The sequence below is a fragment of the Trifolium pratense genome, linkage group LG2, assembly GCF_020283565.1.
Source record: "Trifolium pratense cultivar HEN17-A07 linkage group LG2, ARS_RC_1.1, whole genome shotgun sequence".
Classification (NCBI taxonomy): Eukaryota; Viridiplantae; Streptophyta; class Magnoliopsida; order Fabales; family Fabaceae; genus Trifolium; species Trifolium pratense.
In genome coordinates, this window is record NC_060060.1 from 57,921,032 (window position 1) to 57,993,120 (window position 72,089).

At 30.9% G+C, this 72,089-nt stretch overlaps 5 protein-coding genes across 8 annotated transcripts in view; all 5 read right to left on the reverse strand.

The window, feature by feature from the left end:
* Positions 1-673, reverse strand: part of LOC123910151 (kinase-interacting family protein-like) — a 6,784-nt gene extending 6,111 nt beyond the window's left edge. Inside the window, exon 1 of one of the 3 annotated variants that reach the window (XM_045961205.1) lies at positions 540-673. The gene's annotated coding sequence lies outside the window, so the exon portion shown is untranslated. Of the gene's footprint in view, positions 1-326; positions 343-410; positions 477-539 lie in introns of those variants that run through there. The other 2 variants (XM_045961206.1, XM_045961207.1) reach the window with 2 other exon arrangements.
* Positions 674-6,396: 5,723 nt separating this feature from the next.
* Positions 6,397-9,084, reverse strand: LOC123910153 (centromere protein C-like). The gene is made up of 6 exons (XM_045961209.1): positions 8,948-9,084; positions 8,219-8,297; positions 8,045-8,133; positions 7,080-7,182; positions 6,880-6,990; positions 6,397-6,772 (listed from the first exon to the last, which is right to left on the reverse strand). Exons 2-6 carry the CDS (start codon positions 8,295-8,297, stop codon positions 6,648-6,650), a joined length of 507 nt encoding a protein of 168 aa, XP_045817165.1. The 5' UTR covers positions 8,948-9,084; the 3' UTR covers positions 6,397-6,647.
* A 1,756-nt stretch (positions 9,085-10,840) lies between these two features.
* On the reverse strand, positions 10,841-21,080 carry LOC123910154 (uncharacterized protein At4g15970-like). Its single transcript, XM_045961210.1, has 5 exons — positions 20,446-21,080; positions 14,556-14,924; positions 13,140-13,621; positions 11,531-11,602; positions 10,841-11,060 (listed from the first exon to the last, which is right to left on the reverse strand). The coding sequence occupies exons 1-4, from the start codon at positions 20,656-20,658 to the stop codon at positions 11,548-11,550; spliced, it is 1,119 nt and encodes a 372-aa protein (XP_045817166.1). The 5' UTR covers positions 20,659-21,080; the 3' UTR covers positions 10,841-11,060; positions 11,531-11,547.
* A 9,077-nt stretch (positions 21,081-30,157) lies between these two features.
* LOC123910155 (sucrose synthase 5-like) lies at positions 30,158-37,857 on the reverse strand. Its single transcript, XM_045961211.1, has 14 exons — positions 37,517-37,857; positions 36,625-36,912; positions 35,871-36,063; positions 35,644-35,762; positions 34,982-35,198; positions 34,430-34,525; positions 34,064-34,237; positions 33,838-33,954; positions 33,313-33,479; positions 32,985-33,209; positions 31,826-32,392; positions 31,208-31,346; positions 30,867-31,054; positions 30,158-30,458 (listed from the first exon to the last, which is right to left on the reverse strand). The coding sequence occupies exons 1-14, from the start codon at positions 37,621-37,623 to the stop codon at positions 30,308-30,310; spliced, it is 2,748 nt and encodes a 915-aa protein (XP_045817167.1). The 5' UTR covers positions 37,624-37,857; the 3' UTR covers positions 30,158-30,307.
* Positions 37,858-40,758: 2,901 nt separating this feature from the next.
* On the reverse strand, positions 40,759-48,915 carry LOC123910156 (protein argonaute 1). Of its 2 annotated transcripts, XM_045961214.1 has the most exons (22): positions 48,700-48,915; positions 46,611-47,377; positions 46,319-46,527; positions 46,065-46,214; positions 45,842-45,975; positions 45,613-45,722; positions 45,207-45,313; positions 44,982-45,120; positions 44,782-44,898; positions 44,326-44,433; positions 44,167-44,238; positions 43,898-44,020; positions 43,649-43,808; positions 43,296-43,555; positions 43,055-43,197; positions 42,862-42,924; positions 42,718-42,781; positions 42,064-42,199; positions 41,902-41,975; positions 41,732-41,826; positions 41,269-41,300; positions 40,759-41,182 (listed from the first exon to the last, which is right to left on the reverse strand). In XM_045961214.1, the coding sequence occupies exons 2-22, from the start codon at positions 47,367-47,369 to the stop codon at positions 40,965-40,967; spliced, it is 3,273 nt and encodes a 1,090-aa protein (XP_045817170.1). In that variant the 5' UTR covers positions 47,370-47,377; positions 48,700-48,915; the 3' UTR covers positions 40,759-40,964. The 2 variants fall into 2 exon arrangements, with proteins under 2 accessions (XP_045817170.1, XP_045817169.1); XM_045961213.1 differs by having other exon boundaries at positions 41,732-41,975; positions 48,700-48,887.
* Between the last annotated feature and the right edge of the window lie 23,174 nt (positions 48,916-72,089).

Below are 72,089 nucleotides of genomic sequence, written 5' to 3' on the forward strand. Positions count from 1 at the left end.
TGCATTAATTAAAACCCTAATCCCAAGGCATTTTAAACCTAATTTTTCTAATCCAAAGAGAAAAATACCCCTTTTTTTAATTTCACTCTTTTCAAATTTTGAGTAACTAACCAGGGAATCAATTACTATCATGTGTGTGAATACTCAACAGAGAATAATACAATATACCGATCTTAAATATCAGAAAAACAACATAAGAATCATGAGAAAACCATGAAACAAAAATTCTGTTTTTGTTTTTTTGAAACAGAAAAAACAGAGTAAAAAAGATAAAAAGGTGCAAACTTTTTCAAATTAATCCATAATTTTTGAAAAACAAGACATACCCATTAAAGATCAGATACATTATAAAACGTTACAACAAACAAAATATTACATTAAACTAAATAATCTCAATCCATCATGCTTACAATCACAAAATACTCTGTTTTTTTCTCAGTAGCAAATAGCAAAAAAAAAAAAATAGCAAGATGAATAGAATAAGAGTTATTACAAAATAATAATGAATGAGAGAATAGGGGAAAAAAGAAAAAACTAACCTTGATGGTGTAGTGAAAAACAGAGAGGAGAGAGGGACGTGGTTTGATTTGAAAGAAGAAAAAGAAAGGAACTTGCCTTAGGGTAGGGTAGGGTAGGGTAGGGGTATTCAGTGATGCAGTAATGTACTGTGTGTAATGAAACAAAAACAAGTAACAACAATAGTCAAAAATAAATTACCTAAAAATCCGAGATAAGGATAGTGTTACATGGTAGTAGTAACTATAATTTGTCATTTACTACTAATTAAGGAAATTTTATATTTTTTTTTTTTGAATCAAGGAAATTTTATATTTTAAATTTAATATTTATAATTTTTCATTTACTATTTAAAGAAATTTTATATTTTTTACATTAATGATTTTTTAACTAAATATTTTTAATTTAATAATATTTTTTTTTTTTACTGAAAAAATAGATGATATATTTATTTATTCAAATTAGACTGATGAAATATAAATTCAAAGTCGATAAAAATAAAAATAATTAATTTGCCAACAAATTCACAATACATAGAATATTAGGGCCCGTTTGGTGCACACGGGATAGGATAACTGTATCATATGTCGCAATTCAGTGTTTAGTGACACAGCAGGATATAATAAGTTAATCCTGAAGCTTATCATATCTTGTTTCTCTAGTTATAATTATTATCCTGAATTTGAGTTGGGTTACCAGCAGGATAGGATAAGAAGAAAAAAAATTACTGATTTATTCTATAAAATATATTTTAAAATAAATAAAATAAAATATAAATAATAAAATAATTAATTTTTAAATATTTATGATTTTCTCACAGGGGTAATTTTGTAATTAATATATTCTAAAAAATTAAAATTTTACTAAAATTACAATATTTTAAAGTAAAATAATTATTAAAAAATTGAAAAATAGGGATATTAATTTAAATTTTATAAAAAATTAAATATAATTCTTTTGCAATAGTAGTTTTATTATTTACGTATGAGATATATCATATATTTATTTGGCTTATCTAACATGTATATATTATTGAGTTATTTATTTGATCATGATTCATATAAAAAATTAAACTTGATTATTTTCTCATGATTTTTATTTGAAATTATAAAGTTATTTGATTACTTATTTAAATTTTTTTTATAAAATTCAAAGTATTATAAAATAATTTTAAAAAAATAAAAATTGTTTTACAAAAGTAACTTTATCATTTAAATTGTTATATATCTTATCATATTATTATGAGCAAGTATGTATTAAAAACAAGATATAATAGTTATCATGTTTGTTATCCTGTGTACACCAAACACAGGATATGATAACCGATGATAACTGTTATCCTGCTGATATTTTATCTTATCATCATCCTGTTTTATATCCTATCATGTCACTATCCTATTTTGTGCACCAAACAAGCCCTTAGTACCATAAAAAGGAAAATTGCACGAGTACACAAATGAGCGGTGCTAACGCCTCTCTCGTCCAATTTGCACGACCTTAATTTTTTTTATTAAATTGGCTTCATAGTTCATAAATTAAACTAAATACTCTTTAATCGATCGATTGTTAGTTGGTCTTGTGGCGATTGATGCTAGATTTGATAGGAAGGATTACGGTTCAATCCCCGCAACTACAATCGGGAGAGATTGTAACCTATTGATGTCAGAACTAATTATCGAAATAGATTAGGCGATTCAGTGGACCGAATGCAGAAGATGAAAATAATAAAAAAATAAAAATCTTTAATTGCAAAAGTTACGCATATCTTTTCGAAACCACATGTCAACTTGTTAACAAGATAAATAATTACCTAAAAAATAAATAAAATAAATAGTAACTAGTTGGATTGATTTGGATTAAGAGAGATTTACTGATTTCTATCAAAAAATGCTGGACAAACTAAACTTTTCATTTAGAGTCAAATAAAATAAAAGAGAAGAATTAAACTGAAAAACACGTCGTGCAATTTGGACGACAACATTTATCGTGCCATTTACCATTTTCCTATATAATTTGTAGAGTTGATCTACTCAATGAGATATTTGAATTCAATGGTTGGATTGAAGAAATATAATGCTGATATCGAGTTATTAAGCGGAGTAAGTCAATGAAGACTTACTCCTGGAGTCAACAGATCCCTCCTATATATATATATATATATATATATATATATATATATATATATATATATATATATATATATATATATATATATATATATAACACAATTTATAAGTTCTATAAGTCCTAGCTCAACTGGTAAAAAATGTTGAAATTGTTAGGCTGGATGTCGTGACCCGGGTTCGAATCCAGAATCTCACAATTACATATGTAAGTTTAATTTCAGTGAATTATCACTTCATCTAAGATAAAAAAAAATAATAATAAAAAGAAAAGCATGGAAACAGAACTCAAGAATTTGTTCACTTTTTTGTTGTTGTTTACACAAAGCATATTTTATAAGTCCTAGTACGTAAAAAGAAAATAAAAGGATGAACAAAGAGAAAATCTGGTACATGAAGAGGTAAAGAAAAAAGTTAATAAGCAAGTGAACAAAGAAAAGAAGTAAAATTTGGTACGTAAGGTAGAAAAGGATGAACCCTAAAAGCAAAATAAAAAAATAAAAAAAGTTTTGGAGAGTTTGAAAAAGTGTAAGGTTTTTGGTGAGATTGTTGGAAGAGTCTATCATGTATATTTTTAACTAAAAAGTCTCACAAAATCTATAAATTTTTCATGTCAAGAGACATTTTATAAGTTCTGAGAAATCTCAATCGAATAATAGCAGATTTCATAGCCTTAAAAAAAATCTTGATTATCTTAATTAAATACCACAAGATTTATTTTGATTTTATAAATTTTTTGATTGAATACCTCAAGATTTTTTTAACATGAAAAAATCTTTTGAAATCTTAATCTAGTATACTCCTAAAACAGATTTTTTTAATCTAATCAAATAACATCGCTTCAGGATATGAAATTAAAAAAAAATAAATCACACGAGACAAAAATTGAGAGTGTTTTTTTTTTTACAATGAGCTGATGATCGAACGCATGACCTATAACATACTACTAAAACCTCTCACCACTAGATCAAACCTAATGATTTAAAATTGAGAGTGCTTCTGTTCTTGTATGTATATTTTTTTCAATATTTTTTTTTTATTTTTATATAATTTTTATTAATAGATTTTATATTATTTTGATTTTTAAAATTTATTTAATCATAAAAGAAAAATAAATTTTTTATTAAAAAATAATTTAGTTTTCTCATATACCTACTTTATTATTATATTTTTGACTAAAAATGATTTATGATACTATATGAATATTCTTATAAGGTCTCGTATATTTGGTCACTTATTTTAGACCCACTTATAATTAATTATTTTATTTATTTGTTTTTTTACGGACGAAATGACAAAATCATTAAAAACTCATACACACAAAGTGTAGTGACTGGGGTTCGAACCCCGGTTATGACGTTCAACACTAGTAATTTCGACATTTCTGTCAGTTGAGCTAGGATTTGTGGACAATTTTTTTTTGGTATAAATTTGTGGACTATTTTATTATTTAATTATATTAAAAATACAAATTATTTAATTTATTTCTCCTTCTAGTTTTTTAAAATATGTTAGAGTGATTAAATAAAGGGACCAAAATGCATGAGCTTATACAAGAATAACTTACAGTATGGTCTTCTTTTGACTGGATTCATATTATTATTTATTTATAAGCTGACTGGATTCGATTTATTTAGTAGCACTTTCCATAGACATTGACTTCTTTTTTTCTTATATAAAAACATTTTGAAATTCGTTTGACGGACAAAAAACATTTGAATTAAAGTCTTAGAGATGTTTTTTATTTTCTTTTAAATATCGATATTTTTGTTTCAAATTAATTGAATTTTGTTTTTGAAAATAAGTTTTTTTAGATTATAAGGATGAAAGTTTATTTTAAATAAAAAAAATAATGTAAGTTGTATTCTTAGGTACTTTTAAAAAAAATATTTTTTTTTGTCAAGTAGCCTTATGGCTAAAAATTTCACCGTGAATTAGTGGAGTGTCTGAGGTTCGAACCCCAATTTCTGCACATATAGTACGATGTCTCTACCAACTGAGCTAAGCTCACGAAGACAAAAAAAAACTTAATTTGGATAAAAAATGTTTAATAGTTATACTAAATTTATTTTGTCTTCATGAAAATTTTAACCCCACTTTTTTTGGGAAACTTTTATTTTAAGAAAAATGTTTTATTTCTAAGAATAAAATTGTAACAAACATGATAATATATATTTGGCTAAATTGTAGTTTTTGCGCCTTAAATTTCACAAACTTATAATTTTGACCCCTAATTTTTAAAATAACACTTTTTTGCCATTATGTTTACTTCTTTTACAAAATGTCAATTTTGATTAAGTCAACATTGATATGGCAAGTCACTTAAGTGATTAAGCTGCATAATCAACTTCTTTTACCATCTAATAAATAACAAAAAATAAAAAATAATTAAACAAAAATGAATGGAAGGAAAGGAAAGTCACTTGATTCACACCGTCAAAATCTCAAAATTGAGTGGGATCATTCTCACTTTGATAAGCAATTGTGTGTCATTTTACCTGAGATTAAGGAATTAATTTCCCAGACGAACTTTTCTGCATTGCTCTGGTTTAGGCAGTCATATTTTTTGTCTGAAAAACTTGCTTTTAATTCTATTGTTCATACTATGATTTCAAGAAGTTGTGTAAGTCAGTTTTTGTTGCAAACTTGCAATTAAGGATTGGAGCCGAGTGTGTTGCAAATTGTGTGTTGTGTGTAACTCAAATATTATTTACATTATTTAGTTATTTGAAGCATTTATTTTGGACAGATTTGTTGGGGTTGATTGTAATGTAACTCCCACATTGCTAATGAAGGAAAAAAGATCAAAAAAATTATATTTGAGAGGTCTCACATTGCTTAGAAAAGTAAAGAGTGGAGGAGCTCAATGTTACATAAAGAGACCTCAAGTTCATTGTTTCAACACACCAAGCAGTAGCACTTGTAAACGCTTTAAGTTTATATTTGTGTCTTTTTTCTTTTCTCTAAATGTCCCGGGGCATAAGGTGGTTGAGAGTGAAGTTTATATATTGTAACAATTTTCACGGTGTTTATTCTTTGGTTGTCGGTTTAGACAACGACCGTGGTTTTTCTCCGATTTTGAAGTTTCCACGTTATATTCTTATGTTGTTGATTGCATTCTTTTATTTTCTCGATGCTTGTTTTTCCCAACAAGATCATAAGATTAAATAATCTTGTTCGTCTCACCTCCACAGGAGTTACCACCATCATTACCACCATATGAATGATTTTGAGGGTGTGAGCATTCATGTACAATCTAACTACAAGAGAATCATCAACATCAATAATTTATGCATAAATTGAAGTGTGAGCATTCTTTCTGGTCAGAGCTTTACAACAAACTGTTTTGACTTTTACAAACTTGGAGATAACTTTTTTTTTTTTTTTTTTAAGCAAAAGGCCTGCAGATGGCAAGCCACTGCAACACCGGAAATAGATTAAAAGGAAATTAAAAGATAGAACATACAACTACTGGGGGGACAGAGACCTGACCCAGTCTAACCACACAAACAACCCAAAAAGGAAATTACAAACAATCCGATTGCAACAAAAGTGGTTTAAAACCAACCAACCAACCTTAACAAGTATGAAACAAAACAGAAGCAATCTCACACCCACCACAGGTACTACCTAGCGGATCCGCGCACGAATCTGAAACCAGAATAGCAAAAAAATATGTTACTTAATTCACAATTCAGTTTACTACTGAAAATTTAGTCATGTTACTTTCAATATTGAGAAGCTATCTCAATTCATGTACTACAATCTAACTATAAGAGAATCATCAACCTCATTAATTTATGCATAAATTGAAGTGTGAGCATTCTTGCTGGTCAAAGCTTTTACAGCAAACTGTTTTGACTTTTTCAAACTAGGAGATAACTAGACAACCACATAATCACAATTCAGTTTACTACATCAATTACTACTCAAAAAGAAAACTAAAATATTACTTAGTCATGTTACTTAATTCAAGTTAAAAGAAAATTGAAAGCTCTGATTTCACTTTCAATATTGAGAAGCTATCTCAAAAAGTTCTTTGTATTGATCAGATACAAATGATTTCGCCTTCATTTCCGGTTTCCCATCAGTTCCTGGGGACATGCACTTCACCCCGATGACAGTAGACAAACCTGCACAAATAAAAGAGAGTAGTTGTTTACACGTAATAACGGCTTAGCTAAAGATCTAGTGCAATGACACATTTCCCGTATCAACAAAGTACTATGATTGTACTCACTCTCATATACACGGCCATACACCATTCTTTCCCCTTTCCAATATTCCAAAGGCTTTGTCCTGTACCTGGTGCTTCTCCTTACACCAGACTCCCATGATGTACCAGCATCATCTAGTAAGATAGAGTAAGAATTTATTACTACTTGACAACAAACGGAATTCCATAAAATTGATGAATGAGATAAATTGGGAAGTACAAACCTGCAAGGCTCTTCCTCTGCCTAAGTCTCTTACCCTTGGACTCTTTTTGTGAAGCATGTTTAACTCTCTTTTTCCTATTACTAATGTATTCGAGCAATATCATCTATGAAAATATGATACAAGAGTTCATGTATTGAAGTGTCTATGGAAATATGATACAACTCTTAGAAATTAGTATTGGGCCTAACTCAACCTTACAAAACCGGCTTGTAAGGTGAGGATTGCCTCTAGTATATAAACACTTAGTCAGGCCATCTCTCAACCGATGTGGGACTCTTAACACACCCCCTCACGCCCAGCACTATTGGGCTTGGTGCGTGGATATAAACGGTGGGTGGCCCAATAGCGGAAACCTGATAACAGGTGGCCCGGCGGATCGTGGAGAGGCTCTGATACCATGTCAAATAACCAATTATCCCAAAAGCTTAAGTTGTTAGGATAGAGCCATATCAACGGTTTTATATTATTTCTAACAACAACAGCTCTTGTATTGAAGTATCTATACTCACAAAACAACCTTTTTTTCGCACCAGTCTATCCAAGGAAACACACATTCCATTACAATCATTCACATTATAGACAAGACAGGGATAATGAACTTGATGCAAATCATTACAGAACTGTAAATCCATTATAGTTTCAATTCTGCAGAATCTAGAGTTCTGGGATTCCTAATCGAATCTGATGGCTTCTAAACAAATGATCTAATAAATTACATGTGACCATTGTATAGGTGATCATTTGACATGTACACATGATGACGATGGTATTGACTGTATAAGGGGAAAACCTCCGATAATTTATATAAGAACGAAAAACTTCTTCATTACAATAAACTGTTGAATAATATTACTTCTCTATTTATGCTAAAGTGCTATTATTTGATAAACAATTGAATTGTATAGATGCCCATAGTTTAAAGATTGAGATTTTTTTGAAAAACAAAAAACAAAAAAGCTAGGAACCTGTAAACACGGTTCTGGACCATCGTCTGATCTTCCAGACCTTTTGTCCATAGATTTGGCTTGATTCGCAACTGGATTTGATTGATCAGCTAATGCATATCATGAATGAGTTAGTACCATCGAATCAAAGGTAACACACCACATGTACACATTGAGCTTTGCATATATACATACCTAGTGGAATCACTGAGTCGAAATTTGCATCATTGGTTGGTACAGAAGATATCAATTCCTGCATATTTTCTGCTAGCATCTATCATAATACAAATTTCATTCAGATTTCAGAGCTAAACCATCAACAACTTAAGATTATTAAACTAAAATGGTCAGAGGTAACATACTTTGTCCTCAAATTGATGAATAAAATTAATTATAGTTCTAGTGAATAAAATTAAAATAGTACTAGTATAACAAAATTCTAAAATCAATAATGATAGTTTTATCATATCCTATATCACTATCCTGCGCTCCAAACGTTATATTTGACATAATGATAATACTAGCAAATCAATGGGTAAAATTCAAATGCAGAAACTTTACACCTACAATTAAGAAATGTTTCCAACTATCCAACATGCCAAGAATTATAAAGAGCTTCAAACTTATGCTTATACTTTCTAACAAAGAGCAAAATCTAAGATGAATAAGGGTTTGTTTGACCCAGCTTTTTTTAGAGCTTATGCAAACAGTTTATGCAATTTTTATATATTATTATAAGTTTGTCAAGGTAGTTTATGATAGAATAGACTATAAAATTACAATTTTTACTAGTGTGAACTTATAAAATAACATAAAACAAGCTGTTTGCATAAGCTCTAAAATAAAAACTGGGCCAAACAAGCCCTAAGAGTTACTACAAAACAATAATGAATGAGAGAATAGGGGGGAAAAGAAAAAACTAACCGTGAAGATTGTGAGAAGATGATTGATGGTGAAGTGAAAAACAGAGAGGAGAGGAAGATTAATGGTGAAGTGAAAAAGGGGAAGAGTCCTAACCTATGATAGGACAATTTCACCACCCCTTTGACATGCAGGTTATCGATATAATCCACGGTTTACTGAACAATTTTTATTTATTTATAATAACAATTACTTTTTTAATCTTTAACTAGTGCCTTAGGGTGGAAGAACACAAAATTGACTTATGGTGTATGACTTATAGCTTATAAGTTAAAAGATGAAGTATGTTTAGGGTCTATTTGGAGTATTTTTTAGGTGTAGAAGTTCTTTTAATCATAAAGCTAGAAATAAATTTTTTTAACTAAAGTTAAAATTGTTTGGTAAATCTTAATTTTTTTTGTAATTGTTTTTTAAAGTTGTTTTTTATTATAATAGGGTTAAAAGATACACCGGTGAAATTTGATCCCTTCCCATTTGGGGAGGGATCAAATTACACAGGTGTAACATTTACTTTTAAAATATAGAAACTGTTTTTTTTTTTTTTTTACTCTAACTTTTAGAAATTGTTGTTTGTCCTAGCTTCTTACTTTTAAGTAAAAAGAAGAGGAAAAAAAACTAGGTGAAACGGACCCTTAGTAATAGTTTTTTTATCAAGGACTTATTTTATTGACTTATAATTTATTTTTTAAATGTTATTTCAAGTAGCTTATTAGTTTATAGTTTATCATTTTTTTCTTCCACTTTTACCCTTAATATTTTAACTAAAATCCACTTTTACCTTTATAATTTATTTTAATTTAAAATAATACAATTATGTTTTAAAATGAAAAAACAACTCATGTATCATATAATAATTTTTTTGGAGCGATGACAATAACTTATATGATGTTTTTAGTAGTATTTTAGGTTAGTTTTTATTAGATTTAGTAGTAATTAAAGATCAAATGCAAGCAAAAATACCTAAAGTTATGAAGTTACTTGACCAAGAAGCAAGAAAAGTGGAAAATGCATAAAAAGGGGCAAAAATGGAAGAAATACGCTCAAAATACCACATCATACCAAAAACACCATAACTAGAGCTACGAGTGTCGGATCGAGGCCTGTGACCATGCATTGGAAATCTAAGACAAAGAGCTACAATTTTTGTGTTGGAGCAAAAATCTAATTATGGACGCCATCGTGGCTACAATGAATTATATCATGGCAGGAAACTTGGCCACCAAGTCGGCGTGCTGCCCAAGCAAGAAAAACCAACTCATTGTACCAACGTTGGGATTATCATGTCCACGATGGTACCAAGGTTGGGATTATCGCAGCACGATGGAAAGTCCAAATCCACTAAAAAAAAACTATAAATAAAGCTCTCATCTTTCACAATTATTCATTCAGAAGTTCAGAGAACTATAAGCTCTTTAAGGGCCTGTTTTATAAGCTATAAGCTATCTGTCATTAACTATAACCTATAAATCATCAGCTAGCTTATAAGTCATCTGCTATTTTTAGCAAACTAAGCCTTAAAGGACGAGCCAACCATAGTGGATATCAAAGGAAGTAAAAATGATCAAGCGTGATTCTAAACGAGAAGTCAAACAAGTCTCTTAGAAAATAATCAAGAACGACATCTTCATTCAATGGTCAATTCTGCAGCAATACCGTCTGATAAAAGAACAATGGTTGAGATTAAATAGTATAAATCTACACTACATGAATTAAAGTCGTTGGATCACAAATCTGTTGCTGAATCTCCCTATTGCATGAAACTGTTTGAAGCAACTACTACAGGCGATTCATATCCGTATCTTGTAGGGAGAAAAATCAAGAAAAACATCCTAAACTTTTACAGTTTGAGAGAAAATCACATATACACAATAAATTGAAAAATAAATGAATGAGAAATGAAAATAAAATAATCTTAATAAAAGGGCTAAAAAATTCAAAACTATGATTAAAAAAAAAAAACACTTAAATTCACAATTGCAAATTTGAACAATCTTTTATCGCTGTCCTCTATTTTCAAATTGTTTACCATTTCTACATATCTTTTCCAATACAAAAGATTTGGTTTGGCTTTGTGAGTATTTTGCTGTGAGTAGAAAGTGAACCATTATTCTCCAACCTTCAAAATCAATACGTCAACGTAAGCAAAATCAACACAAAAGGTGTAATCAAATAATATTACATAAAATTTTTGATGTAACTCATAGACTTTCTTTTTAAATATTTTTTACTCAAAGAATTAAATCATAACTTTCTTAAAAAAGTTAACTTGAATTAAAGTCATAAAGTATCAATGAGTAGAGTAGATAGAAAAACCTTATTTTCATCTAAAAGGTGTTGTTTGAGATAATTTATCATTATCAACATCAATAATGATTATTCTGATTTGGTAAAAAAAATTATAAAATTATCGTTTTGTTGACTTTGTTGACTATAACAAATCCAAATCTTTTTTTTCTTCTTCTAGAAGGATGAAGAGGGTTTAGAAAAAAGCAAGGCTAATTAGAACAAACAAATCATGGTTGCAAAATTAATCTTCAATTTTTTTTATTTATTAGGAATCACATAAATACAGATAATTTATCATACCTTTTGATAATTTACTGTTACAACTTCCCTTTGTTTTTTTCCCTTCTTTCTTTGCTACGTTCAAAGGAACCCCTACATAGAGAAAAAGCAAAACCATTAACTATGATAGCAACATAAATTGGACCCCAATTAAATGATGTTAAATTACATATTTTTTTATAGAACTTTTGGCCAAGTCAAATAACATGTAATTGACAATTTAATAAATTAACATGACCCTTTTGATATTTACTCCCTAAGTTGAATACTATAATGTTCTTTTCTGACTTTATCTTCAACGTAACAGAAAATATTAGTAAATAATTATATATTGAATTTAGAATTAAATAGGTTTTTAGTCATAAAATTCACAACTTTCCATGTTCCCTACATAAATTTCAGAACTGCTATATATCACGAAGGATTTTTTAACGAGAACCACGAACATAGCTATTTGGATCAGTTTCTTCTTCTTTTTTTTTTTTTTTAATAAAAAAATTATATATCTGGTTGTTTGACAGAAATCATGGGTGGTTGGTAACATGGTCGTGGTTTTCGTTGTTCAATGTTTCGTAGTAATAAGTATTATTCCATAAATTTTGTCAAATTTTAGTCTATATTTACTTTTAATTATAAGACATCATAATGACTCGGTACATCCAACAACATTGATTCTATGCCTCTTTGCTCATATATACTCCATTCGTTTTAAAATGTAAGTCACTTTGGCCAAATTGCACAAATTAAGAAATGGAATTAATGTTCTATGGAAAAGAGAAATTACGAGTTAGTTTACAAGATTGTCCTTCATTAATGGTATGGAAAGATAAATTGAATAATTGAAAGAAGAAAGAGTAATAAAGAGTCAAGGGTATAATAGGGAAAATAACATTAAATGTTTCATTGGTAATGACAAGTGACTTATAATTTGGTACAAATTTTTTCCTCAAAGTGATTTACATTTTGGAACGGAGGGAGTAATATGGAAAAAAATGTTAACGTGTGCCCCTGAGGCACTAGTTAATGAATCAAATGTGGTAAAATGATCTTGGAACTTGTGTAATTGATCTTTTAGGAATATAAAGAACACTATTTTCAATATAAAAGTTACTTATTTTGGTATTTTTAACTAGTGTCCACGGGCCTAGAGTTAGCATGCCCCATATAATATACAAAAAAGGGAGAAACTATACAAAGTGAGGGGCCAAATCTTACACAAATAAAATGCAAAAAGAAAAAGAAAAAAAAGGACAAAAAAATTCAAAATTTGGGAAACTATCCCTAAATTAGTCCTCAATAAAGACACGAGGCAAAGAAAACCTCGGTAATATACTAAAGAAAAGTCGAATTGCCAACACTTTCTTATTGCACTCTAATACTCCCATAAAGGAATCATTGAGAGTATGGCCGAGGTGGACTCTTATACAAATAGTAAAAACACTCATTTTTTAAAAGGTTTTCAAAATAGAAACTATAATTGGACAAGTTATAGGAATTAAGCTTAAAATTTCTTAATTTTATAGAAACTAAAAATATAATTAACTCTTGAATTAATAAAATGATATTAGGTCCACAAAATCAATGTATTTAATGAAAAGAAAAACAAATTAACAAAAATAATTTACATTACCTGCAACTTTTTGGCACACTCCAAGAAGGGTGTGAATTTTTTCTCTTATGATCATTCAATGCCATATACTTCTTCCAATCCTTAAGCACAATCTTAAGATCATTAACTTTATTCTCCAAACCAACACAACAATTAGCATGCATTGTTGCAACTTTAGCAAAATCCTTGCTAGATTGACAAAACCCTCCAAAGTAACTTGTGCTCAAGAACCTAATCTTAAGCTTCTTAGTAGTAATTAAGGGGTGCATTTTGATTTTGTTGAGAACATCTTGATCATGCAAAGTTGGATATGATTCTCTAGAATTGTACCAAAATTTGTAGAACCAAATTGTTCTTGCATTGGATTTTACATAGGTGAATCCTCCATTTGGAAAGTTGTGTAAGTCATAGGAGTTTCCATTGAAATAATCACATGCAATTTGGAAATCAGCATCTTTGTAAAATTGTTTGAATGGATCTCTTAGCCACATTATATCAGTGTCCTGCAAAGGGAAAAAAGCAGGTTAATCAAGCACTTTCATAACTCTAGGTTTTGCGTTTTTACGGGGTGCATTGCAATATGCAGGTTAATTAAGCGCTTCTGATATAAGAACTTAAAAATAAGTTGTTTCTACTGTCAAAGAGGGAATGACGATAAACTCTACATTTTTTATAATCATGTTATGAGTATGAAATGTCTACCACCATTGAGCTGTAACTAATCCTTGTTAGAGAGCTTGATAAACTCTATGTTAGCTGAAAACAAAAACGCTATACGGAGAAGATTATGAAAATAAGTTGAAAACAACATATAGAGATATCATATGCTATTTTTATAAGTTCTTTCAAGGACGTGTTTCGATAAACAACTTATTTATGCATTAAACAAATTCCTTTGTAAACCTAATATATAAGTTGTTCCCACGGACAACGAATAAGCAAACTCTGCATAAGCCAAAAATAGCTTATATAAACAACATATCTAGGAGAGTTTATGAAAATAAGTTGAAAAGAACTTAGATATGTAGCAATTTATTTTAGTAAACTCTTCCAAACACCTACATAAGTTCTTGCGTCATAAGATAAGCTCAAATAAGCTGTACCGCACATCCCTCAACAAAGGATTTAGTAGAACTTATTTATATCTATCTTATGCACAGTTGTCAAGCGCAAATCGCAAAAATAATAGTAGTATGTTCAAATTCAGCTATGTAACAATGTTATATTGCTGCTAAAGCCGCTATTTGCAAACATTTTAAACTAAACAGCGTATCGCAGAACAACAACCATTCGTTCAAATTCTGCTACGCTATTTAACAGCAATGATCTTATGACATAAGCACTTACATAATTAACGTAGAAACTCAATCATAATTGTGTCTATTTGTGTGTGTATGTGTGTGCGCACGCGCATATGGTAAAGAAATAAATACATACCGTGAACACAAAGCTGTATCCCAAATGAAGAACAGCACCAAGAAACTCAATCCTTCTCCACATCATATGTAAGTAAGTAGGAGTCATGAAAAAAGCTTCATTGGTGAAATTGTCACCTTTAGTTTGAAGTTGATAACAATATTTATGCAAAGCATTGCAACGAGAATACGCTTTTTCGTCCCAAGTTATAACCACAAGATGATCCAATAACTTTTGTGTTTGGTTTCCACCAATTTGAAAACTCTCAAGAAATTGATCAAATATTGAACCTGGCTCTGCCCATGCATCATTCAATGTTGTGATTATCACTGTTTTGTCCTTCATTGATGCTTGTTTAAGAACACTCTTTAGATTTGGATCATAATACTCCTGTAACATAAACAAACATATAAGACAACATTAAACACTTTGAAAATATTAACTTCATATTTCATACAAGACATTCATCAAACACATGGAAGGTGTATTTTTGTTTAAACATGAAAGTGCATGTTTGGATTAACAATGTAAGCTATTGTGTTTCAACAAAATTAAGTTATCATTGTGATTTCGTCAAATTCATCGTAATTTCAAACATCACTTGGTGTATTCGTGAGTATATTGATTTTGGCAGCATGATTTATTCTAATTTGAAGCTAGAATTTTGAGTTTTTACTTTAAATTTAATTCATCTTATTTTTACATAAATATATCCAAATATAAATCACTTTACATACAATTCACGTTCAGAATTAACTTTTATCAACACATAACGCATTAACACAAAAGAAAATACATCTATGAAAAATATAGGTTAAAAGATCACACACCACTAGTACATCATTTGGATAACAACTAGTTTCTTAATTATATAAAGATATAAAGCAATCTTTACCTAAAAATTCATGACATAAAAAATGGTTAAGATTTAAGAAAAAATCCAAAAGGAAAAAGTGTGGAAAAGTACGTAAAAGCCATAAAATTTGAAGTCTATAACCTATTAATTGGGACATAGACAAATATATAATTAATATACAAGATGGTCCCCCTCAATTTGCTTATATATACACACTAGTGGCTCCTAAGACTATTTTAGGGTAAATATTGTACATAAATATTTAGTGACCTACATGTGATGTTGCCTTTAAATTAAACTCCATGGTCCTATTTGTACAATTATGGAGTGGAAACTGATTTGTGTGACACTATATATATCACATTATTGTGGATGACATCTTCAAAGAATAATATTCTCCAAAGGAAAATATATCCCTTTATTACTTTTCCACTAAGAAAAATGGGTTGTAGACATTATGGGTCATGGAACCATAGTAGTGCTTTTACCAATAAAAATGCAACCAAGGTATTTCCTTCTATAGTAAATTTTAGGGTTAGTTCCATATAGATATATTGCAAATTGCCAACAAATTAAAGAATTAGATTTCCCTAGTCCCTACTATTATCACTAGGTGATTGCACATATTTACGCAGTCAGTATATTATATATATGTTGAGTCGAGATTAGACAATTCAAAATTTGAGTAAAGTGGTCATAAACTCAATGTTGTAAATTTAAAAAAGAATAAAAAAATGCACAAAAATCTAAAATATGTGATCTGTGTTAATATATGTGATCAGAGATTGCATAGAATTCAAATTCCAACTTAGTAATAGACTAAAGAGGCCATAAAGATGGAAATGGATTTCCCGTTGTTACAACAGATCGCTGTATCAAAATCAAAATCGTCCGATTAAAATTGACGGTCGAAATTGTTTTTATTTAATCAATGGTTAGAATTGCTTACTGCGGCAAACTGTGTTGTTTTGCAATACTACGCAATCAACATGCCATAAACAATACTACATGAACAAATATTTTTTTCATCTAATTCAATAAAATTGGTAATTTGAATTCTTCTAAGGCTCTAACCAATACTCCTTCAGTCCCAATTTGATTGACACAATTGACCGTTTTACGTATGCCGGTGCATAACTTTGACGATTAATATTTTTAATTGTATAATAATAAAAATTATAAAAATTTAATATTTTAAAAATACTGATCGAGACGAATCAAACAACATTACTGGTATCTTGGTAAAACAATGTGTATTGGTAATGTTAATTTGAAATTAAAGCAATCATGATTTTAGCATAGTCAAGTCAACACTTAGTCTACATTGAGACAACCATGTGAACAACTGGTTATGTCTGATCAATGGTTAGTTACATTACATATGTTAGCACGTGGTTCACCAATATGGTCACAAACATGCAAAATTAATACCTTAAAAAAATGTACAAGTTGAGTTAATGATGTTCTTCAAAAGACACCTATAAAAACAACAAATCTACAAATAACAATTTGAGCTGAATAACTATAATTCCGTTGTTTTTTTTCATATATTTTAGTTAAATAATTACAATGTTCACAATGTAAAAAAGTTTTACACAAATTTCCTACTAATGTCGTATTGTAAAAATATATTATTTTTCAAAGTATATGTAAAAATATTATTTCTCAAAGTTCCTACTAATTTCATATATTATTTCTCAAAGTATATGTAATTTTTTTTTTAACATATACTATTAATATTTAAGTGGTAAATTTTATACATAGATAACTGACATTTCTGATTAAAGATATATTTAATGTTTCATAATGAGAAGACATTACACATGTAATTACATTATCAAGCGTATAATATATTATTAAATTATATTTCAAGTGCTAAATAAATTATGAGCTCAAATACAATAATCGTGTGTATGATTAGGCAAAATCTATCAAGCAAATGTAGATAATGACAAATTATATTTAAAATTATTAGGTTTGGTCTAATGATAAAATATTTAAATAATATATCAGACGTAGTAGATTCGATCTAACTTCATTATAAAATGAAAAAAAAAGACAAATTCTATCAAGTATTTAAGTCTTTCATTACCAACATAAATCACAAAAACAGGTCATATTGAATATTTTAAATCTGTCAATGATCTTTCGTCAACAATGAAATAACATGTGGTCCCTATGAATGAATTTTATACTATTATTTAGATTGGATGGATGATGCTACATCAGACTTTGAAACAAAAAATACAGAGCTTAACAACAAAAGAAATGAATATTAAGCTGAAAATTTATGCAGTTTAAAAGTAGTTAATTGATGAAATGGCTAATCCTACTGCCCCACATCTATATAATATGATTAATTAATGAGATGAAGATGTTAAAAAGAATAATTATTTAATTGAACAACATATGTGTTATATGAAATAAAAATAAATTTTATATTGGATGCAAAAGAATATAATTCAAAGGAACATGTTTGGGAACTGAGAAGCATATCAATGATGCTTAGAAGTTAGAACATGCTAAAAAATAATTAAGAGAATATAATCATTCTTTAAAAAATTATTAGTAGAATATTCACTAACTGATACTTATAAATAAACATTATGATGAAATTAATTTCTATTTTTTTTATAAAATTTAAAAAGTGTCTTTTTTAAAAAAAAAAGTTCAATCTAGAGATTTTTTTTTGAAGCACAATCTAGAGAAAATTGACACAGATAAAGCGTGGGGTTTATATAATTTGAAATTATAACCAAAGCTCATATTATTATCATTTGACAAAAAATAAAACAACCAAATATGAAAAGTAAAAAAAAAAAAAAATCCGTAAACTTCTCTCTTCTCTGCTTTCCTATTGTCCCCTGCTTAACGACAATCCCAACAAAACGGATATGGATTCAGTGAATTCACACATATACTGACTGCAGTGTAGTCGGTCACATATAAACCGTCCGAACAAGATCGGACGGTTCAGATTTTAAAATAAGATTTTATAATTAAAATCTGACCTTAAAATCTGAGCCGTCTGATGGTCCAAATCTACTGACTGCATGTAGTCGACTTCACAGAATCCAAATCCCAACAAAACCCCAACAATAATAAAATCAATAAAACAAAATTTTTGCCTTTTAGGAGTATTTTCTAGAGAGTGAGGGAATGTGCAACAATTCAAGAAAAATAAATAAATAAATTGAAAGAGTTATAAGTAAAAAAAAAGTTAAATAGTATGTCCGGAGTACTAGTCAAATATATTAATATAAATATTTTATTTTGAAATTAGTACATTAATATCCTAAAGATGTAATGATTTAATTTTGTAATTCACATAATTTTTCAATAAATACAATTAAAAAAAATAATAGTTTGATTTTCAATTAACTTGCTAACCGGGCAACTTCATCATCTTTAGCCATTTCTTTAGCGAATTAAATAGAACGGACAATTGAAAAAAATCAGTTTAATCCGGAAAATTCGATCATATTACCACCTTTAACATGCATATGATTTTTTATTTTTTGTTGAGGGAAACGTGATTATGATTTTTAAATTGAAACATAATGATAATAACCACATACAAAATTATGCCCAATTCCCTTTAAAAAGAAAAATCTATGCTTCGAAGGATATTATAAAGCCAAGCTAAAAAAAAAAAAACCAAGTAAGATAAATTTGAATCCTCCGTGGGAGAAATTCTTGCAACATATATTTTAACTGTTGATTTAAGATTTGACGACTAAAATTTTAAATATATTTTTTTGTAGTTAAATAATTTGTCCAAATCAGTTACAAAATTATACGTATTAACCTTCGAAAATTCAATTTTCAAGTAAGATCCATTGCACTTGATAATTTCCACATTTGTCTTCCATATTTCATAAAATTTTAATGTAGATTTTAGTATATTAAATTTAAAATCTTAATGTATTAAATTTTGATCAGCAATATATGACGGCATAAATGTGGAATATTACTCAAGCTATCCATCCAGATTCGAAAGAGACCTCCTCTCCTCACACTATTCCGAATGGTGACAAATTTTACAATTAAAATTTTGCAAAATTTAGAAAACTTTACCCCAAGAGTCTGCTGAAAATGATGCATATCCCAATCACCAATTTTAATCTTTTTTGTGTACTAAAACAAAGCCCCACACGCTACTACCTTTTATTCTAGCCCATATCTTCTCATTCTCATATCATATGTAATAAATAAATAAATCAATGAACCTTCTTAGAAATTGTTATGTAAATCTTATCACCAACTAATACAAGTTTAGCTCTCTAATGGAATGCTTATATTTTAATATAATATGAAAAGTGTGATTTTTTTTAAGTTTTAAGTTTGATTAATTCTGATGTCAATTTTTGTGTGTTAGTTTGTCCAGAATTTTGTTGAACCTACGTAAATGGACGGTAGAATTGAACCTTTTAACATTTTCTTATATATATAACTAGAGAGAGTTGTCCATTGTGGCTGAAATTTCACCCTAAAAGTCGATAAGTTGAGTATTTGGAATTCGAGCTCTGACTTCTACGTTTATAATGTTATGTCCCTACCAACAGAACTATCAACTGAACTAAGTTCATGGAAACTAGTTAAGTTTTTTTAATTAACAAATAAAAAAATAATTTTGTTTTTATAAATACTACCTCAACTAACAATATTGATTTGTCTGAAAAATATTCTTAATGGAGGAGGAAAAAAAGAATGAAACAGTGAACAGACAACAGAAGAAGAAAAAAAAACTTAAAACGTTAAAAATAAAAATAAACTTATTTCTCCTGTTCAAGTTTGACATGGAGAATCAAAATTGATTCACAAAAACAAAGCAAACATGAACTAAAAAAGCATAAAAAATCAACTTTTTGATTAGTTCAAATGAAAAAAAAAAATTACCAGTAACTCAAAATTCATCTTTTTGATTAATCAAAAAATCAACTTTTTTATGTAACTCTCATGAAAAATATCCAAAACCCAGAATTCCAATTGCAATCAAAGAGAGAGAGAGAGAGAGAGAGAGAGAGAGAGAGAGAGAGAGAGAGAGAGACTTACTTGTGTAGAGATACCATTGAAGTAATGTGAAATAGTAGCTTGAAAACCAAAAGGAGAAGCAGAATTGTTACAAAGAAACATCCACAAAACAGCAAATCCAACAAGAAACATAATCATTGGCATAATCCTCCTCACAAAAACATGGCTTCCTCCTGACCCAATTGAATTCCACCCCTTATTCCCTTCACCAGCGCCGGCAGAAAAATCCTTCATATTGTATCAAAATCTCAATTGGGTTGTCAAAAAAATTGTATCTTTGACTTGTTATGAATGAAGAAAACTATATAATATAATTGATAATTGATATTGTTTTCTTCACCAATACTAACATATGTATGTATCTATGTAGCTATATGTATGTTTTATATGTAAGATGATGTATGTGTTTTTGTAACTACCTAGTATTAACAAAGTTTGAGAGTATTCTAAGGTTGTTTGGTTGGTACCCTATGGAAGATAGATCATATGAATTTGTTTGTAGGTTATGAGAAAACAATAGGAATTGGAATTGAGAGAGTTTCTAGAAGAAACGACTTTCAATTTTCGAATGCATTAACTTCGTGTTATGTAGATGCTGACAAAATCGAGAGAGAGAGAGAGAGACACCAAGTGTTTTTTTTTTTTTTTTTATGACGAAAGAGAGAGACCAAGTTGAAAAGGAAACTTTTTATTTTTGTAACGGAAAATAAGGAAACTAATTAGTTTCACGATTTTTTGTAATTAGGGAAGATAATACTGTAGGAAATTATGTATACAAATCCAAGTTATATAATCTTCCATAAATATTTAGTTCATTAAACTGTCTAATCTGGTTCGGGTGTTAGTTCTAGCCTTAAGTGGTTTAAGTCTGTTTCCGATCGTAGTTTTAGGGATCGAACTGTGGTTCTCCCTACTAAATTTAGAGTCAATCATGAACCAACTAACGATTGATTAATTCATCCATCCTTAATTATAAACAAAAGTTCAATTTTTAGATTCATTAAATAACTATGTATCTAATATAAAAAAATATTATGTATCTGGTCTATATTATAAGCTAAATACATCAACTATTCAATAAATATGAAAAGTTTACTTTTGCTTATAATTTTTTTTTTGGTTTTGTTAACATGTGCTCTAAGGGCACATTTTAAAATGCATTTAATTAACTAATATCTCATTTAATTTACTTCAAAAATAACAATAATCAATTTTATTAATTAAAAGACATGGTTCACTATATTTATTACCCTTTTAAGAAAATTGCATAGACAAAATATAATACTTGCCTAATTACAAAATATATATATATATATATATATATATATATATATATATATATATATATATATATATATATATATATATATATATATATAATATAATATAATACTTGCCAAATACTTGATGTATGATCACGCGCTTGGTCAAATTTTTTTTGTTACAAAACTTTTCTTTTTAAGTGAAAAACAAATTATAGTAAGTATTATAAAATTCTAAAACATATTAGCAATTCAAAAGCTAAAATAGTCCTAACAATCGTTACCATTACAACATAATACTATAATACTCGATTTTGTTCACCGAAAAAAAAAACAAAAAACACAAGTTAGCATAAATCAAGTATTGCCTAGAGTACTATAAGCCCGATTATTAACAAACCAAGAAAAAATTGGATACATATAATTATGGTCGTATTACTAAGCGCGTGATAATAAATCAAATTTGGCAGCATATCATATTTTGCATTTTCAATTCTTTTAAATAGATAATAAATATAGTGGACCATATCTTTTAATTAATAAAGTTGATTATTGCTATTTTTGAAATAAATTAAGTGGGATATTAGTTAATTAAATGCACCTTAAAATGTACCCTTGGGGCACATGTTAGCATTTGCATTTTTTTTTCTTTCACCACCAGTTTAATCTGGTTCAGGGTCGGTTCTGACATCAAGTGGTTCCAGCTCCCTCCCGATCGTAGTTACGGAGGATCGAAATGTGGTCATGTCTACCAAGTTCAACGTCAATCACCACTGAACCAACTAACGTTTGGTCGACTTTTACTTATAATTAAGAATATAAAGTATAATGTAGGAAAATTGTAATTAAGAATGAGAATTAGATTCATATATATCGGATACCCATAAAAAATACACACAATATATAGGATAAAAATCTGCATTTTAGATACAAGTATATGTAACTATCCGTAAAAATGATTGGATATGGGTGTTCGTACGGGTACCCGAGTACCCACTCCACCTCATACCCACATAATATATATTTATTATATATATAAATTAAAAAAAATATGCGGCATTATTAAACTTTTAATAAAAATGTTTATTCTCTTTCAAAAAAAATGTTTATTTATTACATAATACAAACACAATGTGAATATTTCAACAGAGATATGAACTTTAGCACGATATTAATAATAATTTTGTTTATACTTTTCGACGGTCAGCATTATAATCTTTGACTTTTTTTAATTCTATTAAAATGATGTGATATTTTATAATAGATAGATTTGTGTTTAGAAAAAATGCGGGTAATGGATACATCTATGGGTATTTAGGTACCTATAGGGTATGAACACATGTACAAGTTGCTACCGACACGTAGGGGTGAGCATAGGTCAGGCCGACCTACAGAGACCTACGTCCTAGCCTACATAGGCTCAAGCAACAAAAAAAATTATAAGCTTATTTAGCTTAAAAAATAGCCAGACTACATGCCATAAAAAACAGTCTTTTAGCCTTACTAGACTGACCTATTTAAATAAATATGAATAATATTTTTATTAATAATATTATTATATATAATTTGTACATTGATTAAATTATAAATCTATTAACCTTTTTTAGTAGTTTAAGTTTAATAATCTACATTAAATTTTACACATATATAAATGTATTATTATTATAAACAATAATTGAAATATAATGTTAAATATAAACAATAAATGTACTCAAATGAAATAGATTTCTAAACAGACTAATAGGCCATATCAAGCTTTCAAAACGTCAAGCTCAAGCCTAGAAAATAAGCCTATGATAGACTACTGACCAAGCTCAGACCTTGAAATTTTTACAGGTCATGCTTAGGCTTGGTAAAGCCTAGCTCGATCTAGTCTATTTCCACCCATACGGGTATGGATCTTAGTACGAGTATTTTGTTCAAACCGTGAATATGCGGATGAGTACTATAGTATACTACTCATTGTTATTCCTAGTCCTACGAGCTAAATTATACTTATGGGACATTTTAAATATATTTTTTACTAATTAAATAACTGAATTTGGTCCTAATTTTAAATAATCAAATGATTAAGCTCAAGTGGTTAATAAAATACTAATTAAATAATTGTATTCGAGGTCAATTTTTAGGTGGAACAATTTTTACTTAGACTTTACGTTTTTCCTCGGTTGAACTCTAAATTTTTACACTACCAATTGTCATCCCTAATATAAAATGCACAAGTTTCAATACAAATTTACTATTTTAAACTTCTTAACATGTGCACATGGTAGAAAAACCATATAACAGTTTAATGAATTTTCTAAACTCTATAAAAAAAATTGTATAGACAAATTAAAAAATTAGCAACAATATTTTTTTTTAAGCAAATGGAGTGAAGATGGTATCACCCTTTGCAAGGGTTGCAAGGTTCTATTAAAATGAAAATAAAAGATAATACATAATATTGGGGAGACATAAACCAAATCCGGACAAACCAAACCACATAGTCAACCCAAAAATAAACACAGACTGATTCACGTACCAACAACCTCTTGCGATAAATTATAACAAGCATTCAAGACGCTTTCAATTCAAACTGTCTCGCATCAGACTGAAAGAATGACGGGATATCGTACAGTCATGAAATCCAAACCAAATTGAGGCAAACGGCGAAATGAAACACACCAAACGCCAAGAACCAACCTAGAAACAACGAGGAATAACATAATAACGAAAAACTAGCAAGATCCGAAACACCTAAAACACAAATCCAGAGACCAGACAGAGCAAAGAGAACTATAGAAGATGAATCACACACAAGAGGTGAAAGCAGCGCTGAAGATATGCAAATACAAAGTCTCGCAAACACACAACAAGCTCCAAACCAGTGGACCACTGCTGTAAGGGTGGCAGTGCTGGTTGAACATAAATCGGGACCAATAGAACGAGCCCAATTCGTCAACAAATCCTAGCTCAACTGGCAGAAATGTCGAAATTGCTAGTATTGGACGTCAGGACCGGGGTTCGAACCCCGATCACTCCACTTTGTGTGTGTGAGTTTTCAATGACTTTGTCATTTCGTCTATTAACCAACAAAAAAAAAAGTACGAGCCCAATACGGATCCAAAACTATCGTCGCTCATTGCACCACCATCAGAAAGCCGCTACATCTTGTTAAAAATGGTTGAATTTGAGGGCGACACTACAAATGTAGAGAGAGTTCATAGACGACTGGTTAGAGTGAGAAGATTCATTCTTAGTTCAATTAGCAACAATATAGTTTTCAATTTATAAAATCAAAACAAATAATAACACATTTTACTGGGAAAATAAACTAACAAGAGAATTGGTATTTTTCTGTAAAAAAAAAATAAAATTGGTATTTTGAAAATTTTCTTGCTAATTCTTTTATGAAATAATTTTTGCGTATTTTTATTTTTACGAGAAGTTTTAATTTTTGCGTATTTAATTAGCCAAACTCACGTAGTATTTTTTATTCAAAATGAAAAATGCAGTAAGGATTTCCCATAAGTCCTAGCTCAACTGGCAAAAATGCCGAAATTGTTAGGCCGGAATTCGGGACCCGGGTTCGAACCCGGGATCTCACAATTATGTGAGTTTAATTTCAGTGGATTGCCACTTCATATAAGAAAACAAAAAAAATGCAGTAAGGATATTAATAAAAAATGTATTACACAGTAAGAATTACGGAGCATTTAATTTAAAAACATGGATATAAGGTGGGGGTCTAAGTATTGGTGTTATAATTCAAACTCTGCATGCTTTACCAGATATGTTGTAGCATCTGTCCCACAACATCTGTCTAGTGTTCTGTTTTAACAGTTAGCGGTTAGTTAATTTTTGGTTGTTGAGTGCATTTGACCCGTGTTAGTTAATCTGTTATGTACGTTGTAATTCAGTTAGTTTTGATTTGTCGTAGGTAGTTATGCAGTTGCTATTATTTGAAGCAACAAACTCTTGTATATAAACTACTAGGCCCTTTGTGGAAAAATAAGATTTTTTACTCTTTTCCTTTAACCAATTTCTGCTTATTCAATAATTCACATTCTCTCAATTTCATTCTTCATTCATTCATTCATTCTTTGTTCATCATGGTTAAGTGATTAACCCCAACAAAGTGGTATCTAGAGCAAGCACGATTCAAGGGGATTTTGATTCGACTCTTTCACCAAGAAGAGAATCAAATGTTGTAGTGATTCAACCATGGCTGGGAAAAATAATTTCCATGCGAATTTGCTCGTTCTTGATTCAAAGAATTGGGATACATTGGTCTAACAGATGAAAGTCATATTCAGTGTTCAAGAAGTGGATGAACAAGTGAATAATATTCATGATCCATTACCAGCCAATACAACAGAAGATCAGAGAACTGCATTCAGAGATGCAAAGAGGAAAGACAACAAGGCTCTGTTTCTCATTCATCAATGTGTTGATGCCAAGGTGTTTGAGAAGATTACAGATTCCACAACATCCAAAGAAGTTTGGGACATTTTGCCGAAAAGTTATGGTGGCGATACAAAGGTCAAGAAAGTGAAATTGCAAGCCTTGAAAAGACAATATGAATTGTTGCAGATGAATAATGATGAGACGATTGCAGATTACTTCACAAGATTGGTGACTCTTACTAATCAGATGAAGAATTGTGGAAGTACTCTTGGTGAACAAGAAACTGTGAAAAAGGTACTTAGAACTTTAACTCCTAAATTGGATCACATTGTGGTGACAATTAAAGAAACAAATGACTTAAGTGAAGTCAAGATTGAAGATCTAAAGAGTACTATTGAGGCTCATGAGTTGAAGCATGATGAAAGAAATCAAGGCAAAGAAGATGAGCAAGCTTTGTTTGTAAAGTTCAAAAAATACCAGAATGACAAGAAGAATTGGCAAAAAAAGAAAAAGTCCAAGAAAGGGAAAGATTGTGTTGAAGACAAGCCTGAAACCTTGTAGGTCTTTTACATTAGTGGAATTGAGCGTTACATCTCATTGAAATGGGGTCATTTATTCGCTATGGATGGGGTAACATAAGGAGTGGCGAGCTTTTAATTGGATATGAATGAGTCTTGTTAGATCTTAATGTATATTGAGCCTTTGAATGATATGAGTTTTAGTTCAGAACAATTGTCCCCCAAATTCTTGCTATGAATATAATTTTTCATTTTTATAAAATTTCAAGTCTCATTCTCTAAGTGAATTTTTTTTATATGTATGTATATATATATATATATATATATATATATCATTGATAAAACCTTAAGATATTATTAGTTTAATAGTTTAATAAAAGATTAAATAGTTAATTTATTAAATTGATGATATTTTAAGGTGTCATAATATTGATATGTCAACAGAAAAGGCATTTGCAACATGCTACGTGAACTTTTGTAAAAAACATAGACGAAAAAGAAAAACAAAAAATTTAGAGGACAAAAGTTGAAAGGAAATTTTCAAAGGAACTAAAAATAAAAATTGATATATTTAAAGGGATTAAAAGCATATTCAATCCATTAATATATGATGATATATTAATATATGATATATTAATTCATCTATGGTGTTATTTTATTCGTTCTTATAGCTTTTTTCAATTAAAATATGATAAAATTACATTTGTGATTCTTTAAGTTTGACTTTATTTCTTGAATTGTTCTTTAATTTATGTTATATTTTGTGACCGTGTAAATTGTTTCACAACTATACTCAGATGACCATTCATCATGTCTCTAATAAGGAATCGTGAATTCAAATAGTTTGTCCTACATTGTTGTAGGTTATCTAGTTTTAGGGTTATAGGAATTTTGAAAAATTGTTGTATATAAAGAGATTGTTGTTCTAAAAATTGATTAGGGGATGAAGTTATATATCTTCACATATTGAGCTATAATAGCGATTAATTTATTCCTTAAAGTAGTCTTTCTTCTTGTTCTTTTTTACAAAATCTTAAATATTAAAATTTATCGAAGAGAGGAAATAAGACTATTTTTTGCATGAGTTTCTTTCTTTAGAAATTCTTGCTAGAGTATACATGCAAAAGTTAAATTCGGCTGCAACTTGGAAACAGTGGCGGAAAAATCAAACTAAACATGCAAAAGAATTCAAGAATATTATTACCGGTGGAACACTACAATTGCATGGTTCCAAAAGACATTAATTAAAAAAAAAAATAACAGTTCTCTGCAACTCGGATTTTTTTAATATTACCTCAAACTTTCATAAAGTTTATTTTTGGATAGGAAAAAAAATGTTTAGAAGTAACCTTTTAAACGGCAAAATGACAAATAAAAAACTAAAAATAAATTCTAGTTTAATTAATCATTTGTCAAACTTTACTATTATTTTTTAATCGTTCACCAATTCAAAAGATTAATTTATTAGATAGAAGAATATCATGATTTAAATATCACATTGAACATATATATTTAGTCAATGTTAAAATCTTAACATTGTCGTCCTTTTGTTCAAAAAAAAACATTGTCATCCCTTTATAGGCTAACATCCACAACTACTTTCACCTTATTAGCACCGACTTTGATGATCATTTTCTCTTTGGTGATCATTTTCCGATTAAAGCATTTGATTTGGTTAGCTACTTCTTGGAGTATTTAGAAGCATAGAAACAACGTGGTCTTTAACGGAGTTTTGCTGAATGCCTCCCAATTATTAGATGATGTTAAGGCTATTTTTTAGATTTGGTTTAGTGGTCGTTTTGGCCGTAATTTGTTATTATCTTTTTCTGATTAGAGTCTTGATCTTTTAACATGTATCCAAAGTCTATAATAACATGTTTTGTATTGTAAGGGTTTGAGTACCCCTTTACTCCCTTATAATATATTTTTGCTTATAAATAAAAAGTTTTTGGTAAAATATCTTAATTCATCTTATATGTAGTTTTTCTATGATTTGTCTTTCAATGTAAACATCAATTGTTAGAAACTTAAGTTCACGAGGAGAGTCCATTTAAAAATGCTACTTTATTAGGTGGGAGTCTCATTGTTTAAGTATCACATTGCGTCGGGGAAACCAGTTGTTTTCTACAACTTATACCAAGAATAAATAGTATTCAAAAATAATTTTCTACAACTTATACCAAATATGACATTATCAAGCTTCTTGGGTCAACCTCGTTAAGGCCCAGGCTCAGTTTCTTCTAGCCCAATGTCTGCGCCAAACTATCTCATCTTGGCCAAATACTATAATAATATTGGAATAAATTACTCCAGCTGTATTTTTATTAAATTTTCTGATGGAAACTATTTTAAATTAAAGTAATTAAATTGTGTTAAGAGTCTCACATCGGTTGAGAGATGGTTTAACTAAGTGTTTATATACTAGAGACAATCCTCACCTTACAAGCAGATTTTGTAAGGATGAGTTAGGTTCAATACTCATTTCTAAGATGGTATCAGAGCCTCTCTACGATCCGTTGGGCCACCTGTTATCAGGTTTCCGCTATTGGGCCACCCACCGTTTATATCCACGCACCAAGCCCAATAGTGCTGGGCGTAAGGGCAATCCTCACCTTACAAGCCGGTTTTGTAAGAATGAGTTAGGTTCAATACTCATTTCTAAGAAATTGTTGTAATGTCAAAGGTCATTTTCGAATGGACTCCCCTTAATTAAGGTAAATTGCATCTGGACAACCAGCTGTTATTTTTTATGGTTATGTCGCAATAGGGAGGTGCATGGTGACGCTCGGATACGGCCTACCCAGCCATGGAATTTCATTTTGTAATGGATGTTGCAATATATGAGAGCTGATGTGAGTAGTGTTGTCAACTAGACAAAAGGTTGAGATTGCCATTGCTTGGCAATATCCAGAGGAAGGTTGGTTGAGTTTGAATACATACGGGGCTAGTAAAGGAGATATAATAGCTGGTGTCGTGGTTCACTTAGAAATTCTGACCGTCAGTGGCTTGGTGATTTTTCTAGATATTTGATGGATCGGTGTAATGCCTACCTAGCAGAGTTATGCGGTGTTTATATGAAGGTTTTTGTCCTGCGCGTAATATTGGTGTAATAAAGCTTAAGGTGCATGTTGACTCGATTGTTGTAGTTCACACTCTTAATAGCTCGAATGGTGGGAGTGTTGCTAGGTGACGCCTTATCCAAGAGATTCGTCGATTGTTAGCTTTAGATTAGGAGATCAAGGTTTGTCATTACTACTGCGAGGCAAATGTTTGTGCAGACGAACTTGGTAACATGAGTTGTGAGCATGGTTCGGGACTTCGGTTGTATAATCATTGTCCTTCTAGATTGAGTCGTTGTTTCTAACTGATGTAATTGAGATTACTATCTCTAGAATCATTGCTGCTTAGTTTTTTCTCTTTTTTGGCTTAGGCCAAGCCTCTTTTGTAAACAAAAAATATATATTCTTAGCCCTTAAAAATATTTAAATCTAACATGCATGAATAGTGTAGAGTATAGCTTCTCATAATAGAGGAAAATATTATTTTGACTCCAAATGGCAGTAATTAATTCCAATATGCATTGTTGAAATAACACTTCTTATGTACCAACTGAAATCTTTTACAATTTATTTGAAATAAGGTAATTAATTAAAATACAAATGAGTTAAAACTAAAAATACATCCACATTCAATAGTGATTTTCCATCTTAGAGATTATTGCTCCCATGTGAAGAAACGTTCCAAATAATTAGTGATGTAATGAATGATGAACATAAAAGCAATTCCTGAAAGCAACCAACGCAATCCAAAATAAAGATCACCACTTTGTTTATAAGCAGCTAGTTCCTTACTTGAACCTTCATCCCTGCAAATCCATCCACAAATACATGCAAAAGATTAATACAATTTTCTCTCATTTGAAATCATATCAATTTTTTTTTTGTTTTGTTAAACATTGAAAGCAAATATTCTTCTATTGGCTAGTCCCTCGAGTATAAGTATAACAATTGTGTAATTTTTTTTGTTCCAAAGTTAATTGTGCGAATTAAAGTTTCTAGATAATCATCTTGTTACAATCGGGTCCTTTGGTCACTATCTAGGCCGTCCGTTTTTTAATGTCAGTGGCCTACGTGACACATGTGTTCGTCACATTGGTCATGAAGGCCTAATTCGCGTAATTAGTCCTTAAGAAAAAAATTGCATAATGTCACAATCATGTTATTTGAGAAGAAAAGTGTAATTAAGTCATTTTTCTTTTTCATAAATTACTTGCCTTGGTGTTTGCTTAGGTTTAATTTTGGATGGTATTGCAGCTATTGCTAAGTGGTTTTGAGGTGCTTCAGCTTTTGATTGAGCTTCATTGTGAGTAGATTGTGCTTTTGCTTCTGCTTTTTTGGATGGAGTTGTTGATATCGCTTGAGGTTCCTGAGGTATCTCACTAGGGATTGGTACCTTTCTTGCCTGTAATGCAATTAAATTTTCCAATAACTTTCCAAAGAACATCATATTTATAAAAGTCGTATTTAAAAAAATATAAATTTATAAAAGTCGTATTTAAAAAAATATAAATATATATAACAAATGAAAAAACATCATATTAATTTACAAACTTACCAAGTTCCTAAATTGAAGATTATAAAACATTTGGATGTATCTTTCCTTTGCTAACATTTGTTCTTTGTTCAATTTTCTCCAAAACCCATAAATTGATCCCATATTCAACACTTTGTTTGCATATATCTTCCATGTATAGCTACAAACAAAACACAAGAAATAAAGATAAGAAATCCAACCATAAATATTGTATCTCTTAGGTCTATGAATGTAATGTTTCGGAGGATTGATTTTGCCAAGAAACTCAACCATGAATACTGTTGAGTTACACTTTTGAGATTACTCATCTGATCTTTTATTTTTTTTGGTACAATCATCTTATCCTTTTTAATCATCACTTTTGTAAATAAAAAATAAAAATTGTTTTTATTTATATGTCATATTCGATGTTTATGACGACGTTAACTATTTTTTTTTATTTTCTTAATTATTTATTGCAGAAAGATAAATAATTAAAATTGTTATAGGAAAAAGATAAATCGTCTTGGACACACCAAAAATATCCATTTTAAGGTTGTTTAGTAGTACTAATAAATTAATTTTTTTTAGCAAAGTACTAATAAAATTAACAACCTTAAAATGACAACTAAAAAGGAACGGAGAGAGAGTATAATTTACCGTTCATTGATTCTTTGAAGACCAGCTTTAGAGATTATGTTCCAATAATCAGAATTAATCTTGCACTTTTCAAAAAATTCTGAAATCTTGTTGATTGATTCATCTCCATTATGAGGATCAATATGAAAACCAGAAACACCATCAACTATAATTTCAGCTGGACCACCTTGATTTGTTGCAAAAGTTGGTAATCCACAGTTCATTGCTTCAATCACTGTTAGACCAAAAGCTTCATACAATGCTGGTTGAACAAATGCTCCTTTTGTATCCGCGATGCATCGGTAAAGCTCTCCGTTGCGATATCGATCGGTTTGTGCAGCAATCCATCTAAACTGACCATGAAGTTTGTGTTCTTTAATCAAGAAATGCATTTTCTTGATTTCTTCTGTTTCTTCTCTATCTTTGGATTTTGAAGGATCGAAGAATCCTCCGACAATCACAAGATTTACCAAACTTCTAAGTCTATTGTTCCTTGCGTACCACTCGACTAGGCCGCTAATGTTTTTCACTTTGTCAAGCCTTGCCATTGAGAAAATTATTGGTTTTTTCTTGTCTTCCAAAAATCCACTGTTTCGAAACACATTGTAGTTTCAATAAGGACATTATTACAATGACATTTTTTTCGGATAGTCGAAATGTTAGTATACTAGTATTGTGAATCCATGTAAAAAATTCGACAAAAAAATATACGTATTATGATTTATAATTTGTTGTGTTTAGTTATTGAACAACAACGATGTTTAATAGTAAATCACAGTACCATATTAGACATACATCATCACGGTTGAGTATCAACTATTAAGTACCTTGTTTATAAAAAGCTAAACCTAGCACCAAAACATATCAATAGTGTTTAAGAAAGCAATGTGTCCCCGACTCTGTAAAACATTCTTAAATAGGTCCCTATTTAACAGAGTCAGGGACCTTTCTGAAATATTCATAAAGTCAGTGATCTATTTGAGAGTGTCTTGCAGAGTCAGGGACTGATTTGGTGGTTTACTCGAATCCATAATATCTTTATCATCCGTTATGTTAATATTTTCTCCTTTACTAGGGTTTGAAGTCCGATCGACCCTGATTGTTTAACTCCTTCATATTCTCATTTACTATAACATACAAAAGTGAATGATAAGAAAAGACTAGGAAAAATTAAACTCACATGTGTTCTTCATTTTCACTTTTACTATAAAGTAATTCTTCAATGGCAGGTTGAAAAGTGGTCAATCTTCGGTTTTTCTCGGTGAAAGGAAAATACACAGATTGATCAGCTCCTGGAGCAGCAATGTTGAACTTTGGATCAAACACATTGATGCCAGAGACTACGCGACAAAGTCCCGGCATGGTGAATGCAGTGTGAGTTTCATATTGTCCTGGTCTATCCTTGCTGATGATACAAAAGTTACAAAACAATGAAAAGTGTTATACATTTCATGATAATATTATATTATATAAGAATTTATGTATAATTCAATAGAAAAAAGATTAACCTTCCAGCAATTTCTTGGTATGTACTAGTTATGATGAAATCAGCAGAATTCATTGAGATTATATCAGCTGTGAATTGACTTGAAAAGTGATACTTTTCATCAAAACTATTCCATTTAGCATCTGAATCTTCATATTTTGTCTTCTCCAAAGCATGAGCAATGGTTGCCTTCAATAATTATAGATACAAGTTTTAGTTTAAAAGTGCTAATAGGAAAAGAATGTACTACATGTAGTTATGTTTGCATTGACTTATTTGAGTTTATCTACTGGCATAAGCACTTGTGAGACTGTTTGGGCTGAGCTTATGAAAACAGCTTATGACATGTTCGTAAGTTATTTTCAGCATGTTTCCATAACTTCTCCAAAATAGTTTATGAAACCATCTTATAGCTTATATGAAAGTTGTTTGACTTTATTTTATCTTTTGTTACGTACTGAAATATCTTATACATCAGCACTTATATGATGTTGACACTTAATTAAGTTGTTTATCCATACACGAGCTAAGTCTAAATCAACCTGACCTGAGTTACGCCAAGTTTAGAAGCCATTAAGGATGACACCAAGTTTCCATCAGTATAATTTCCAATAATGAGGTTAGGTTTACCATCCATAAGTTCAAGAATCTTGATTGTAGAATCCTGCTTATGATGAAAATACATGATCATAAAAAGGATCATAACAGCATAACCAAATTATCAAATATGGAAGAGAGGAGAACAAAATCGAGATATGATTGAATGCACGTGCCTGAGCAAATCTTTCTAAATAAGGATAGATATCGAATCGCGACACCCATTGAGATAAAATTCCCTTCTCTGTATAGAAAGGGACTCTTAGAATGTGAGAGTGCTTAGTGTTGATGATAGGTTCAAGTTCTTGGTTACATGTTGTCCCTTTTGCATTTGGTATTAGACGTGTAACCTGTGCATAGAATACGTTAGCGTAATAAAAAAATCAAACACGTTAGTATCCGTCTGCACGCTAGTGAAACTTAAGAGCAAAGACATTATATAGAGAGGAAACAAAAATAAAAGGAAAATGAAAAAGAATGATGACTTATACTTTTTTGAAACTTTGTTAGTATAACAATTTGTAAATTTTGTATTAGCATACCACAAGAATTTGAGGCTTTGCATTTAGGCCTTGCAACTTAATCTTTTGGAGTAACTCTTCCTCTAATGCTCTTACTTGATCAAGAATATATACGACCTGTTGTTAGTTCCAACAAAGGAAAAGATTATTCAATTTTTCAATAGTGGACTAGTACTTGAAAACCGGTTCAAAATATCAAACACGGACTTTAAGAAGTAGAAGTTTACGGCCTTCTTCGTCCTCATGACCGAGACTCTAACCCAATTGGTAGCGGTTTGACAAAAAAAAATGTTTTGCATCGTACTATTTGTTTTCTTTTTCAAACTAACACCGATGAGGTCAGTGTCTCTTAGTCTTAGATGTTAAAACAAGACGGACCGTAAACTTCTACTTTTAAAAAGCTGCATCAGTCATCATTGGAATTTTGAATAGTTTTTAAGTACTACTGGACTACGGTACACCATAAAATTTCAGTAGTAGTTAATAAAATAAAATGGTATTTAGGAATCACTTAGTTTTGATTATCTAGTAATTTTCATGAATTAAATGATTGAAAAGGAGGGGTTAAAAAACCTGGCCTCCAGTGTCTGGCAATCCTAGAACATCAGCTTGTCCAAAATATCCATGAATAGAGAAAATAACAATGTTGAACATGTTTGGAAGCCTGCTGAAAAGTGATTCCAACTTAATTGGATCTCCTGCTTCTAGTACCTCAGATAGCATTTTCATTGTCTCTTTAACCCTTCCTGCAGTGTTTCCCCACCCTTTATCAAATCCCCATTCTCTCAACCTGCTCACAGAAAAAAGAAAAAAAATTATATATTAATAGTTTTGACACTTCAGATTAAAATGTGTCCGGTGTCCAACACGTGCTAGTGTTACGTTACAATGCCTGTCTGACACCGACACTGACACATGTGGTTACATTACAATCTTATGATTAGTGGACGTCTTGGTCTTTTTTTTTTAACTCGGTATCCGGCCCCAAGAGCGACTAATCCGATGGGACCAGTTTCACCGCCCACTTGCGATGACCACATTTAAAGCCAGAGTTTTTTTTTTTTGTTTTGCTCTGTATGGAAGTGTACGTCTTAGTCTATGTATTAGTGCTTCATAATAATAATGTTAATGAATGATTATTTTTAAAATAATTTTGAACTTAAATCAAATACTATACTATAGGAAATTTTCAAATGAAATACATTGATCTAAAGATAAAAGAGTTAGATATTGACCTGTTTTCAAAATTTTGGTATGGTGTATCTTTGTGGTGAGCAGATACATAAGCTTCTGCTATTTTAAGTGCTTTCTGAAGCTTTGGTATTGTATTCAAAGTGTCTTTGATCATAAGATTCTGCAATATAGTAAAAACAATATACAATTTTTATTTTCAAAATTCACTGTTAATTGTTTTTTCATTTGTAAACATTTCAATACTTGATACACTTGTGACTATATTTACCTCTCCTTGATGATTAAGGCTTAATAAGTAATCAAGTAATGGATTTTCACAGTGTGAACTTTCAGTCAACCTTGAGGTCAAGATTCTTGTAGTAAAGTCAAGTCCATTTCCAATAGAAGATGAAAGTGCCATATGAGGTGTGGTGAAATCAATAGCCCCAAAATCTATCTCCAAAGCATTTTCATCACTTGCCCTGAAAATTTAGTCATGTTCACCACTTATAAAAAAATGGAAAAGTGAATATTATTATTAATTAAAATAGCACTAATAGTCATTTTACAACTGTCTTTAGGACTGTTTATGGTTCGGTTCAGGAAGGAAATCGAACTGAACAGCTAGAATAGTTTGTTAATTAAGATTGAATCTAACCATTAATGGTGCATCGGTCAATGATTTTGAACCGAACTCAAACTAGCTTTTATAAAAATAAATTAATTCTTTGTGAACCGTACTCTGCCAACTTATAACTATTAGTTGGTAAATAGTAATATTGAAAGAGGAGAAAAATGAACCAAATCTATTATTGTGACAGTTTTTTTTTAAAAAATAAAATAGTCAAATGAAACCGTGAAACCAATTGTGGCCGATAGTTCACAAAATGAACTGAATCGAATTGGTTCAGTTTATTAACTATCAGCCACAGTCGACCTTTTTGAGTGTAGTGAGATATTAAGGTGAAATTTTTATAACTAAGCTAACACCGTCTTATAGACCAAAAACAATTATGCAAATGAGTTTAAGGAATGAAACTTACCATTTTTCATCAAATACCAATTCCTTGTATTTCAAGTAATCTGAAGCCTCAATACCATCTACTTGCAAATCATCTGCATTCACTTTAACATATTCCCAAAATCCAGGATTAGGCCTCACAGCAAAAACAACATATGGTGGAACAATAGCTGCCTCTTGAGTGCAACTTAGTATGTATCCCAATAATCCCTCCAAAAGCTTTTTCCTCTCATTTTTATCTTGAATTGTTTTCTCCACTTCTTCCATTATATGATTTAGTCTCACTAACCTCTTCCCATTTGCAACCAACCTGTTTCATTTTTTTTTTCTCTCATGAAGTTAAACAAGGTAGTGAAAAGAGGTAAAATGTTGAACACAAAAATAATATGAAGTTCTATACAACATGTAGTACACAAAATCATCCGGTTTCAATCGATTGAATCGAGAACTGTCCAGTTCACCGGTTAGTTTGACTATGGTAACATTAATGCAGTCTTGTTGAACGAGAGTTGAACCGTATCACTACGGTTAGTTTTAACAATTTTTATTTTATACATTTTTTTATTTTAATTTTTAAATATTTTTCTTTTTTAATTATTTATTTGTTAACTGGTTCAATCGTGATTGATCTGACTCAACTAATTAAATCATGATTAGAAAGTCTCATTGGTTCAATCTTCAATTCGATTTTTAAAACGTTGATCTCAACTATCATATATTAACAAATCTTTGAGGTCTTAAGTTTGATTCTTTCTGATGCCAATTTAGGTGGGCTAGTAAGCCTACTCCTATCATAATAACGATATTTAAGTAAAAAAATAAAATATTTCACTTAGATAATTAGTGTAAATTATAAAATCAATAGACTGTGTGAATAACCTTAAACGACATATAATATGAGACAGAGGGAGTACCCGGCAAAACATTTCTTCATATGGAAGCGGCTTTTCTTCAAGGCATCAGGCATGCTATCAGCAATTGAATCAGATCTTTTCAAGGCAGAACTTGAAGTAGAAGCCATTAATTTGAGGTACAATTTCAAATTTCAATAAGCCAATAACTTAGAAACAAGAAACAAATTAATATAGAAAGAACAGTTGTGGTTTTTTATGTTGTTAGGATAGATATTTATATTGGATTTTGGTTTGGATATTATTTGCATGAAAGGAAAACTTAAAGCAAGAAAAGAATGTGTGAGATTTGATGATTGGAGGGAATGCAAATATTGCACTTTTGTGTTATTTGTTTTAAAAGTGTAGGCAAAGAATGTTTAAAGGATATATGAAGTTGTTCTATGAGGTAACATTTTTGTTCTTTTCTTTATTCCATCTCAAATCCACACGTTGTTATATTTTCTAACATGCATATATTATATCATATGAGTATTATATAGTGTAAACTATTTATAATATAGATCTTGAAATTAAATTTTGAGCTCTTTTCTTTTACATAGGAACTTTCTATAATATTTTAAACATACCGTATCATTTTAAAAATACATGTCAAAAATTGCGTGCATAAGTTAAATGGGGTTCTCGAGACACTAGTCAAACATATTATTAAATAATTTCTTGAAACTTATGCATCCAGTATCTTAAAAATACGAAAAGTTACTATTCTATCATTAATTTTGTCATTGATTTCGATTTTTTATATACTTAACAAGTGTCCTGGAGATAATGTTTAGCATGACCCTAAATTTTATAGGACTAAGAAAATCATAAAAATGAAGTGAGAAGAAACTTAGAAGATCCTCATTTTATATATGCAACATTTCTTTTTTTTTCTTTTTTTTTTGTCAAAAAATAGTCTAGTGTCTAGAGGCACAACTTAAGTGTGCATAATAAGAGATCTCAAATTTGAAATGAAACCGGTGACCAACTGAATTTACGAGACATATGTCTATCTCTTTTATGTATTACAAATAAAAACAATTAGTGATCAAAAAGTAATTAAATTGACAGCTTTGAATATGTCCTTTTAAATGTAAAAAATTGGAAATTAAATGATGAGAAAAAGATTATATAAAATGATACTATTGGTTCATTTAACAACCATCATTGAAGGGATTTGATTTTTCTCTGTTAATTTATAACACCGCAAAAAAAAAAGGGAGATTTGATTATTTTTTCTATTTATCCCTTGAGTTTAGAAGGCTGAACTCTTACCACTTAACTGCTAACATTGGTCGTTTTTAAAGAAAATAAATAACCAAGGATTATTTTATTTTTTACACAAAAATAACCATTAATTTAGACTATGCAATAATAAATTGTTGTCCCTGTGAGCTTAGCTAAGTTGATAGGGACATCGCATTATTATATGCATGAGTCGGAGTTCGAATCCCGGACACTCCACTTATTCACCTTTAAAGGTGGAATTTCTAGCCCACTAGGCTACTTGACAAAAAAAAAAAATAAATTGTTGTGATTTGTTGTTGCCAATAAATAAGTTAAATTCTCTTTTATTTTATTTTTACAATCACAAACTCAAATCATTTCAATAATCAAAATAGTTTCAATACAAGTAGGTAGCGTCTCTAAATAATAACGACCGGACCAAGAAATGACTGGAAAACGGCTGAACAACCATGATGAGCAGTTAATGCTCATCATTTCGGTGGTCGGACGTTACAGTATGCGAAGATACTCTGGCCGTTGACTAGGGTTTGCTTCTGTGGGCTGTCTCCAAGTTGGGCTCTGCTAGACGGTCCAAGAGGAGATTTTCTTCAGCTATTACTAATACATAAAAAAACTTCACGTTAGAATTAAAAGACAATACATAATGAATATTACTAATGAATTTATTTAAATTCTCTTCTTAAAATATAGTACAGTAGTAAGTTAAAAATCTATTAATGATTTTGTGTTTTAGTCTCTTTTTAAATGGTGTACTTGCATAGAATAACTTAGTAAATTTGGTGTATGAAAGGGAGATCATTGTACACTTCAAACACATGATTGAACACAATGATAGCTTTTAGGATGGACCATCACAAAATGAGTTCATCTTGTAGAAATAGGAAAATAATGGATGACAGCAATAAGTTTACCACTTTTATATATGACAACGAAACCCTTTTGATACTTTATATGAGATGATTTACTCAATCTTACCCCACAATGTACTTGCTTGTTTTGTTTTTTACAAAATAGGAAGCAAGAACGTTATTGACCAAACAAAAAGAAAGCAAGAACCCTGAAAAAGGAATTCACATCCCAGTTAGATTAGCACCTCGGTCCTCAGATCAATCCATCTAGCATGCTCCTAAAATATTATTAAACAAATAAATAAAAAAGTTGCAACTTAAGAGACTACTAGTCTAGGTCAAAACTCAAGGAAAAAAAAAAACTAAACAAATGCCTCATTAAAAAAAATTATTATCCAGGATTAAACAAAGTTGAGAAAAATATTGAAGTATGATTACAATAATTAACAAAACATATATTCAGGTAAACCTGGATTAATATCTCTATTTCTCATGTCCTTAGTTTTATAAAGTTACAATGTGGCTTCATCAACAAAACAATTAAGTTTAGTTAATTAAGATTAGTTCATTTCTATAATTTCAATAGGTCATGAAACTAAAACTCTCATTCTTCATATGATTACACTTTTGATTCTTTCTTTTTTCGATTGAAAGTTGAAAAGAAAGCAAACCTTGATGCTCTTGGAAGATGGTGGAAGGTAAATCTTTACAAAAAGGGAGGGTTAAAAAGGGAAAAGAATTCAATAGATTCTTTTTGTTTAAAAAATTCTAATGAAGCCAACCAGCATAATTCATCACTAATACATGTTTCAATTTTCATTTATTTTTTTATGTCATAAAATAATCCAAGGATTTTGTTTACTTTTTCAGACTTATAACTCAATCTAAAAGCATTTCAAATTGGATAGTTCCCAAAGGAAGAGGAGGAAAATAACACTATGATAATTTGTTTTGCAAGAGAAGAAAAAAACAGTTAACTAGATGAAGAACCCCGTTGGTCAGAAAAATGTCATAGTATCTTGGGAGAACAACCCGACAGCAATGACAATAAAAGTGCCATCCAACAATAACTAGAAGTTGGGCACCCAATGACAATGATGTTTGAGTAAACCTGACAATAAAAACAGATGATAATAAATGACATTCAGTAAATGATACTACTGGATGGAGCACCATACAATGACATTGATAGTAACATTACCATCAAAATTAAAATCCAAACATACTTGTTAATAAATTCAAACATTGTTTCAAATTCAACAGTAATCCAAACAAACTTAATTCAAAACACTTCATAATTCAAAGCATAATTCAATTCAAAACATTTCATAATTCAAAGCATAACCAAATTCTTCAGCCAACTTCAAGCATCCTCAGCAATAGAACATAACCCTCTTGACATTCTCTTTCAATGCAGGCAGAGGTCTCACGGCAGCATTAGCTCCAGGTGCGCGAGTACTACGTCCTGCTGCAGCTCCCATCCCACCACGAGACACAGCACCACTAGTCATAGACCCACTGTCTGAAGTCTCAGGTTCCATATAGAACCTCGCGCGAAAAGCAGCTAAATGAGCATAATATGCAGGAGGCACTGCAATTATAACAAAACAAATTGTTAACTGAACATAGCATGAATAACCATGAATCTGTTGGTTTTTGCCTTGAAAGAAAACTTACCGATCGAGACAGACCTGGTGCATCGAGCATATCTGCAGAAAATAACAGAAAAACCACATTTAATGTGTTTAAAAATGAAAAATTGTTATGTTTAACGGCATAATAAGCAAACAAAACAGTACATACAACTGTTAATATTTTAAAAATTGGTAGGTTGAAGGCAAGATAAACAAGCAAAACAGTATACAACTGTTAATATGATTTTAAAATGAAAAGTTGTCAAGTTTGATGCATGGTAAACAAAACAAAACAGTTTACAAACTGTTAATATGATTTTAAAATGAAAATTGTAAACTGTTAACATGTTTCAAAAATGAAAAACTGTTAAGCTTGAAGGCATGGTAAATAAGCAAAACAGATATGTTGTGAAGTTTCAAGGAATCAGAAACAATCAAAACATGATATATAACAAGGGCTAGAAAGGACAAAGGAAATTACACAAAATTACTATTTTTTTACTTACGTGTAGCACAAGTTGTTGGTTAGACTTTGCAAAGCATCAGCAGTGAAATTATTCTCATCCCATAGGACATGGTAATGAGCTGGACGGCTAGTACCCTGAAAATCAATTTGACATAAGAATACAATAATAACCCAACTTTTACTATACCAACAAAAGAAACAAGAGTTTACCTGAATACCAGCATGACTGCAAAGGTAGAAGTCAAACTCAGTGGGATGACAAATCTTAGAATCCACAACTGTGCCTGCAAAATTTCAAGGAAGAGTACTTAACCAGCAGTATTATGAATAAATTTTTTACAACCGCATTCACAATATAAAAAGAATAAATACCAGGTAATATGTTGCCACTACGATCAACAGAACTTTTGTCGTGGTGGTTACTGGCAAAGAGCCTAGTATGGTGACGTTTCTGGACCACCACAAAAGTCACAGGAGGCTGATAATTGGGTTCAAGAGATGCACAAGCCTAGTAGAGAGTAGCAGGTGGGATGAAAAAGTTAGCCAAATAAATAAATTATTAATTGAAATTGTTGAAACAACCACACAGAACAGTATCTGCAGAGCTAATAGTTATATAGTATGTTCTGTTTAAAATCATTGAAATAACCAAGTAAAACAGTTATGCAGAGCTAATAGTTCTAATGTTCACTATTTTATTTTTAAAAAAAAAAAACAATTGGAAGCATGTTCCAGTATTCAATATAACTCGATTAGAATATCACTGAGTACATGTTGGGTCACATGGAAGATGCCTATACCTACATTGATCTTTTGCACCTCTACGCCAAATTTAAACACACATTAAGTATCACTTTACATTAGTTATACTAACATAATCAAGCAATATCTTAGGCCCTAATCACTACTTATGTTTACCATAGCATGCCTATATTCGCTATGATAACTCATGTCTCTACTAACTAATAATACAGACAGCACAATAAGAATAAATTGAATTTGGTGAAACAACAAAGCATAACTTACCTTCCGGATTGCATCAAGCTCAAACAACAGGACTTGGTAAAACTGTCCCTCGCTCACTCCATCTCTACAGCAAGTAATACATTAGAGTTTAGAAATTATCTTAACAACAAACTCAAGTGAACAGACAAAAAAACATAACACTACCTGTAAAATATGATGCGCTGGGGCTTTTGTCCAGTAGCTCTACGGAATGATATAAGAAGCTCCCTGGAAAACAATTAATTAATTAATATATTAAATGAAAATAAAAAACTAGAAAACCAAGACTAATAAATTTTGGGACAACAAGTGATCCATGTGTATTAATATGCCCACATGGTGGAGTTAAAGAAATTACTTGATCATTCCACCAGTCAATGTTCCTCTGGCTGGATCTTGCCATTGTTTAAAGAGGTCTTGGATGAGCTCTTGCCGATGAGCTTGGGCACAAACTAGACCAGCATACTTGGTAACTTCAGGCCAATCTTGAGAAGCAACAACCTATAATATCAAAGAGCATTATTTTAAATAGAGAAAAAATATAAATATTCAACCTTGAGTTTCATCAAATTAAAAACAAGTCGAGTATAAAAACATACAGCTGCTATTGAGGGACTAGAATCCTCTCCAGGGTGTGGATGAGTAACATCAGCTCCAAAAATAATGGTAGGCCTGTCACTGACTAGTGGAATGCGTCGTGAAAGTGCATCAATAAGCACGGTATTCCTACCTCCAACCTTAACATTGATTTTCAATGCCACATTTGCAAGGTACTGCTTGCTCATCTTAAATACATGTTTTGTTAAACAACACTGGGAAACAACCCCCAGGTCAGTCTCACATATACGTTTCAGATCACCTGCATGTCAAATTATAACATGTTAAAGCCACTTGCTATCAGCTGGCTTGGTTACAGAGGAGAGCTAAAAGTACAAGTTAAAGAATCTTTTACCATAGAGAGAGCCATTATTATCTGGCAAAATGACAATGAGCAAGTCAAGCTCCCTTCCCTGCAGCTTGTTCTTCGCATCATGATAACGCGTTTTCAGAACCTTTTCTACTTGGTCAGGACGAGCACTAAGCGGAGGAACTACTGGCTCTGGATTAAATGCCTAATTGCATGTGACAAAGATAAAGTTCTGTTATTTGTACACAAAAATAAGTTTCAGTGAAGATGGCACCCAGGGAAACATATACATACCATGCCAGATACATAACACATATGGGCAAGTTCAGAGCAAAAGCCCCGTGCAACACTGTCTTGCACATTCCTAGAGAAGTTAACACAGAACCAGTTGTTGACTGTTCCTCCATTGACCATTTTCTGAAATAATTAGACAGCAAATTAATTTTCAAATTTATTTAAGTGGAAAGAAAAACAGAAGCATACAGGTGGTTCCATCTATTCTGGCACAGCAGATCAAGAAAATACAATTTACTCCTTTGAGAAAGAAAAACAAAACAAATTACTTTGTTCATCATATTCCACTGGCCAACTTGGGGTAGACAATCCTTCTCTTTACCGGTATCATGATATTTGAGCTGTTATGGAAACCATGACGAAAATTCTCAGAAAAAGAAAAAAGTAGAAAAGGTCATGTAAATAATGATGGTTATTGTCTTATATACCCAAGGTGGCGGAAGGATGCGAGCTTCAACTTGTGCAAGTTTATCACTGATTTTGATTCCAAACTCTTTAGCATAAGGATCATCGTGGTATGCATTGTGGTGTACTGTCTGAACATTTCAAAAAAGTGCATTAAATTAGGCACAGAATAACAGCAATTACTTAACATTCAATCCAAAACAAAAACTGACTATGAACCATGCCAACTCTAAATAAACATTCAACATCATTAAAGAACCAATAAATAAGTAAATAAATAATATACATAATCGTTTTTTTTATGCAACATAATATATAACCTATAAAACTGCAAGGTGGAGTTAAATATTTATATTGCCAATAAATAAGTAAATAAATAATATATAATCTATAAAACTGCAAGGTGGAGTTAAATATTTATATTGCCAATGTGAATGAATATATGCATAGGTGTGATGCTAAGACAACATTCTGCTGACCTGCATGATATCACGTTCCCTATCAAGGGGTCGCTGACAGGTGACTTTTAGTAGAGCAGTAATCTGCCTCTCGTTGAGACGCTTTGAATACCTTTGGCCCTCCACAATCTTGCATACCTGCAACCCACACATACTATTACCATAGGCAGGCATGACAAAACACAGTATACCTAAAGGAGACAATTTATGAGGTCAATTACCTCCATTGGAAGGTAGTTTGGTCTCTGTGTATTGCCCACTTGCAAACAAGGCCATTGAGTATGTTGAATGGAAAAACCATATGTCTCATAGAAATACTCAACAACAGACTTCATAGTTCCCCTCTCGTCCACGGGGAATCTAAAAATCATTGAAAAATCAGAAAAAAGTCAGTAAAAATAGAATTCATATGCTGCTGCATGTGAAAAATATATATCATTACTCACGTCAACTCTCTGGTAGCTTGTGAAGTCAGACCAGAGATACGATACTTCCTCCTCATGTTACCACGATGAGTAACTTCAACTTTGATGCCACGAAGTGCTTTTTTAATCTGTCATTAGAAGTGAAAATAAATTTTCAATTTGGGACTTAGAACAATAATCATTCTCATTTTTTAGGAGCAATGCTGCAGAGCAAAACATCTCAGAGAGATCTACTAAACAAAACTTAATTAATGTTTTGATGCATTCAACTGCATAATAACTTGGGATACAGCAACAATAAAATCAAAGAAACTTGCATACTATGTCACAGCACTATTATGTTAACAATTTAATCATGTTTACCGACATTGAAGAGTTTCAAAATGACAGCAGATAAATTTTACAATGTCACATTAACAAATCTAACCTTTACTCTATCAGCATCAGACAGAGGCCGGGCCGAAACATCCCTATTCAGCAACTGAGTAACAAACTCAATCACAGGCAATGGCTCAATAAAAGCCGTCGAAGACATGTCTGCAAAATAAAAAATTAAGTTAGTCAGCAATTGATTTGGCAGAAAGCAAAACAAATGGATAGAGAATCGAGGGAAAAAAGGTACAATTTATATAAGCTACCACAATGATGTTACGCACCAATGTTCAATGACAGACCCATTTGGGTGGGTCGGATGCTTTGATAGAAACCACGCCAACTTTCCAATCCCTCACCAAGAGGCTGCCTTCTACCCAGATCAGGTGAATAAAACGACCTTCCCACTGGACAATACCTACACCAACAAAAGCACGGTTAGAAGCAGACACAATCTGGATGAACAAAAATGTATTCAACACAAAAAAAAAATGCTAAATCAAGAACCTTGAAGTAGGAAGCTCGCGGAGAACAATGTCAAGAACTTGCAGAGCTTCCTGGGGTGCATCAGTTTGCCTTCCCTCTAAGAAGAGCCCCAGGTGGTGGAGGTCTGCACGTGCAGCCAATTTTATCACAACTTTGAACTCCCTATCCCGCCTGTAGTTTCAATTAATCAATTATAATTAAATATAAATAAATAAACAAGCAAATAAGGATGCAGTTTAACATGGAGAAACAGGTTGTAATAAACATAAACAGACCTTTGGGATCCTGATCCATCATCCTCATCCACAAGGGTGATTCTAAAGTCCTTAGAGATAAAAGGGAGTGGCCCTGCAGTATAGAGGCTCTTGCGGCCATCATAAGCAGGAAGTCTCTTTCCTAAGTGAGAATCACGATACAACCTCACAAGCTGCTCCATAACAGCCCGGTTGACACCTCTGGACGTCACTTCTGGGGTAATTGTCACCTAAGCAAACAAGAAACATAAAAACAATTAGTGCTACATGAAAGGACAATCAATTACTACAAATTGTTAAAAGTGGAACTTACATCATACTGATGTAGATCTTTCTTCGGCAACTCAGCAATGAAATGGTTTGCCTTAACAATACATCTTTTACCAGTGCTCCCTTTTCCAGGTCGAAGGGGAAACCTCAATGATGATTTACTTGCAGGAGGAGGAGGAGCAGGAGTCTCTTCAGAATGAATTGTCATCTGTCCCAGTTCCTCTCCCACTTCTGACACTTCAGGTGGCTGAGAAGAACTTGCCTCAGATTGGGGTGCAGGTGGAGGAGACACCACAACTTGATATGGTGCAGATGGAACTGAGGTTGCTTGGTGCAGCTCGGGGACTGGTTGCCTCGGTGGGCCGCCATATGAAGTAACTACGTCATGGCCACCAGAAGCACCCACACCACCACTGTATACACCACGGCCACCACCATATCCACGGCCTCCTTGCTGAGAAGGCCCTCCCCTGCCTCTGCCTTGATACTCAGGCGGGCCACCATACTGCTGTTGTGGCTGTGGAGGTCCTCCCCTTCCCCTTCCTTGATACTCAGGAGGCCCACCATACTGCTGTTGAGGAATCCCACGCCCACCGCGACCACCACCATAACCACCACGTCCACCTCCATAATCCCCACGTCCACCCTGGGGAGCCCAGCCTCGACCTCCTTGAGGTCCTCCCCCTCCTTGGGGTCCTGCACCTCCAGTTACAGCAGCTTGTTGTTGAGGAGGCGCACTCCTCTGTTGACCATCAGAGGATTCAGCACCACCAGGTCCATCAGTTCTCTTCTTCCTAACCATGTTGAAATCTGTAAACACACAGACTGCATTACTATATGATTCATAATCCATGAACAAAAATCAAACACTATAAACATTGTCATGTTAACATATCAAAAAGCAAATAAAAAATACCCAAAACCAACATCATAAAGTTAAATCGATTTGTACATGAACTGCATATATCATCATAAAGTAAAGATAATAGATGATCTGCCTATGAGCAAGCACATACAAACAATACAAACTAACAACAGCATGATCAACATACAGATGAGTCACAAAGAAAACACTTAGCAACAATCACTAATCAACATACATATGAGTCACTAAGAAAACAATTAGCAACCATCACTAATCAAAATACAGAATACAGATGAGTCACAAAGAAAACACTTAGCAACAATCACTAATCAACATACATATGAGTCACTAAGAAAACAATTAGCAACCATCACTAATCAAAATACAGAATACAGATGAGTCACAAAGAAAACACTTAGCAACAATCACTAATCAACATACATATGAGTCACTAAGAAAACAATTAGCAACCATCACTAATCAAAATACAGAATACAGATGAGTCACAAAGAAAACACTTAGCAACCATCACTAATTAACATATATATAACAACAACTTACCAAACTAAAATAGTTAGATATTCATGATTCCTAACTCAAACTATAACTTACAATATAAATATAAATAAATATAAATCATCCTTTAAAAAAAACTAAATAAAATATAAAATCTATAAAAATGGAAGTTCAACAAAATAAGAGGTTAAACGTTTAAAACTACAAACAAATATTAAACAATGAATAGTATAGTAGATACCAATTTTCTCAAACTAAAAAAAGGGTTAAAAAATCAGAAACATATAAAAAGCTAAATGAACATAAGAAAAAAAATCGATACAAAAAATACGAAAGTCAAAAGCGAAAAAAACACATGAATCTTCATATGCATTGCAACAGAAACTAAACAAAAAAAAAACCGTCAATAATTTAAAAAAAAAAACTCTAAAATCCAACTAAAACAAAAACCAACCCTAAAAAATAAACAGATAAAACCAATAACCCTAAAATCGAAAACAAACAGCATGAAAACCCTAAATACACATAAAATACACAAAATAAAGAGCAAAATCATCAAAACAAAAAATAACCAGATCAGAGTGAGAATCACAAATAAGTACTGGATCTAGACAAATACAAACAGAGAATGAAAACTTATGCAAAACAAAGCAAATATTCATCGCAAACACAACAACACAAAAATCGGAAGCAGAAAATAAAACCCTAGAAGCAAAAAAATAAGAAAATCGGAAAATGATTTATGTTATACCTGAAGAGAAATCGAAGAAAAAAAACGAAAACGGTGTTTAGATTTTGAGAGACAGAAGAAAAATAGAGTAAAGTAGAAAAGAGAGTAGAGAATGAAGCTTTCTCTCACTAGAAATAGAGGAGAAAGTTTTTAGAGAGAGATTGAGAGAGAGAGAATGAAAAGTGGAGCGTTGTGGAGGAAAAGAAGCACAATTTGCTAAGAATGGTGCAAGTTATAAAGATGTAGTGGGTCCTTCAAATTGACCATTATGTCCCTATCGTCACTATTATTTACCGATATATTATAATTCTTACCCTTCTCCTACGCACCTTCTCCTCTAAGTAAACTACTTTTTTATAGTACTATTAATTAATTAATATAAAAAATAATAATAATTGACTAATAATATAAATTAATTAATAATAAATAATAATATATATTAATATTAATAATACTCCTTATCAAAAAAAAAATTAATGCTCTAATTCATAATATAATATCTAACCAAAAAATATAATAAAATAATAACTTTTCCTATATAAAAAAAATTAACAACTTTTCAAATTCTGCGTCAAAAAAATAAATAAATAACTTTTCGAATTCATTAAAAGATAGATGAATTTGAATTATGATATAGTCTAGATACATCATTTTTTTAATGAATCTGAAAAGTAAATCATGAATTTTGTTTTATTTTAAAGACTAAACGAAGTTATGATTATCTATATGTCAATAATCTATTACTAATATATTAAAAGCGATTACCACCAAAGTTCCTAAATTATTCTTATTGTTTTTAACAACGTTGCAAGTTTTATATCTTTAATTGTAATTTTACTAAAAAAAAAAAAAATATATATATATATAGAAAAAATATAAGATAAGTACAAAAAAATATATATTTATAAATAATATAAGATAAATACAATAAAAAGATTATATGTTTAAAAATAGGAATAGAACAATTTTTTTACTTAGAATAAAAAAAAAAACTAGGTTTGGTCTAGTGATGAATGGTTTGGGTAGTACGTCCTATATTCGATCCAAAAAAAAAACAGATTATAGATTGGAACAAAACAAAACAATATATTTATGCTTAAAAATGGGAATAAAAAAACTACTAAATAATAAAGTTATTATAAAAAAAATATAATAAAATTAATTATTATTAAATTTACTAAATTACTCCTACATATTCTTAATCAAATTTCTAATTATTTTTATTAAAATATATACACGGGACCATTATTTTATTTGTCCTCGATAATTTATTCATTTAATAAGTTTTACAAGAAATAACACAACACTGTGTCAAAAAAAACACAACACAATAGTTTCATTTATATTTTAACAATATTATATAATAAATTTTTAAATATTTTATTCTAAATGAATTTTTACCTTAATATAATGATAAACTTAAATATCGAATTAAAATCAATAGACTCGTGTGAATGCACGGGTCTTTTAACTAGTAATAATAATAATAATTGCCCTCCAACAGTGAATTGCTTTATCATCTCAGGGTTGTGGAGCTTGAATGGTTACATTATCATAATCATGGGGATGCAGGGGTGATCTTTTCTGCAAGCAAGAAAGCGAAGAAGGGGGGTCATCATGGGGTGCGACAGAAGAAGGTGGGGCAACTAGATCCTAAGAGGAGGAAAGTAGAAGGGTTACTTCGTCATCCGCTCCACAGCCTTAAAAAAGTTGCTCGGTTGTCAAGCAAAGATCGTGGCGAGGTGCCAAAAATATTGAAAATAAACTGTTTGTTGACGTAGAGGTGGGGAGAGAGTTAATCGATCGTGTTATGTGAGTCGCAAAGCTATTTCTGAAGAATCTGCTTCGTCGGGTTCCATAAACAACGATTGGAAGAATTGGGTAGTTGTGCATGGTACTGAACAGATGGTCGTGGATGATGCGTGGGGGATAGGAAAAGCCATTGGGATAAAGTTTCAGGGGGGACAATGTGAACATGTTCAATGTTCTCTCTCGGACAGGAAAAGGCAAGAAGGAGAAGTCAGGTCAGCAGAAGGAGGGGGAGCTCGGAAGGAGAAGAGGTGACAGGTCGGTGTGTCTTTTTTTGAGGGGGGGGGGGGGGGGGGGGGGGGGGGGGGGGGGGGGGGGGGGGGGGGGTGTGTGCTTAATGAAGATCATGTTTTGGTATATTAGAGGGTTGAGTGGTTTAGAGAAGATGAAAGAGGCGCATAAGTTGATGGGGGATATGAATCCTCTTATTATTTGTATTCAGGGGACTAAGCTGCAAATCTATGATGATGCTCTTTGTTTGTCTCTTTGGGGTAACTCACCTTATGTCTTTTCCTATCGTCCATCGGTTGGGGCATAGGGGGCTGTTAACTTTATGGGATGCTTCAGAGGTGGAAGTCTAGTCGACTCAGAGTTGTGGGCATGTCCTTTAGTGTCATGGCCGATTTGTTAAGTTTGGAGAAGAGTTTTTTGTGGCAACTGTTTATGCACCCTACGATGATGGGGCGAAATAACAGTTGTGGGACTCGCTTTCAGTGCGGATTTAATCGTTGGAGCGAAGGAGAGTGTGCGTCTGTGGGGATTTCAATGCGGTTAAGTACGTTGATGAACGTCGCTCACCTCGGGGTGGCCAATGTTATTTGGATCACATTCCTTTAAACTGTTTTATTGATGATAACAACTTGATAGACCTTCCTTTGGCTAGCCGTAAGTTTATTTGGTTTAAAGGGGATGGTCTCTCGATGAGCCGCCTTAATAGGCTCCCGCTTTCTTTTGAGTGGTGTTTGATCTGGCCCAACTGTAAGTAGGTGGCAAGAATGAGGGGGTTATCTGATCATTGTTCTCTGGTCCTGTCCACGAATGAGGAAGACTGAGGACTTCGTCCCTCGCGGATGCTTAAGTGTTTGAGCGATGTACCTGGTTATAACTTGTTTGTTAGAGATAGATGGATTTCGTTTCAGGTTGATGACTGAGGTGGTTATGTCCTTAAAGAAAAGCATAAAATGATTAAGGCGGCTCTAAAGGACTAGCATAAAGCTCATGCTCAGAATTTGCCTAGCTGAATCAATTCTCTGAAAGATATACTTTTGGCCCTTTATCAAAAGGGGGGGGGGGAGGAGGTTCTATCGGAGGTAAAGATAGCTGGGTTTCTTGGGGTTACGTTTGAAATTCACTCGCTTTCTCGGTTGAATGCCAATATTAGTTGGCAAAAGTCTCGCTCGTTGTGGCTTAAGAAAGGAGACGCGGACTATTTTCGTTATTCAAGCGTATGGGGTTACTTTGGAAGGTGTGACTCCTATTCGGCAGTCCGTGTTCTCGCATTTCGCATCTCACTTCGAGGCTATTAATGTGGAAAAGCCATGGGTTGACAATCTTCATATCAAAAGGCTGAACTAGCTTGAGAGTAGTAGATTAGCCAAACCCTTCTCTTAGGCAGAGGTGAAATCAGCTGTGTGGGATTGTGATAGTTATAAAAGTTCAGGTCCTGACGGGATTAAATTTGGCTTCATTAAAGATTTTTAGGTTGAGCTTCAAGGAGATCTCATGCACGTTATCTTAGAGTTTCACCGGATGGCAAGCTGACAAAGGGTATAAACTTTACCTTCATCGCCATGATCCCTAAAACTAACAACCCTCAACGACTTAATGACTTTTGGTAGTGTGAAAGTTTTAGCGAACAAGTTGCGTCTTGTGATTGGTAGTGTGATATTTGAGTCTCATATTGCGTTTGTGAAGGATAGGCAGATCCTCGATGGAATTCTCATTGTGAATGAGGTTGCGGATAAGGCACGAAAGTCTAAAAAGGAACTCATGCTCTTTAAGGTTGATTTTGAGAAAGCTTATGATTTGGTGGATTAGGGTTACCTAGACGACGTTATGTTCCCAGCCTTGTGGATGAAGTAGATTGAAGAATGTGTGTGCACGGCCACTGCGTCGGTCTTAGTCAACGGTAGCCCAACAGATGATTTCCCTTTTGAGTGGGGCCTCAGACAAGGTGCCCCGCTATCCCCTTTCATTTTCCTTTTGGCCGCAGAGGGTCTGAATGTGCTGATGAAGGTTGTGGTAGCGTAAAACTTATTCACAGGATATAGTATTGCTGAGCGGGATCTTGTTTCGATGTCGCATCTCCAGTTTGTCGACTATACGCTCCTACTAGAGTCAAAAGTTGGGTGAATGTCCGAACTTTGTGAGCTGTTCTTGTGCTGTTTGAGACTATGTCGGGCCTGAATGTTAATTTCAATATAAAAGTATGCTGGTTGGGGTTAATATCCTCGACATCTCCTCCTGTCTATGCTCTTTCCTTCTTCATAACTCCCTTAGGTACAATTTTCTCTATTGAATCTCTTTTAATTTTTTTTTTTTTTTTTTGGGGGGGGGGGGGGAGGACTTTAGGAAAACATCTTGGGTTTGCTGGAAGGAAATCTATTTGTTTACGAAAGGAGTATGGAGGTTTGGGGGTCAGCCATTTGAGGGAGTTTAACTTGACTCTTTTAGGTAAATGGTGTTGGAGGATGCTAGTGGAAAGAAAGGAATTGTGGTTTAGAGTGTTGACAGCCTAGATAAATTAGATTCTTAATGAATCTAAAAAGTAAAATCTCTCTTATATTAAGAGGAAGTGCTAGCTTTTCAGCTATAAGCTAATAGCCACCAACTGTCAGTTATAAGCTTGTTTTTCATCTATAAACTAACTTTTCAGCTATCAGTTAGCTTATAGCTTATTTTTATCAAACAAATCATAGCTAATGAAAAAGATTGTTACCAAGCACCTTTAATTATAGGAAACAAACATCTATATTCTATATATTATATGTTTAAGAGTTTTTTCTCATGGAAACTTTCCTACGAGGCAATCTCTTGATTAACCAACTTTGTTTTCATCCTACATGACATCTTCTCAATCATCAGTTGCTTATGTGTCGCTTGGTTAAAAATTCTTAAGTTTTATATTAACAATTTTGGTAGATTTTGATCTTCTTATCACATTTGAAACTCCTTAAAACTCCTATTTAATTTTTTTAATTCTCTTTCTTTATTTATACCAAGATGGGATAAACAAAACAAAGACTCCGCATTAAGACGGGATTAAAACAAACCGGATGAAAAACCACAAAAGAGAAAACTAGAATAAAACCTTAAAAATATGTGAATATCACTTATTTAAATAAAACACACATAAAAAACAATCAAGAAGGGTGATTCCGGATCAAAATTGTTCATAAACCACCCCTCTCTAATTGATAAAACAAGAGAATCAACCAAAAAAGTTGATGTCCGGCAGCGACAGGAGTTTAGATATGCTCCATTACCTTATCCTCCAGTTCCGCTCCATTGCCATGCCCAAATCATGACACGTGGATATAAACTAAATCAACGGTTTAAAAGTAAAATTAGATAAAATAAAAAACAAAACACGATATCTCTTCTTCCCACAATACCCTTGTTTTCTTCTTCGTTTCAATTCCCGCTTTTGTTCTCTGTCGAAACAAAATAACTTTCCATCTTTTATAAAAAAAAAAAACTTAATCTCTTCTTTGTTGTTTCTCTGGCTTGCCATCGCTTATTCGCCGTTCTCCTTTTTTCAGTTTGAAATTGAAGATCGTTTGGTTTGAAATTGAAAATTGTTTAATTGAAATTGAAGATTGGTTGTTTAATCGAAAAATTTCAAGGTAGTTGAAAGAGAAGACTGTTTGCCATATATTAAAAAAAATAAAAAATGAACAAACATGATAATAGAAACAAGAAGAATTTGTTAAATTTGAACAACAAAGAGCTTTGCGTTTGAGTTCATGGCTTTACGAATTCTTCTTGTTTGAGTTTGTGGCTTTATAAATCTGAACAACAAAGAGAAGACTGACATGGAGTTTGAGTTCATGGCTTTGCGTTCGGGAGGATGGAAGTAACGGCGGATATATGGGCAAGGAAGAAGGAGAATCTCTTGCTTCAAAAAAAAAAAAAGAAAAAGAAAGGAGAATCTCTTGCTTCAAAAAAAAAAAGGAGAATCTGATTTTCCAATCTAATCCAAACCATTAATTTAGTTTATATCCACATGTTAATGATCTGGGCATGGTAATGGAGCGGAACTGGAGGATAAGGTAATAGAGCATATCTAAACTCCAACCAAATAGTACATAGGATATTTTCATTAATAATAATAAGTAATAAATATTATGTTAGCAAGTACGCATTATATTATACGTAGCGACAAGTATCATGTGACAGGCAATTGGAATGGTATATGGCAAGCTCAAGCACCGCACAAAGCACGCCGTTTACTTTGGCATTTATGTAGAGGATGTCTCTCAACTCGTTGTCGGTTGTTACAAAGGCGAGTGGAGTGTACTCCCAATTGTCCCGTGTGTGACGAGGAGCTTAAGGATGAGTTGCACGTGTTCTTTAACTCTACAGTAGCTCGGGCCAGTTGGTGTGCTGCTGGTCTTTCTTCGGTCTTACATAATAACGCGTACCAGCAAGCTACTGCTATGGGTCGTATATTCACTTTGTGTAACATCGAGAATAGTGATACTGTTGGAAGAGTGGCTATGTTACTTTGGAGCATTTGGCACAATCGGCACAATCGTAATGATAAAGTTTGGAATGACAATGTCCAGATGCCGAGCAAAATCGGAAGGCATGCCTTTGATGCTTGGAATGATTGGTACTCAGTTCATAAACTATAGTGTAACAATGTGAGTGTGACTTCAGATCCTGGACTATTACGGTGGGTAAAACCAAGTCCAACATGGGTAAAATGCAACGTTGATGTTGCTTTTGTTACTGGCTCTGGCAAAACTTCGATGGGATTGTGTTTTCGTAATAGCAATGGACAGTTCATGGCTGGTGTGACACAATGGCAGCAGTCTGTGATCTCAACGTTAGAGGGAGAAGCATGGGCATTACTTTTAGCTATGAAAGAAGCTAATCATAGAGGATTCGATCGAGTTCAATTTGAAAGTGATTCGAAGGTGTTGGTTGATGCTATCCACATGAGGCGTAGAGGCAATTCTGAGTTTTTTTTCAATAGTTCAGGATATTGTTATTTTTATGTCGTCTTTTCTAAACTTTGAGGTTAAGTTTGTTAGGAGGCAAGTGAATTTGGTTGCTCATACCCTGGCTAGGGCGGCCAATTCTTGGGCTAACTTCCATAGATTTGAGATTATTCCCTTATGTATTAAACATTTAATGGTTAATGAAATGCATTAAGCTTGTTTGAATAAAGGGTCTTGTTAACATGTGCATATAAGGCACATGATAAAGTATCTTAATATAGAAATTTAACATTTAATGATACAAGACATTTAATGCTTGAAAAGTTAAAATGCACAAATTCTAAGACATAATTTCTATTTTTACTACCTTAACATGTGCCATATATGCACATGTTAACATTCTCCTTAAAAAAAAAGTAATAACTATTATGTAGATATAGATGACACCAGCCAGCCACACATTTTTATGTCCGGTAAAAAAAAGAAAATACTTCTCGACAAAAAAAAGGTAATAACTATTAACTACCAATTTATATAATTATGTCAACTTATAATTCAAATTCAAATCAATGAATAAAAATAAATGCTTCAAAATAAATAATTTTGTTATTAATTTTTGGCATAAAAATTAAAAAAAGAAGAAAAGGAAGGATATATATGAATAATTTTTTTTATTGTAAGGAAAGGTTTTTAATAATGTTTTTATTTTTTCAAAAACTTTAGGTACATTAAAACGATTTTTTTTATAAATATATACGTACTCCAATTTCATTGTCTCAATATGTTTTTTTTTTCTTTTCAGAAATAGATTAAAAATAATCGAAAAATTATAGTAATGCAAGTTAAATATATATTTTCAAAAATATTAATAATGCAAGTTTTTTGTTTTTGACACAGTAAATAATTCAAATTAAACATATATTTTTAGATTTTTTTTTATAAATATTTTCATAAATGTTAATTATATAATGAACCTGCAATTAATTAAATAAGGAATCAATATATTTGTTATTAATCTATCCTAATTCTTCTTTCTCTCCCTCTGTCGCCGTCAGGCAACAACTTTTTTGGTTGATTCTCTTGTTTTATCGATTAGAGAGGGGTGGTTTATGATCAATTTTGATCCGGAATCACCCCTCTTGATTGTTTTTTATGTGTGTTTTATTTAAATAAGTGATATTCACATACTTTTAAGGTTTTATTCTAGTTTTCTCTTTTGTGGTTTTTCATCCGGTTTGTTTTAATCCCGTCTTAATGCAGAGTCTTTGTTTTGTTTATCCTGTCTTGGTACGGTGTTTGTCCCATCTTGGTACAGTGTTTGTTTTTGTTCAGATTTGCATGTTTGTTTCGATCCCAACTCGGTGCAGATTCAATGACTTTAGCATCATCAACGTTGCAGATCCGGATACATGATTATTCCGGACATTTGAAGTTTGTCATATCAATTGTAAGCTTTGTCTTAGACATTAGGCCGTTTTATGCTATTAACTCTTATGTTGTGACCCTGTTTGCAGATTCATCCTTATTAGTTTTTAGCGAAATTGAATTGGTAATGATTTTAATTGATGTATTCCCTGTGAATTTGAATGAATGAATGAATATAATTGTTTTTGAGTAAAAAAAAACATATTTGTTATTAATGAGTTCAATTGCTTATTTTAGATAAAATTATTTATATACCCTTTTTTTTTGTTACGATGGAGCCAGAGAGAACCTGCATTTGTTTCTTATATATAAATGGTCTTTGGTGAATACTAAATTAATCACTCACATTTTCTAATTGTTTTCTCTTTGGTTAATTTCTTTGTATTATTTTCAATTTATCGTACTATTTATATTCATTTTTTTAATCTATACTCATTTTAATATATACTCATTATTTTTTTTTTTTGCAGATGTTGATCTCAAAAGAAGAATACGATATGTGAATTCTAAGGAAATTGAATCATTCACTTTTGATTATAATATATGAGTTCTAAATGTTGGTTAGTTTTCTGCACAAGTATGACATTCTCTAAAAAAAAAATAAAGAATTTACTTATTCAATTTTTTTATATGATGATCGATTAAATTCTTGCAGAGACTGGTGAAGATGACTACGAGAGATAAATAACACGTGGATTGGGAACGATGAGTGGATAAAATATTCAAGTTTAATTCTACAATCAGAAAATTGTACAAATTTTGAGTTATAATTCTTTATTTGTAGGTCCATACGGAAGAACGACATTGTTCGTTATTCAAATTAGAATTAAGTATTATCAACTGGTGTTAGAGTTTTAAGTATTTATTTATATTTTTTATATTTTATTGTATTTTTTAATCATACTAGCAGGACACCCGTGCGCCCGCACGGGAGTCGCGGCGTTGCCGCTTCTCGGTAACATGAAATAGTAAAAAATAAAAAGGATATAATATTTGGTTAAAAAAATAGAAAAAAAAAAACAATGGTAAAACTATCACCAAAAAACTTTAGGTCTCCGTATTAATATATGAATATAAATATAGATAATGTAAAAATTATGAAAAAATAGGCTACCTTATTAATATATTAGTAAAAACATAGGTCGTGTAAAAATCACCAAAAAACTTAGGTTCATGTATTAAATATTTGAGTATAAATAGTCCCGTAAAAATTATTAAAAAATAATTAGGTCACCGTATTAAATATGAGTATGTATAACCCGTAAAATTGTAAAAAAAATAAATAAAATAGACAACTTAATTAATATATAAATAAAAATAGGAAAATGTTAACATGTGCACCAAGGGCACATGTGTTAAGGAAGCAAAAGTAAAAATAATACATTGAAATTTGTGCATTTAACTTCTTAAACATTAAAAAAAAAAATTCGAACATTAAATGTAATTTTCTATATTTAGAAGCTTAACATGTGTCCTTGTGCACATGTTAACATGACCCATAAAAATATATCTCCCGTAGAAATCACAAAAAAAAAAAGTTTTCATATTAATATATGAGTATAAATATATGTCCCACATGTGTTATAAAAGAGCGGGCAAACTTATTAATATGAGTAAAACACATAGGTCCCGTAGAAATCTCATAAAATATATGCGTATAAAAAATAGTAAAAAATTGGAAACTTCATTAATAAGAGTATAAAATAGGCCCCGCAGAAATCACACAAAAAGATTAGATCCTTGTACTAATATATGAGTATAGAAATTATGAAAGAATGGACAACCTTATTAATATATATATATATTAATAAAAAAACACAGAACTCGTAAAAATCAACAAAATAATTAAGTCCCTGTATTAATATATGATCCAATATAACCCGTAAAATTATAAATAAATAAATAATTTTATTAATATATGATTAAAAATATAAGTCTCGTAGAAATCAATAAAAAAAAGGTTCTCGTATTAATATATGAGTATAAATTTAGGTCTACATAAATTATTAAAGAACGTGAAACCTTATTAATAAGAGGAAAAATATAGGTCCCGTGAAATTCACACAAAATATTATGTCCCCGTATAAATATATTAGTATAACTCGTAAAATTGTAAAAAAAAAAAAACTTTATTAATATAGGAGTGAAAATATAAGGCCCGTAGATATAACCATAAGAAGTAGGTTCCCGTATTAATGTGAATATAACCCGTAAAATTATTAAAAAAATAGACAACATAATATATTAGTAAATACACAAGTTCCATGAGTATCACAAAAAAATAGTAGATTTTCGTATTAATATATAAGTATAAATATTAGAGTTGGGTATATGGGTCATGGTCCGCAGGTCGACCCATTTAACCCGCAGCCCGCACGAGCTTAAGACCATTTTATTTTGGTTCGTTTATATTTTTGCTCGTGTGGGTTGGACCTTTAAAACTGCGGGTTATGCGGGTTGGACTGTGACCTGTCTTATTATTATTTTATCACTTATAACATAGGTCCATGTCCAAATCCAACTTTCTAAAAAAAAAAATAGTCTAAACCCTAATTATAAAAAATAACAACACACTCTTATTTTTACTCACGTAGACAACAACACAAAAATGTCACAAATTTATTTATTTTTATTTGTTGCTTACAATTTATATGTTATAACATAAAATTATTAACAATATAGTTTTTTTAACTTTTATTCTATCAATATTTTAGTTTAGTTTTTGGGAAGTTAAAATATGTATGAGTAACCATCACATAATGGGAAGTTTTTTGTGCAAACTTTTGAATATAAACACAAAATATCCCTGAATTCAATGACGTGTCAAAAAATAAAATAGGGACAAATTGGGGATTTTATAGGTATTTTGTTTTCTTATATAGAGAGATGTTTACTTATTAAAAAACAATTGTTGTTCATATTATTTTTTATTGGATTTAAATCATGCTTATAAATGTTTTTTTACTATTATTTATAAATAAATGTTGTACTCTATTTTTTTACTCATTATTTTTTTATTTGTCTAATTTTTCATGTGATATTTAACAAATATAGTGATAAAATAATAGAAACTCCTCGAAGGATTATACTATAGAATGAATTGGAAAAATGTGGAACTGAGAAATTGATAAGCTTCAAAACAAAATTGAAGACTTAAGAACCTATGGACAAAAATACTCACCTTAAAAGGAATATAAAAAAAAAAAATAGTTGAGTAAACAAATAGTAATTTAATTGTTGACAAAAAAAAGTTATTCTTAAACTTCATACATATCAAGCAGAAAAAAATGTGTGATTGTCTGAAATATAAAAGGAATGAAGTAATTGACTTCATAGATTATTTTTCTATTTTATTTTATTATTTTATTAATTATGGTTTACCTTAAGGTGGTTTTTCTAATAAAAAAAAAGTTACATAGTGATTTGTACCAAACAAAATATTAAAATACAGGGATATTGATCAAAAAAATAACCTACGTGGAGGTATTAAGCAAAAAATAACTTACACGGGTTGAGACATGCATTTGTAGATTTTATTATATAAAAAAAAATGATAAATATCAATTGAAAGCAAGGAAAGTAACAATGATTTTATTTTTATATATATAAAAAAAAGAGAATTAAAAACAATAATATCATGTATTACTTTATTTTTATTCTCCATACATCACTGTAAAATAAACAAATAAAAATAAAAACAAATAGATACATATTTTAAAATTTGCACATTAACAAATGAGATATGTTTAAAAAAAGTGATTTTTTTTTGTCAATGTGTGTGACAAACAATTCTACCATTCATTACTTTTAAATAAATAATATTAACATTAAAATCGCCACATTTTGCTTCTCAAATGTGAAATTTTTTCACACGGGAACATGAGATAAAATACTTCAGAAAAAAACAAATGTCTAAAGAAGAGAGATAACGTTTTTGCTTAATGACCGTTAGATTAGTTTTTGCTTAATGACCTTTTTTTTAATGAAAATAAAAGAACAAATATAGGAACATGTGGATTGGCAACGGGGAGTGGAGTATCACTCTCCATTTTGCCATTTCTCCTCAAAATCTCCAAAATTTGGATCTTTTATCATATTTAAATAAATTATTACATTAAATATAAAATTAATTTTACAAATAATTAAAAAAAATCACAAAATATTAAAATTTTAATAATCCATATTTTTCATGTGTAAAAAAAAAATATCTATATTTTTCATAGAACATTAACCCGGGCGATAGCACGAGTAAGTTATACTAGTATAAGTTAATATATGGTGCTTTTGGGTTTGACTTAAGTAAATAGACCTTTATATTAATTCATAAGTTTTCACTAACAAAAAATGTGTCTTTATAAGTTATTTTTTCATAGACTACATTGAAAAACTTATAATAATACATAAAAATTTATTTACTTGTATAAGTTATTTCGCATAAACTAAAAAATAAGCAAATTTAAACGAACCCATAATTTGCTATAAACTAACTTATTTGTGTCTACACAAACTAAGAAAATAAGCTACTTATAAACTCATATTAAAAAATATATATTTTAACTTTATCACAAGATGAAAGAGAGTTGAAAACGTGAGGTGGGTAGTGGACTAGTGGAGTTGAGTGGTGGTGAGTGGTGACAAGGGATGGAGGCGTGGGGGTGTGTTTGAGGGGAGTGAGTGATGCTGACAACTAACGGTTACATAATCTGAATGCTGCGTGTTACTGTTATTGTGTGTGTGTGTCTTTGACAGTTTGACCAGATTGACCACAACTTTTTTTCTTGTTTTTGTTTTTTAATTTTTATAAAACATGTTTTTTTTATAAAACATTATCGGGATCATGATAAAAAATCAAGAATCAAATATGTTTTTTTTTATCTCTATAAAATAGAAACATTTTAAGTTTAATCATTACTTAACTTTTATAAGTAGCATTTTTTTTTGGGTAGTAATTATAAGTAGCATTTTTAGTCATACGAAACAATTTTAAGTGCAGTGGTCAGTTGTTGTTAAAATCAAAATCATTAAATTTAATGAGACGAATTAAATATAAATATTTTTAAAATCAAAAGTTTAAGATAAAAGTAGTATAAATTTAGACTTAGAAATTAAATTTAGAACTTAATTTTCGCGAATGATTTTTTTTGGGGTCAAGTACGGAGTAATATAGTGACTAAAATTTAAGTCTTAATAAGGTGAATAAATTGAGTGTATAGGGTTTGAGGTTTGAGCCCAACCTCTACATAGAAAATGTGGTTTTCTCGGCAACTGAGTTATGCTCACAAGACCGCGAAAGATTTTTTTTATAATGTTGAAAACATGACCTACAAAACATCATTCAAAAATACATGTTGACTCAATAACAAGTGACTAAAAAAGAGTGTAGGATAATTTTGTAGAAAATAAAAGTACTATAAAAATTAAGAATTAAACTTAGAACATTTCCATTTTATATAGACGAAAAATACAATTATCATAAAAATCAAATACTTCCCGAGTAAGGGCAACTAGTTAGCAACTATCAGACTTTTATTAGACATACACTATTAATTTCACGTGGTAGAGTTAGTGAGCCATGTAATAGGTAACAATTTCGCGCGGTTCGACGGGCACTTGAGTCAACCGTCGGCGCCCGACTGCGTTTTGACTCCTATCCAATATTTGGGCCAATTCCCCCTTCATACTACGGAAAAAAAAAGAGATTTTTGCTGAATTCGTGGAAACTTCGTACCAATATCATGGTAACCCCAAAAAAGAGATGCAATATTAATTTGTAAGGAGTTTTTTTTGTAAACCGGGTATCCTCTACGCGTAATTGCAGAGACTAATCCATCGAGCCTTGTGGGACCCAAATGGATGACAAACTTTCCCTAAGAGTTTTAACACTGCTGCATGCCCAAGTCAGTGATCGAACCCAGGACCTTGGTTAAGCTAGAAGAGACTCACGTCATCCCATCTAAGTGCTCTTGGGTAATTTGTAAGGATTTGAATTTGAATTCATAATATTTTTATTTTTCCACACTTAAAATATTTGAGTAACCATTAAATTATTTGATGAAAAAAATTATATCTCCTCAAAAATTTCAACACTATATGCAGGGGACATCACATTTTTTATGTAGGGATCGGAGTTTGAACCTGAAACACCTCACTTATTTACGTTAAAAGTGAAATTTCTAACCACTAGACAATTTAATTTTCTTTTAAGATTCAAATTAAAGTAAGATTAACTAATTAAGTTGCATGACTACATCAATCTCATGAGTTGAGATCCTCTTCATTTTCAATTATTTTTATTTCTTCCGTTATTATATAATTTTGGAAATATAAATGCAAAAGTGTGACATTAAATGAGGTGAAATTACTTTTATGCACCCCAAAATATTTTAAAACTTTGATAATGGAAGAAATGTAAATAATTAAAAATGGAGAGGATCCCAACTCCAATCTCAGTTTTTTTTTTTATTATTGTTAAGTATCCTAGTAGCTATAATTTTACTTTTAAAGTAAAATATTGGGAGAATCAGGATTCAAACATCGGTCTTTGTATTTTACATGAAATGTCCCTATCAACCGACCTATATTCATAGATATTACACCATTTTTTTTACATTACACCAATTATTTTGTTTGGGAGGAAAAAATATAAATTTTTTAGGATTATTTTATAAAAGATTATATATAATTCTTTTAATTGTATAATTTAATCGGCCATTAAGATCAAATTAAATAGTCCTATAAATAAAAGGTAAAATTACATCGAAAGGATTTATTTACTATGCAAAATACCATGTTGAGGAAGAAAAAAATATTCATCAATTTTAAGGTGTTAGACTAAAAATATAAATTAAATATGAAAATTCACAAACCATTTATTTTTAAATAATATTGCATCGTTTAATAACATCTAATTTCATCCAAAATAATGTTGCACCGTTCAATATAACGTCTAAAATAGATTAATATGTTGTTGAAATCAATTAAAATTAACGGTGTTCAATAAAAATGCATAAACCCTTAATGTTGATGATTTTGAATATTTGTAAGTTTTACATGAATTTTCTTCAATATGATTTTAAATTTTATACTCGTTAAACCGTCACTGTTACAATTTGATATTGTTCGTGTTTTTTTACGGTGTGACTTTAGTCAAATTTGCAACCTAGAAATTTATGTGTAAAAAAATCAATTTAAAACCAAAAAAATCCACCAGCAGGGATTGAACTCCTGCCACTCTCATTCAGTAGAGAGCATTTAATCGCTCCGTCCAGAAAAGTCATTGTGCTAATGAGTTACGGACATAACAAAAATATGTATATATACCTATTAAAAATAAAAAATTTTACGGTAAAAAAAAAACGAAAATTCTAGTATGGCTATAGCCACACTATGTCTCTACATAGATCCGTCCCGGCTAGTAATCCTCGCATCTAACAAATGCCTAAACAATATTGTAAACCAATTTCACTATGTTTTAACATAAATATTTTTTTTCTCTGTCAAAAAAACATAAATATTTTTTATTATTTATATGGAAAATAAAAAATTGTTGTTAGTAGGTTTTATAGGGCACCGTTAAAGGAGGAAGGAATGGTAAGAGGCATGAGAGAGAGAACAAAAGGACGAAGTGGTAGGTCCTATTCATAAGGTACAAGTCGCTGGATGAACGTATATTCATGTTTGGCTTTTAGCTTTGCCAGCCTTTCAGTTGGTCCTTTTTATAATCATACCAACGTCCATTCATATAAAATCACACACACTCACTCACTACCCTCTATTAATCCAACAACAGTACTAATAACATCACCTATACTATTCTTTGCTTCATTTAATTTCATTCATTCATCCTCCCATTCTTCCCTTACGCCATTTGCTTTTTATGCTCCAACCATAGATTTATGATTCATCATTGTCTTACTTATTAATGCTCGTTTATACCACTAAATGTTGCCATTCAATGTTCAATGGTACGTTTATAATCCCACTAGTGAATATCATGTGTAACCGAAATAATTAGACAATCTAAACCAAAAAAAAATAAAATTAGACTATCCGAGTTCGATAGATATGTATTATCAGGATCTCATTCCCTTAGAAATCATGAATTAACCGATCGTTAGTTAGTTCAGTGGTGATTGACGCTAAACTTTATAGGAATGATTACAATTCAATTCCCCGTAACAACAATCGAGAGAGGATGAAACCACTTGATACGAAAACTTACCCTCGAACTAGATTAGACGATCTACTGGACCAGATACTAGTGATGAAAAAAATCACAAATTAATATTCAAACATAGGCTAAAATAAGTATTTATTTGACAATGTTTCAAATATGATTATATCTGATGAGTTTTTTTTTTTTTTTTTTTAAAGAAAAGTATTGTATCCAACGTGTTAAGGGTGTATATTCAATTATAATTTGAAATGTTGTTAAGAGATTTTTTTTTAGGTTAAATTGTAATTTTGACATCCTAACTTTCACAAATTTGTGTTTTTGGCTTCTTAATTTTTATAATAGCATTTTTAATCCCTTAACTTTCACAAACTTACGATTCCAGCCACTTAACTTTAGTCCCCTTTGCAAAAGGATCATGCCCCATCTCTGATTTTGACAAAGTCAACACACATGTGACAAGTGACTCACATGTCACACAAGTAGGGTGTAATTGGACCGGTTTGGATCTGTTTCGAGTGAATCTAATGTCCGAACCAATGAACTCTCAATTGGTTTGGTTCGGTTTTTAGTGTTTTTCAAAAATGAATCCGAACCAAACTCATCGGTTTGGTTCGGTTTGGTTCAGATACTTTAATCGATTTTACCGTGCATTTTTTTTCGATGTATTCCATGCTATTATTTTTTTTCCTGATATATTTTTTTCCTATAAGTTCATCAAGTAAGTTCATAAAATACAAAATGCAATTCTATTCCCATAAATTCATCAAATACATAATATAACCATATTGAAATTAAGTTCATAAGTTTTTCAAATAATAAACTACAACAAAAATAAAACTTCAAGTAGAGCAAAAATCACAATAGGTTTTCTTATCCAATTTTGGGTACAAATCAACACTTCAACGATATTGAAATTCAAACAACTACAAAAGGTATCCATTACAAAATGAAAATCAGAAATCACAAACAAGTAGAGCAGAGTAGCGCTTGAGAGTAAATCGAAAGAAAAAAATCAAAACAACGCTTGAGATGAGAGGTTACCGTTTTTTGAGGTTTTAGATGAGAGATATGAGAGCAGCGTAAGAGTGTTGTGTTGTTTGCGCTTGAGACTTGAGAGAAACTTGAGAATGAGGTGAGAAATGAGAGCAACTTGAGGTTTTTTGCGGCTGTCACTGTGAGGGAGAGAGTCTGAGAGTTTAAGGTTTGTATTGTGATGTAAGTGAGCTATATATTTTTTTCACAAGTAGTTGTGCCTCTTTTATTTTTTAATAGATGTAGGTTGCCTAAAAAAATTATTAGCTTAGTAATATATATTGGTTTGGTTCGGTTTGATCATCGGTTCTTAAAATTTAAACCGATAACCAAACCAAACCAAACCACATCGGTTTTTAATTGGTTCGGTTCGGTTTTTGATTCGAACCATAAAAATTGTTTTTTTTTCCGGTTTGGATTGGTTTGGATCGTTGGTTCAATTGGATTTTTCTGATCCGCTTACACCCCTACACGCCAGCGTGTCTTTCCACATGGAGAATGACTCACATGCCACGTCAACATCATGTGCGTTGACTTGAGTATGGGGTCAAATCGCAAGTTTCTGAAAGTTAAGGGGCGAAAAGTGTTATTATAAAAGTTAAGAGGTCAAAATCGCAAGTTTGTAAAAATTAGGAGGCAAAAAGTACAATTAATCTTTTTTATGAAACTTTTATTTATTTTTTTTTTTTATGTAAGCTAGAAACTTATTAAAGAGGTAAAAGAAAAATTGTAAATATATACCAAAAAAAATTGTAAGTTGGGAAGATATAAATATGAGTTGACTTAAAAGTAAAGATAAAATTAAAATTTTGACGAAAATTATTTGAAGGATAAAAATTTATTAAATTTTTTTAGAGACTAGAAACAAAATTTAAGATATTTACTAAAAAAAACAAATACTTATTTAACTCTAAAGATTATGACTAAATTAGTAATATACTCCTTTCGGTCATAAATACAAGAGAAAATATATTTTTTAGATTCATTGTGAATCTAATGTATTTGGTCTATATTATAAACTAAATACATTATATTTTCAATGAATCTAAAAAGTAGATAATATAGACCAAATACATTAAATTTTCAATGAATCTAAAAAATAGATTTTTTTTTTTATATTTAGGACTGCAGGGAGTATGTCAGATTGGAAAGGCCAGGAGATTATATTAAGTAAGGTATAAGGCATGTCAAGAAACAATTCCAATACAATGCAAGCTCAAATTACACAACACAGGTTAGATACTTCATAATGATTACATCAAAATCCAACTAATTACATCATAAACTAACTAAGTACTACCCAACATAGACAACTAACCCCTCTACCATGTTGCACGCCCTCATAATGATTACATCAAAATCCAACTAATTAAGTACCCAACATAGACAACTAGTGTGTCAAAAAAAAAACATAAACAACTATACGTAGTTGATTAAAAAATAAAACATAGACAACTAGTTCCCACTGATGTCACACTAGAACGCACCAGTCACCAGAAAACAACGGATCTAGCAGCTCTTTCTGTGCATAATTCAAGACTAGCACCAATTTAATTTTAATTGCCGTACTTCGAGCCAAATCTTTTTTTTTTTTTTAATGAAGTACAGTAATTAAAAAGAATTCGGTGCGAACCTGATCTATTATCAACAGAGAATTACCCAGGATCTATGTCCGTGTCACAAATAAGCCATGGATTAGAGTAATTAAATGAGCAATAATCAAACCTTCTGCCCAAGGCCATACAAACACAATTTTTTGATATACGACTGAGCTGCCACCGGAACTCTGCGGCTGCGCAACCGCACGATGTCCCCTTAACATATATATATTTTGATATCACATAGTATTATTTATATATTTTTTAGGAAAGTCAGATTATTTACATTTATTTCCTTAATTGAACCTCTCATCCTTTACTCACACTCACCTTTTGCATGGCCAACACAGGTAAAAGACATCTATCCCTTTCTTTTATAAGTTATTTCTCTTCATTGTATTGATTTTTAGGACGTGTAATAATGTGAATTTCCTTTCTTATATATCAAAAAAATGTGAACTTCCTTGTCCATTTTTTATTTATAAAACTTACACATATTTGTGATTTGAGTTTTTCGTTGTTTACAAATTTATTTGTAGACGGAAAGTTAAAACTCACAAGTGATAAATAATATTTTTTACATCAAAGTGACATACAACATCGATTGTAATACTCTGAGTTTAAATTTAAGTGAGACTGAATAATTAACTGTATTTGAATATTATCCCCATAATCTTAGCTCAGTTGATGAGACATAATATTTTATGTAAGGATTGAAATTCGTAACCCGAACACCCCACTCATCAACCTTATAAGCAAAATTTCTAACCAAACTATCTGATAAAAAAAAACAAACTAAATTTTAGTGACAAACTCACATAATTATTTATTATTATTATTATTATTAGACTCGTAGGACGACTTTCCCTTATATAAGCTCGTCATGAAGCAACGTAGGCAATGCTATATTCTATAAAAAAAAATGCATGTGATATTTTTATTTTTTAAGTATTTGTTGAAGTTTTTTAAGTGACCACATATTAGTAGAGCTGTCAAAAATAGGCCGGGCTGATGGGTCGGGCTATTATAGTTGATGGACTTGGGTGGATCGGGCCTCAAAAACCTAGCCCAAATGAAGTCGGGCCTTTTTGGCCCAAACTCATGTAGCCCAAATGAAAATTGGGCTGGGCCGGGCTGACCCATTGAGCTTCGGGCCGGCCCATTAACGAAAAATTTATGTCATTTTTGTAAAAATAATATCAATTAAAACATAAAAAATTATCATCTAATTGAAAATTTATTATAGAAAATATAGTTAAATGTGAAAACATAATAAAAGGGGCATATTTACCTAAAACTCTTTAAAAACTTAAGTTTATAATTTTTTTTTAATTTCTTTTATAAGAATCAAACTTGAGTTTAATTGATATTTAATGCTGATGTAAAAATTATTTACACTTGCATACAATTATATCTCAATAAAATTGATAATAATGAAAACTAATACTTCAAAGTCATGTAGAAAAAATATCGAATAAATGAGAAAAAATAAAATAAAATGGGTCGGGCAGACCCATTAGCCCACATGGCCCATACAGGCTGAGCTGGGCTCATAAATATGTAGCCCAACAATAACTGGAACGAGCCAGACTATCCCATATATATTGTCTGGCCCACTGGGCTGGACCAACCCATTTGACAGCTCTATGTATTGGTCACTGAAATTGGCATATGCAATTGCAAATTAGATCATCCCATTCTTGATTCTCTACATATCTTTTTCATTCCTCTCAATCTATATCTCTTAATTTTGGGTCTGTTTGTTTCAGCTTTAAAAAAATAAAATTTTTCTTTGTATTTTTGAAAATAGATTTTCTAAAATCATTTTACAAAATATTACAAGTTTTTTTATATTCATTTTTTCTAAATTGAAACACTAATTTTGACATCATATAACATAAACACACATTATTGAATATCAAAATATAGTCAAAAGCACATTTTTTTCAAAAAGTTGTATTTTAAAAATGTTTTTATGAAATCTATTTGAAATAGTTTTAAAACTAAGTGATTTTTCAAAATTTTGATGTCCGTTTTTTTTTTCAATAAAATGATCAAATATCTAAAATAACATTTTAAGAATAACTATTCAAACTAAATTTTTATTTGAAGCTTTTATAAAAAAATTCTTTGTAATTTTTTTTTACCCAAAATTATATAACACTACAATAATCTATTTTTAAAAAAATCTATAACAAACAAGCCAAATATTCTCTCTTGATTTGTTTATTATTTTTTATTGATGAGAGAAATTGAAATTAAAAGAGAAATAGAGAAAAATGAGAGACATAGGAAAATGAAAATGAGACGGACGATCCAAATCCATGCAATTGTTAACTTTTTTCTTTTACCAAAACCAACTTAACTATATTCATTATTTAAAGGGTCATGTTAACTTGTGCCCTAAGAGCATATGTTAAGCTACCTAAAAATAGAAATATAACATTTAATGATACAAAACATTTAATGTTTAGATAATTGAATACACCACAAGTTCAATAATTTTTTTTCACATTTATCTTCTTAACATGTGCCCTTAAGGGCACAAGTTAACATTCTCCTTATTTAAATAATGTTCAATAAATTAAGAGGAATAAATTCAAAACTATGGACCAAAGAAAGGGCTGTTCATGCAATATGAATAATAGTATTTACTTGTTTTCTATTAACATTATTAAAAACAATTATGCTAATGTAACCAAAAAAAAAAAAAAATTATGCTAAATTCAAATCTTCCAAGACGACTCGAGTGATCAACATCCACCAAATTAAATTTGTGAATTGCTTTAAAAAATAACTCGCTCAAAACCCCTGCTAACAATCAACTGCATCGCCTAGTTTAACAGTGAATTTCGTAAAATTCGTAAAATTTATATTCGGTAGATCATTTATCTACGTTGAATTGAGAACATAGGAGGATCATTTGTCCACGATATAAACTTTCAATCAAACAGTGAATTTCGTAAAATTCATATTCGGTAGATCATTTGTTCACGGTGGACCACTTGTGAAGGTGGTCCACCGTAGCATTAACCATATATACTAATATACATTTTGTTACGGTAATTTTTTTTAGTACATATGAGTACATTATTTAGTGACTACTGTGTTTCAATAATATTGGGGAGTCTGTAAAAAAAATCAATTATTTTAAGATGCTCTTAAGAAAATAAAGAACTCAATTTTGTGAACTACTTGTCTCTGTCTTGCTTTGAGGCCCACTTTTCTTACTTTATAGACAAATCTTCATGAATATACCCTAGTCATTTGTCCCATTAATTCAACAATGGAACCACGTTGATATGATGAATAATTCAATAGAAGTTACAGTTCAACAACCATGCATTAAGAGGAATCGAGGAGAATGTAATAAAATTGGATAAGCTAGATTTTCTCCTATTACATTGAATATTCAATGGAACACACGTTCATTTTTTTTAATGGATAACACGAAGTCACATACACATACATTACCAGCTATAGGATAACAAGAATCAAACCAAAGAAATTAGACTTACATTACATAGTTACACATAAGGTTGGAAATAGGTTAGGTTGAGGTTGATTTGCCAAATTCGAGATTGACTTGTAAAAAAATTAAAGGTTTAAGCCTGACATGTGGTATGTTGTAAGCTTATTTTTTAGGTCTGAGTCTGACTTTTTGAAAGTCTGATATGACCTATTAGCATATTTAAAAGTAGTGGCGGCTTGCACACATGTGCGAGGTGTGCGACGGCACCGGACCTCAAAATTTTGAGGGCCTCAGCTCAAAATTTTGAGGTCCTATAATATTACTATATATTATTTATACCTATAAAATATAAGATGTATATTAATAGATTAATTTTTAGGCCCTAAACTAATAGTTATAGTATATTGTTAATGTTCATATAATATCATATGAGTATCAATAGATTAGTTATGTATACTCGTAAATATAGTTTTAGTTCATTTTAATCTTTCATTAAAATTTAAACTTAGATTAGGAGGTTCCTTTTTGACGTTATATACAAAGATAATTATTTTGTATTTCTTATCTCATTTGATTTAATGCAATTGGTTTAATATTGATAATCTATATATTTACAAGAATAAAAATGATTTTTTTATATAATACGCAATTTAAATCGACAATTTTTTTTTTTTAAAAAAATTATATTAATGGGCCACTTTTATATTTTGCACAAGGCCTCCTAAAACCCGGAG

Excerpts from the sequence above, each read along its gene's own strand:
- LOC123910153 (XM_045961209.1), bottom strand. The coding sequence starts at position 8,297 with ATGCTAGCAGAAAATATGCAGGAATTGATATCTTCTGTACCAACCAAT. Across the intron at positions 8,134-8,218 it reads CGACTCAGTGATTCCACTAG|CTGATCAATCAAATCCAGTT; the intron begins GTATGTATATAT and ends GATATGCATTAG. Across the intron at positions 7,183-8,044 it reads GTCCAGAACCGTGTTTACAG|ATGATATTGCTCGAATACAT; the intron begins GTTCCTAGCTTT and ends ATATTTTCATAG.
- LOC123910154 (XM_045961210.1), bottom strand. The coding sequence starts at position 20,658 with ATGAAGGATTTTTCTGCCGGCGCTGGTGAAGGGAATAAGGGGTGGAAT. Across the intron at positions 14,925-20,445 it reads TCAATGGTATCTCTACACAA|GAGTATTATGATCCAAATCT; the intron begins GTAAGTCTCTCT and ends TTTATGTTACAG. Across the intron at positions 11,603-13,139 it reads AGTGTGCCAAAAAGTTGCAG|GGGTTCCTTTGAACGTAGCA; the intron begins GTAATGTAAATT and ends TTCTCTATGTAG.
- LOC123910155 (XM_045961211.1), bottom strand. The coding sequence starts at position 37,623 with ATGGCTTCTACTTCAAGTTCTGCCTTGAAAAGATCTGATTCAATTGCT. Across the intron at positions 36,913-37,516 it reads ATGAAGAAATGTTTTGCCGG|GTTGGTTGCAAATGGGAAGA; the intron begins GTACTCCCTCTG and ends AAAATGAAACAG. Across the intron at positions 36,064-36,624 it reads TTGGTATTTGATGAAAAATG|GGCAAGTGATGAAAATGCTT; the intron begins GTAAGTTTCATT and ends CTAAATTTTCAG.
- LOC123910156 (XM_045961213.1), bottom strand. The coding sequence starts at position 47,369 with ATGGTTAGGAAGAAGAGAACTGATGGACCTGGTGGTGCTGAATCCTCT. Across the intron at positions 43,198-43,295 it reads CTAGTCCCTCAATAGCAGCT|GTTGTTGCTTCTCAAGATTG; the intron begins GTATGTTTTTAT and ends TTGATATTATAG. Across the intron at positions 41,301-41,731 it reads ACCAACAACTTGTGCTACAC|ATATGCTCGATGCACCAGGT; the intron begins GTAAGTAAAAAA and ends TATTTTCTGCAG.